General features: G+C 61.1%; 3 protein-coding genes across 5 annotated transcripts; all 3 read left to right on the top strand.

Annotated features, from left to right (window-relative positions):
- Positions 1-32712: 32712 nt before the first annotated feature.
- On the top strand, positions 32713-36424 carry LOC142064324 (uncharacterized). Its single transcript, XM_075109107.1, has 5 exons — positions 32713-33056; positions 33202-33342; positions 33996-34157; positions 34349-34438; positions 34801-36424. The coding sequence occupies exons 2-5, from the start codon at positions 33247-33249 to the stop codon at positions 36244-36246; spliced, it is 1794 nt and encodes a 597-aa protein (XP_074965208.1). The 5' UTR covers positions 32713-33056; positions 33202-33246; the 3' UTR covers positions 36247-36424.
- A 17250-nt stretch (positions 36425-53674) lies between these two features.
- LOC142064166 (uncharacterized) lies at positions 53675-58703 on the top strand. 2 transcript variants are annotated; one of them, XM_075108795.1, is made up of 7 exons: positions 53675-53878; positions 54447-54633; positions 54880-55335; positions 55481-55621; positions 56275-56436; positions 56628-56717; positions 57080-58702. In XM_075108795.1, exons 4-7 carry the CDS (start codon positions 55526-55528, stop codon positions 58523-58525), a joined length of 1794 nt encoding a protein of 597 aa, XP_074964896.1. In that variant the 5' UTR covers positions 53675-53878; positions 54447-54633; positions 54880-55335; positions 55481-55525; the 3' UTR covers positions 58526-58702. The 2 variants fall into 2 exon arrangements, with proteins under 2 accessions (XP_074964896.1, XP_074964897.1); XM_075108796.1 differs by lacking the exons at positions 53675-53878; positions 54447-54633 and having other exon boundaries at positions 57080-57430; positions 57593-58703.
- A 2398-nt stretch (positions 58704-61101) lies between these two features.
- LOC142064162 (uncharacterized) lies at positions 61102-66130 on the top strand. Of its 2 annotated transcripts, XM_075108786.1 has the most exons (7): positions 61102-61305; positions 61874-62060; positions 62307-62762; positions 62908-63048; positions 63702-63863; positions 64055-64144; positions 64507-66129. In XM_075108786.1, the coding sequence occupies exons 4-7, from the start codon at positions 62953-62955 to the stop codon at positions 65950-65952; spliced, it is 1794 nt and encodes a 597-aa protein (XP_074964887.1). In that variant the 5' UTR covers positions 61102-61305; positions 61874-62060; positions 62307-62762; positions 62908-62952; the 3' UTR covers positions 65953-66129. The 2 variants fall into 2 exon arrangements, with proteins under 2 accessions (XP_074964887.1, XP_074964888.1); XM_075108787.1 differs by lacking the exons at positions 61102-61305; positions 61874-62060 and having other exon boundaries at positions 64507-64857; positions 65020-66130.
- The last annotated feature ends 475 nt before the right edge of the window (positions 66131-66605 follow it).

The raw sequence follows: 66605 nt of genomic DNA on the forward strand, positions 1-66605 counted from the left end.
CGGCACGGAGGGCAAGGAGGCCCCACTGCGAGAAGGGGTTGACCTGGCTGGAAGCAGGGGTGCCAGAGACAGCAGGACTCCCTGCAAGGGAGCGCAGTTTCCCTGGGTGATTAGAAACAGCCTCGGCACTGCCTTGTAGCCATCCTGGAACGGAAGCTCTCAGGGGCCACCTCTGACTGGCCAGCAGAGCTGCTCTGGGAGATGGGCCCACGGCCCAGCTGAGGTGCCCCAGGCAAACCGCTCAAACTGCTCACGGGATGGGCGCTGGTGCAAGGGGAGGGAAGGAACCTGCTTGTGACGCATCATTGCCGACTCCAGGTAGAGCCGCTCTGCCCAATGCATTGTTCGGGTTTTTTGGTTTAGCTTGGTTGTTTTTCGTATTCAAGCACAAACGTGGGTTTAGTTTGCCTCGAGGGGTGCCGTAAAAATTCCCCAATAGCAGGAAACAGAGCCCGGCCTACCCAGAGAACCTCTCGAGTCTTTGGTTTACCACTCTGCCCATCTGCAGAGAGAAAGTAACCCCAGCTGCAGGGAGCCTACAGCGGGCACCTGGAGGGGCCCTCACAGCCCTGCGACACCGGCAACAAGGGACATGTTGTGCAGGCGTTCTTTAGCTCTAACTTCTGGAAGGCCTTCCCACAGGAACTGCTATGTATCGGAGGCTGTGAGCAGTGGCTCGAGGTAAGGCGTGAGCTCCCTCAGTCTCTCTCTCCACCCCAGCCTCTTTCCCGGGACAATGCCAGCCCTTCAGGATCACCAGCACTCGTCCCCACACCTCCACAGCCAGCCCCTCTCTCCCCCAGGCTAAAGGCGTCCTTCTCTCCTGGCTGGCCAAACCAGAGGTCCCTCGTGTTCCCTGGCAAGACGGTCAGCACGCAGACGCAGAGAGGGAAATGCTCGCTGCAGGCAGCTAGGTATGCTCCCGAGCACCTTGGCTGCCCCTGGAGCAGCCAGCCCCTCGGGCCCTCTTCTCACTCATGTCAGCACCAGAAAACACCAGCAGCCAAACCACCTTCCCTCTGCTACTCCAGCCCTGCCCGGTCACTCTGGATTCTGTTCTGAATTGCCTTCTTTCTGTTCGTGCCCTCTCCTCGACTGGAATGGCAAAACCCCGTGACACGGGGGTGAGAATATCTTTGTAAGCAAACTGGCTGGCAGGACGGAGACACGCAGCGCCGCGTGCCTCTGTCGCCTCTGCACCCCGGCCCCTGCCGAGGCTTTCGGCAGAGACCGCCTTCCTCCTGCCCTCGCTGAGCTCCTGGGCTCAGAAGTGCCGTGAACTTCAGTGGGTCTCTTTGCAGGGACGTCACCACGCTCGTAACATCGCAGGCTGTCCCAGCTGATGTGTGGCCATGGGATCCTCTCCGTGAGCTTTACCGATACCCCAACACACCGCAGTGTGCTGGTTTTGGCTGACAAGGCGTTAATTCTCCTCCCCGTGGGGCGCCGGCTACCTTTCCAGCTTCCCGCGCTCTGCCACGTCGGCGGGAGGCTGGCAGGGGCAGAGGGGCAGGGCCACGGCGGGGGCGGCTGCCCGCCGCTGCCCAATGGCATGTTCATTCCGTAGCATGTGACACCATGGCCAGTATATTAAGGGGGGGGCAGTTTTCGGCTCGGAAGAGGCGCGCCGTGGGGCGGGCGGGCGCCTGCGTTGCGTGGCGTATTTCCGCCCTTCATTCCCCTCCCCTGCCCCGCCCGGGTTTTGCGCCTCTCGTTGTTCTCATTTCCATTGCATTGTTGTTGTTTGGGTTTTTTTTCGAAATCTTAATCATCGAACTGTTCTTATCTGAACCCACGAGCGTTACCCTTCTGATTCTCTCCCCGATCTGCCCGTGGGGGAGTGAGCGAGCGGCTGTGCGGGGCTGAGCTGCCGGCTAAACCACGACACACAGGTAAGGAGCGGTCTCTGTTTTTAAAGTGATGGAACCCCAGAGGTCTGACACAACTTCCAAGGGGGTCTTAGTTTAGCTAGTTCCTGTCACTTTTGTGACTCCCTGACTTGCACTGCACAGGGCGTTCTGCTCTGCCTTGCCTGGCTTCTTACAGGCAGAGCCCGGCGGATGCACGGTCTGGCGTCTGCTGCGGCTCTCGGGCGTCCCTGTGCTTTCCAGCTGCAGAGGAACTGCACACAGGGCCTCGCACGTCCCCTACCGGGACCACATACAGCTCCGGCAGCGCTTCCTGAGGGTGCAAATGTCTGTGAACACGGCGCAAGGGGCGTCGCTGTTGTGGCTGAGGAGCCAACGCCGCAGGGAGAGGGGAGTCGGGGCACAGCCGATGCCGCTCCTGCGCTTGCAAAGCAGGAGAAGAGCGGCAGCTGGCGCATGTGCAAGAGGCTGCTTTGGAAGCAGAGGAGCATGGTTCCTGGGCCGTGCACTTTGCTGTTTCCCGCGAGACCCACGGTAATCATCGGCACGTACCATTTATTACTCTCCCTGTTTCTTGCCTTTGTTTAACAAGAGAGCCTGGCAGGACCTCTCCCGTTTCAAAGCTGCCACGACGACCTGAGGAGGACAGGCGACGCACCACCGATCCCAAACGCGGGCACGCAGTCGTTAGGCTCGATGGTCGGGCCGCCGTTCAGCAGGACCTAGACGGGCTGGAGGAAGGGGCCATCGGCGACCTCACCGCATCCAGCCCCAAAGCGGTAGGAAGTGAGAGCCGAAGCGAGCAGCAGAGACGAGGGCGGGGGAGGCTGACTGGGAAGGGGGCAGAGAGGTGCCTGGGCTGAAGGGGAGCCTGAGGAAAGGGCAGGGGAGGGGTTTCCCTCGGCCTCTGTTTGCCTTCTGCGTTGTTTCTCAAGACGCGAATCGGGAATTGGATGTTGACTGCTGTGGGCCAACAATCCAATTCAGTGCAGTCGCCTGACTCGAGGCTGCTTTGCCCGTGACAGGGAAGAGGTCTAAAAAGGAAAAGGGGGAAAGCTGAGCTAAGAAGGAGCCTCTCTGCTGTGGCCGTTCCTTGCATCTCTTCCCGCTTGTCGAGGATGCCTGCTTTGCTTCACAGAATCGCAGAGGAGTTGAGGTGGGAAGGGCCCTGTGGAGATGACCTCTCAAAGCGCGCTCAGCAAGAGCGGGTGGCCCACAGGCCTGTCCCATGGTCCGGTGGGCGGCAGCCGGGCGGCGGCACGGCAACGCAGCGATGTGACAACGCTGCAACGTGACAACACTGTGATGCGACAGTGCCCCGTGGCTCTATATAGCCGCTCGCTGGGAGCCTCTGGAGCGAGCGGAGTCAGCGCAGGGTCGCAGCTCCACGAGAGCTCTTGGAAGGAGCCGCGGAGCGCCGTCTCACTGCTGGCGTCCGAAAGGCAGACGCACTGCCGAGTGCACTGGGAGAGAGGAGAGAGGTGAGCAGCGGGGCCGACGGAGAGGGCTCAGCCGGGGAGCCCCGGGTGTGGCAGGGTTGCTCTGGGGCCTTGGCACGTGCCCTTTCTTGCAAGTGCCATGCAGGAGGCTTCTTGAGCTGGCACCTGAGTGTCTCTGTCTTCCTAGCTCGGGCACAGGAGACGGCACCTGGGAGAAGGAGCTACTGGGCTGATGGATCCGAGGCTGCTGGACCTCCCCCTCGGGGTCAAAATCCCTGTGTTGCCCGGCTCCAAGCCTGTCTTCTGCAGGGCAAAGCTGGGGGAAAAGGTAAACGAAGCAGAAAGGGGTAGAAAAGCTCTCTTCTTTTACGGGGTCCCCGTCATTCAGAGAAGGGGCGGCCTTGTGCCCACCTGCTCTACAGCGGGAGCTGCAGCCCTTCAGTCGCACAGGGCTGGGGAGGCGCGGGGAGCGCGTGGCTCCATGGTGCCAAGAGGAAGGAGGACTTGCCCCATAGCGGTGCTCCAGGCTGGCCAGAGCTGGATGGAGAGGAGTCTTCCAGCTACCTTTAGCTTTGCACAAGCACAGCTTGGCACCTCTGGGGAGCAGCGCAATCCTGTTTTGCAACAAGGGTGAATTGCCTGAGGAAAAGGCGTGGCTGTAGGCAACATTGCAGCTCAGCTCCTTACAGGTGCAGCACGGGGTGCACCCCTCTCACCCCCGCAGTAAACAGCTCCTTGTCTGCCTCCAGCACCGGTAGAGATAGCCACCGGACGGGGGGGTGTAGGCAGAGGCCGCCTTCTCCGCTGGAGAGTCTCTGATGTAGCGAGAGCTCTCCTCTGGGTGGGAAGCAAGCCAGGGACTAGCCTGTACCTCGGAGCTTTGGAAATGCCAGCCTGTGTGTGTGAGGAGCTCGGAAGCATGTTCGTCTCCGCTGCTCTCTCCTGACCTGGAGTTCATCCTCTGGAACATCTCCCTTACAGCTTCAGCGGCCCTCATGCTATTTTGACCTGGGAGATCCCTACGGTCGCCGACTGCCCACAGAGTACAACAGCCTGCACGACCCCCATCTCCGGGCCTACCACAAACGCCAAGACAACCTGCAGAGGCTGAAGAGAGGGGGTTTCGTCACCAGCGATGGCAAGGTGCGTTTGGCCGATAGTCGTCGGGCCGATAAAAACGGTTCCCTCCGAGCGGGGTTCCCTGAGCGCAGAGGGAGCACGTGCAGAGGAGCAGCCCCCCTCCCGCTGGGTTTGGGCTGTTTCGGGGAAGGCAGCCTGCTGCCAGTAGCTGGCTTGACAGCGTTCGGGCGATTTCTGCCCTCGTCTCTCCGTAGGTGGTTTGCACTCTGAAGGAGTTCAACGAGTACAGGCAGTATCTGACCGGACTCAAGCTGGAGGCAGAGTACGTGTTCAGGCGAGAGGAGGTAGGCAAAGCGCAGTGTTGGCGGACGCCTGTCAGCGGCACGGTGCCGAGGGCTGGGGCTTGGCTCGCGGCATCTCGGGGGGGGCGCTCAGTGCAGAAGAGACGAGGGCTGTGCTCGTGGGCCAGGCGTGGTCCCGGGGAAAGGACTAGCCGGCTCGGAGCTGAGCCAGCGCAGGGTGCTGGGGTGGGCACGGGCAGGAAGGTCATGTGCGAGCCCGCGTTGTCCTGAGGGAACCCTTCTCTTGTGCCCTCGCCGCGTGGCTGAAGCAGAGCGCTGGCCTGGGCCCGCGTGAAGCCTCAGCACGCAGGGGCGGGAGCGCTTGTCTGGGCAACGGCGAGCCACAACGCGGTGTCACCTTGCAGGAAAGGCTTCGGCAACGCCTGGCCACGTTAAGGGATGCCCACAAACCGCTGGGGACAATCGACGCTTCGTGCTTGCTGGAGCAGCTGCGGCAGCCTCAAAGACCATCTTGCCCACCTCCACCCGCGAGCAGAAAGATCTCCCTGAAATCGGGGCGCTGCAGGAGGCTGAAAGCAGCTTTGGACGAAGGCCAAACCTGCTCCCAACCTGAGCTGGGACAGGAAGGTGCTGAGCTGCCCAGGAGGGTCAGTAGCGGTGCTGACTCCGGCAAGCAGCCAGACTGCGCTGCAGACAGCGTGTCCAGAGCTGCGTCTCAACAACAAGCCGCAACAGAAGCCCAGAAGCTTGAAGAGGTGGCTGAGGCTGTGGTGTGGGAAGTGTTGCAGAGGGTGAAGGCTCCTCGGGCTCAGGCTGCCTGCGTTTTAAGGAGGGCTGCCCAGGGGATCAGGGGAAGCTTGTGTGGCAGCGCCGGAGGAGCAGAGCCTTTGGAGACTTCTCCTTCACTTTGCCAGCAGGAAATCGGACGGGTGGCCAAAGAGCTCGTAGCGACCGTGCTGGAGAGCTTGGCAAAGGCTTTGACATCCAGCATGGCCACAGCGTGTGAGCCAGGGCCGGCAGGCAGGCGGAAGGAGCGACCTGTTGCCGGAGGAGCCACCCGAGCCGAGGAAGAGAAATCGGGGCAAGCTGAAACAGCAGCTTCCGATGGAGCGTCTGCAGAGGCTTCCCTGGACAAACTCATCAGAGAAGTTGTTGACGGCGTTTGCTGCACCTTGGAATCCTTTGCAACTTCTCAGGTTGAACGAGACCCTAGCTGCAAATATTCCAACAGCCTGGAGCTTCCTGGGAGAAATCTCTCCAAGAGACAGGCGCAGCCATCCCAGGCGCCTTTCTCAAGGCAGGCTGTGGAACAAGCACAGGGACTCCCCAGAGCATCTCAACAGCAGAGCCTGGAAGCAAGCAAGGGACCAAAGTCGCTTGCCTTGCAGCCACTGCCAAACAGAGTCGCTGCTGATGCCTCGCAACTCAGTGGCACGACTGCCGGGGAGAGCATCCAAAATGCCTCCTCCGGAGTTCAGCAGCACCACGCCGAACGGGCTGGGTATGCCACAACTGTTGTCCCTGAGGTTCTTGCAACGGCGCCGAAGTTCGAGCGAGAACTGACGCCGAAGCCGACAGCCTTAGCCAACACTTTGGCTATAAGGACCATGGCAAGCCGCATCATCGACTCTGTTTTAGAGCGGAGCTGTCAACCCGGGCCTGCCCTGAGTCCCAGACTGAATTTTGGAAGGTGCGTCGCAAAGCTGCCTGCACCATCAGATGGAAAGGAGAGCTATCCCGCTGAGGATGTCCTCCCCTCCGTGTGCCCACACTTCTCCGGACAGCCCGTCGTCCGGCGGGTGCGAAGCCCCCTGCCCGGGCAGGAGCACAGCGCAGAGCAGTGCGCGTAAAGCTTGTGCAAGGCGAGCCCCAGCAGCCCGTGTCAGAAAGGAGGGTGTTAGCTGGCAGGCTTGTGGACACTGTCCTGAGGAGGTGTGTGGCAGGAGAGGTGCAGAGCCCCTGGGCAGCTCCACCAGGCAGCACACACAGACCTTACGCCCTTGTGCTCGCAATAAAGAGCTCACTCCCAAGTGCTTGCTTGTGCCTACCTACGTTCAAGCCAGCCCAGGCTGTGTCTGGGCATTTTCCCTGCGGCAATCTCCCTCGTCTTTTTCCCTCCTGCGGCCTCCGTCACGCTAAGACCCGATTTTAGAGGGAATCTTAACCACGGAGGCGAGAAGTAGCCAGCATTTTTGTCTTGTTTAGCAAGCTTTGCTGCCAGGCTAGCGGAGGGGACGGGTCCGGTTCTAGGAGGCCTGGCTTTCACCTTCTGTGAGGGACAATGTTGGCCTTCACCTTGAGATCCTTTTTGCAGGGCCCTTTCTCCTCAGGCCAAGCTCCCCCAGAAGCTCTGCACAGATAGGTGCTGTCACTGCGCCTGGGATGGGCGGTGGCCTCTCCACCCGGGGCCCGCTCTGCCACGTGTTGTTTGGGTCTGGTCTGTCCTGAGCGGGGAGGCAGGTATGTTGTGGAGGCCCAGAATGGTGCACGGGAGCAGGTTCGCATGAGCAGCCCGTGCCAGGGCTCAGCCAGAGGGGAGCGGCGGGAGCAACCCCCTCTTGAACGGGAGCTCACTACCCTGCTGTGCCGCACACGGGCTTGGCCTTGGACGGTCTCCCATGGAGCATCCCCTGGGGAAGGGAGGCCTTCGGTCCCACAAGGAGACAAGGCCGAGGGTTGACAGTTGACATTCAAACGCTAACTGCTCGGCGGTGGAAATTTGTGACCGAGGAACGATCCGGCACGGAGGGCAAGGAGGCCCCACTGCGAGAAGGGGTTGCCCTGGCTGGAAGCAGGGGTGCCAGAGACAGCAGGACTCCCTGCAAGGGAGCGCAGTTTCCCTGGGTGATTAGAAACAGCCTCGGCACTGCCTTGTAGCCATCCTGGAACGGAAGCTCTCAGGGGCCACCTCTGACTGGCCAGCAGAGCTGCTCTGGGAGATGGGCCCACGGCCCAGCTGAGGTGCCCCAGGCAAACCGCTCAAACTGCTCACGGGATGGGCGCTGGTGCAAGGGGAGGGAAGGAACCTGCTTGTGACGCATCATTGCCGACTCCAGGTAGAGCCGCTCTGCCCAATGCATTGTTCGGGTTTTTTGGTTTAGCTTGGTTGTTTTTCGTATTCAAGCACAAACGTGGGTTTAGTTTGCCTCGAGGGGTGCCGTAAAAATTCCCCAATAGCAGGAAACAGAGCCCGGCCTACCCAGAGAACCTCTCGAGTCTTTGGTTTACCACTCTGCCCATCTGCAGAGAGAAAGTAACCCCAGCTGCAGGGAGCCTACAGCGGGCACCTGGAGGGGCCCTCACAGCCCTGCGACACCGGCAACAAGGGACATGTTGTGCAGGCGTTCTTTAGCTCTAACTTCTGGAAGGCCTTCCCACAGGAACTGCTATGTATCGGAGGCTGTGAGCAGTGGCTCGAGGTAAGGCGTGAGCTCCCTCAGTCTCTCTCTCCACCCCAGCCTCTTTCCCGGGACAATGCCAGCCCTTCAGGATCACCAGCACTCGTCCCCACACCTCCACAGCCAGCCCCTCTCTCCCCCAGGCTAAAGGCGTCCTTCTCTCCTGGCTGGCCAAACCAGAGGTCCCTCCTGTTCCCTGGCAAGACGGTCAGCACGCAGACGCAGAGAGGGAAATGCTCGCTGCAGGCAGCTAGGTACGCTCCCGAGCACCTTGGCTGCCCCTGGAGCAGCCAGCCCCTCGGGCCCTCTTCTCACTCATGTCAGCACCAGAAAACACCAGCAGCCAAACCACCTTCCCTCTGCTACTCCAGCCCTGCCCGGTCACTCTGGATTCTGTTCTGAATTGCCTTCTTTCTGTTCGTGCCCTCTCCTCGACTGGAATGGCAAAACCCCGTGACACGGGGGTGAGAATATCTTTGTAAGCAAACTGGCTGGCAGGACGGAGACACGCAGCGCCGCGTGCCTCTGTCGCCTCTGCACCCCGGCCCCTGCCGAGGCTTTCGGCAGAGACCGCCTTCCTCCTGCCCTCGCTGAGCTCCTGGGCTCAGAAGTGCCGTGAACTTCAGTGGGTCTCTTTGCAGGGACGTCACCACGCTCGTAACATCGCAGGCTGTCCCAGCTGATGTGTGGCCATGGGATCCTCTCCGTGAGCTTTACCGATACCCCAACACACCGCAGTGTGCTGGTTTTGGCTGACAAGGCGTTAATTCTCCTCCCCGTGGGGCGCCGGCTACCTTTCCAGCTTCCCGCGCTCTGCCACGTCGGCGGGAGGCTGGCAGGGGCAGAGGGGCAGGGCCACGGCGGGGGCGGCTGCCCGCCGCTGCCCAATGGCATGTTCATTCCGTAGCATGTGACACCATGGCCAGTATATTAAGGGGGGGGCAGTTTTCGGCTCGGAAGAGGCGCGCCGTGGGGCGGGCGGGCGCCTGCGTTGCGTGGCATATTTCCGCCCTTCATTCCCCTCCCCCGCCCCGCCCGGGTTTTGCGCCTCTCGTTGTTCTCATTTCCATTGCATTGTTGTTGTTTGGGGTTTTTTTCGAAATCTTAATCATTGAACTGTTCTTATCTGAACCCACGAGCGTTACCCTTCTGATTCTCTCCCCGATCTGCCCGTGGGGGAGTGAGCGAGCGGCTGTGCGGGGCTGAGCTGCCGGCTAAACCACGACACACAGGTAAGGAGCGGTCTCTGTTTTTAAAGTGATGGAACCCCAGAGGTCTGACACAACTTCCAAGGGGGTCTTAGTTTAGCTAGTTCCTGTCACTTTTGTGACTCCCTGACTTGCACTGCACAGGGCGTTCTGCTCTGCCTTGCCTAGCTTCTTACAGGCAGAGCCCGGCGGATGCACGGTCTGGCGTCTGCTGCGGCTCTCGGGCGTCCCTGTGCTTTCCAGCTGCAGAGGAACTGCACACAGGGCCTCGCACGTCCCCTACCGGGACCACATACAGCTCCGGCAGCGCTTCCTGAGGGTGCAAATGTCTGTGAACACGGCGCAAGGGGCGTCGCTGTTGTGGCTGAGGAGCCAACGCCGCAGGGAGAGGGGAGTCGGGGCACAGCCGATGCCGCTCCTGCGCTTGCAAAGCAGGAGAAGAGCGGCAGCTGGCGCATGTGCAAGAGGCTGCTTTGGAAGCAGAGGAGCATGGTTCCTGGGCCGTGCACTTTGCTGTTTCCCGCGAGACCCACGGTAATCATCGGCACGTACCATTTATTACTCTCCCTGTTTCTTGCCTTTGTTTAACAAGAGAGCCTGGCAGGACCTCTCCCGTTTCAAAGCTGCCACGACGACCTGAGGAGGACAGGCGACGCACCACCGATCCCAAACGCGGGCACGCAGTCGTTAGGCTCGATGGTCGGGCCGCCGTTCAGCAGGACCTAGACGGGCTGGAGGAAGGGGCCATCGGCGACCTCACCGCATCCAGCCCCAAAGCGGTAGGAAGTGAGAGCCGAAGCGAGCAGCAGAGACGAGGGCGGGGGAGGCTGACTGGGAAGGGGGCAGAGAGGTGCCTGGGCTGAAGGGGAGCCTGAGGAAAGGGCAGGGGAGGGGTTTCCCTCGGCCTCTGTTTGCCTTCTGCGTTGTTTCTCAAGACGCGAATCGGGAATTGGATGTTGACTGCTGTGGGCCAACAATCCAATTCAGTGCAGTCGCCTGACTCGAGGCTGCTTTGCCCGTGACAGGGAAGAGGTCTAAAAAGGAAAAGGGGGAAAGCTGAGCTAAGAAGGAGCCTCTCTGCTGTGGCCGTTCCTTGCATCTCTTCCCGCTTGTCGAGGATGCCTGCTTTGCTTCACAGAATCGCAGAGGAGTTGAGGTGGGAAGGGCCCTGTGGAGATGACCTCTCAAAGCGCGCTCAGCAAGAGCGGGTGGCCCACAGGCCTGTCCCATGGTCCGGTGGGCGGCAGCCGGGCGGCGGCACGGCAACGCAGCGATGTGACAACGCTGCAACGTGACAACGGTGTGATGCGACAATGCCCCGTGGCTCTATATAGCCGCTCGCTGGGAGCCTCTGGAGCGAGCGGAGTCAGCGCAGGGTCGCAGCTCCACGAGAGCTCTTGGAAGGAGCCGCGGAGCGCCGTCTCACTGCTGGCGTCCGAAAGGCAGACGCACTGCCGAGTGCACTGGGAGAGAGGAGAGAGGTGAGCAGCGGGGCCGACGGAGAGGGCTCAGCCGGGGAGCCCCGGGTGTGGCAGGGTTGCTCTGGGGCCTTGGCACATGCCCTTTCTTGCAAGTGCCATGCAGGAGGCTTCTTGAGCTGGCACCTGAGTGTCTCTGTCTTCCTAGCTCGGGCACAGGAGACGGCACCTGGGAGAAGGAGCTACTGGGCTGATGGATCCGAGGCTGCTGGACCTCCCCCTCGGGGTCAAAATCCCTGTGTTGCCCGGCTCCAAGCCTGTCTTCTGCAGGGCAAAGCTGGGGGAAAAGGTAAACGAAGCAGAAAGGGGTAGAAAAGCTCTCTTCTTTTACGGGGTCCCCGTCATTCAGAGAAGGGGCGGCCTTGTGCCCACCTGCTCTACAGCGGGAGCTGCAGCCCTTCAGTCGCACAGGGCTGGGGAGGCGCGGGGAGCGCGTGGCTCCATGGTGCCAAGAGGAAGGAGGACTTGCCCCATAGCGGTGCTCCAGGCTGGCCAGAGCTGGATGGAGAGGAGTCTTCCAGCTACCTTTAGCTTTGCACAAGCACAGCTTGGCACCTCTGGGGAGCAGCGCAATCCTGTTTTGCAACAAGGGTGAATTGCCTGAGGAAAAGGCATGGCTGTAGGCAACATTGCAGCTCAGCTCCTTACAGGTGCAGCACGGGGTGCACCCCTCTCACCCCCGCAGTAAACAGCTCCTTGTCTGCCTCCAGCACCGGTAGAGATAGCCACCGGACGGGGGGGTGTAGGCAGAGGCCGCCTTCTCCGCTGGAGAGTCTCTGATGTAGCGAGAGCTCTCCTCTGGGTGGGAAGCAAGCCAGGGACTAGCCTGTACCTCGGAGCTTTGGAAATGCCAGCCTGTGTGTGTGAGGAGCTCGGAAGCATGTTCGTCTCCGCTGCTCTCTCCTGACCTGGAGTTCATCCTCTGGAACATCTCCCTTACAGCTTCAGCGGCCCTCATGCTATTTTGACCTGGGAGATCCCTACGGTCGCCGACTGCCCACAGAGTACAACAGCCTGCACGACCCCCATCTCCGGGCCTACCACAAACGCCAAGACAACCTGCAGAGGCTGAAGAGAGGGGGTTTCGTCACCAGCGATGGCAAGGTAGGTTTGGCCGATAGTCGTCGGGCCGATAAAAACGGTTCCCTCCGAGCGGGGTTCCCTGAGCGCAGAGGGAGCACGTACAGAGGAGCAGCCCCCCTCCCGCTGGGTTTGGGCTGTTTCGGGGAAGGCAGCCTGCTGCCAGTAGCTGGCTTGACAGCGTTCGGGTGATTTCTGCCCTCGTCTCTCCGTAGGTGGTTTGCACTCTGAAGGAGTTCAACGAGTACAGGCAGTATCTGACCGGACTCAAGCTGGAGGCAGAGTACGTGTTCAGGCGAGAGGAGGTAGGCAAAGCGCAGTGTTGGCGGACGCCTGTCAGCGGCACGGTGCCGAGGGCTGGGGCTTGGCTCGCGGCATCTCGGGGGGGGCGCTCAGTGCAGAAGAGACGAGGGCTGTGCTCGTGGGCCAGGCGTGGTGCCGGGGAAAGGACTAGCCGGCTCGGAGCTGAGCCAGCGCAGGGTGCTGGGGTGGGCACGGGCAGGAAGGTCATGTGCGAGCCCGCGTTGTCCTGAGGGAACCCTTCTCTTGTGCCCTCGCCGCGTGGCTGAAGCAGAGCGCTGGCCTGGGCCCGCGTGAAGCCTCAGCACGCAGGGGCGGGAGCGCTTGTCTGGGCAACGGCGAGCCACAACGCGGTGTCACCTTGCAGGAAAGGCTTCGGCAACGCCTGGCCACGTTAAGGGATGCCCACAAACCGCTGGGGACAATGGACGCTTCGTGCCTACTGGAGCAGCTGCGGCAGCCTCAAAGACCATCTTGCCCACCTCCACCCGCGAGCAGAAAGATCTCCCTGAAATCGGGGCGCTGCAGGAGGCTGAAAGCAGCTTTGGACGAAGGCCAAACCTGCTCCCAACCTGAGCTGGGACAGGAAGGTGCTGAGCTGCCCAGGAGGGTCAGTAGCGGTGCTGACTCCGGCAAGCAGCCAGACCGCGCTGCAGACAGCGTGTCCAGAGCTGCGTCTCAACAACAAGCCGCAACAGAAGCCCAGAAGCTTGAAGAGGTGGCTGAGGCTGTGGTGTGGGAAGTGTTGCAGAGGGTGAAGGCTCCTCGGGCTCAGGCTGCCTGCGTTTTAAGGAGGGCTGCCCAGGGGATCAGGGGAAGCTTGTGTGGCAGCGCCGGAGGAGCAGAGCCTTTGGAGACTTCTCCTTCACTTTGCCAGCAGGAAATCGGACGGGTGGCCAAAGAGCTCGTAGCGACCGTGCTGGAGAGCTTGGCAAAGGCTTTGACATCCAGCATGGCCACAGCGTGTGAGCCAGGGCCGGCAGGCAGGCGGAAGGAGCGACCTGTTGCCGGAGGAGCCACCCGAGCCGAGGAAGAGAAATCGGGGCAAGCTGAAACAGCAGCTTCCGATGGAGCGTCTGCAGAGGCTTCCCTGGACAAACTCATCAGAGAAGTTGTTGACGGCGTTTGCTGCACCTTGGAATCCTTTGCAACTTCTCAGGTTGAACGAGACCCTAGCTGCAAATATTCCAACAGCCTGGAGCTTCCTGGGAGAAATCTCTCCAAGAGACAGGCGCAGCCATCCCAGGCGCCTTTCTCAAGGCAGGCTGTGGAACAAGCACAGGGACTCCCCAGAGCATCTCAACAGCAGAGCCTGGAAGCAAGCAAGGGACCAAAGTCGCTTGCCTTGCAGCCACTGCCAAACAGAGTCGCTGCTGATGCCTCGCAACTCAGTGGCACGACTGCCGGGGAGAGCATCCAAAATGCCTCCTCCGGAGTTCAGCAGCACCACGCCGAACGGGCTGGGTATGCCACAACTGTTGTCCCTGAGGTTCTTGCAACGGCGCCGAAGTTCGAGCGAGAACTGACGCCGAAGCCGACAGCCTTAGCCAACACTTTGGCTATAAGGACCATGGCAAGCGCATCATCGACTCTGTTTTAGAGCGGAGCTGTCAACCCGGGCCTGCCCTGAGTCCCAGACTGAATTTTGGAAGGTGCGTCGCAAAGCTGCCTGCACCATCAGATGGAAAGGAGAGCTATCCCGCTGAGGACGTCCTCCCCTCCGTGTGCCCACACTTCTCCGGACAGCCCGTCGTCCGGCGGGTGCGAAGCCCCCTGCCCGGGCAGGAGCACAGCGCAGAGCAGTGCGCGTAAAGCTTGTGCAAGGCGAGCCCCAGCAGCCCGTGTCAGAAAGGAGGGTGTTAGCTGGCAGGCTTGTGGACACTGTCCTGAGTAGGTGTGTGGCAGGAGAGGTGCAGAGCCCCTGGGCAGCTCCACCAGGCAGCACACACAGACCTTACGCCCTTGTGCTCGCAATAAAGAGCTCACTCCCAAGTGCTTGCTTGTGCCTACCTACGTTCAAGCCAGCCCAGGCTGTGTCTGGGCATTTTCCCTGCGGCAATCTCCCTCGTCTTTTTCCCTCCTGCGGCCTCCGTCACGCTAAGACCCGATTTTAGAGGGAATCTTAACCACGGAGGCGAGAAGTAGCCAGCATTTTTGTCTTGTTTAGCAAGCTTTGCTGCCAGGCTAGCGGAGGGGACGGGTCCGGTTCTAGGAGGCCTGGCTTTCACCTTCTGTGAGGGACAATGTTGGCCTTCGCCTTGAGATCCTTTTTGCAGGGCCCTTTCTCCTCAGGCCAAGCTCCCCCAGAAGCTCTGCACAGATAGGTGCTGTCACTGCGCCTGGGATGGGCGGTGGCCTCTCCACCCGGGGCCCGCTCTGCCACGTGTTGTTTGGGTCTGGTCTGTCCTGAGCGGGGAGGCAGGTATGTTGTGGAGGCCCAGAATGGTGCACGGGAGCAGGTTCGCATGAGCAGCCCGTGCCAGGGCTCAGCCAGAGGGGAGCGGCGGGAGCAACCCCCTCTTGAACGGGAGCTCACTACCCTGCTGTGCCGCACACGGGCTTGGCCTTGGACGGTCTCCCATGGAGCATCCCCTGGGGAAGGGAGGCCTTCGGTCCCACAAGGAGACAAGGCCGAGGGTTGACAGTTGACATTCAAACGCTAACTGCTCGGCGGTGGAAATTTGTGACCGAGGAACGATCCGGCACGGAGGGCAAGGAGGCCCCACTGCGAGAAGGGGTTGACCTGGCTGGAAGCAGGGGTGCCAGAGACAGCAGGACTCCCTGCAAGGGAGCGCAGTTTCCCTGGGTGATTAGAAACAGCCTCGGCACTGCCTTGTAGCCATCCTGGAACGGAAGCTCTCAGGGGCCACCTCTGACTGGCCAGCAGAGCTGCTCTGGGAGATGGGCCCACGGCCCAGCTGAGGTGCCCCAGGCAAACCGCTCAAACTGCTCACGGGATGGGCGCTGGTGCAAGGGGAGGGAAGGAACCTGCTTGTGACGCATCATTGCCGACTCCAGGTAGAGCCGCTCTGCCCAATGCATTGTTCGGGTTTTTTGGTTTAGCTTGGTTGTTTTTCGTATTCAAGCACAAACGTGGGTTTAGTTTGCCTCGAGGGGTGCCGTAAAAATTCCCCAATAGCAGGAAACAGAGCCCGGCCTACCCAGAGAACCTCTCGAGTCTTTGGTTTACCACTCTGCCCATCTGCAGAGAGAAAGTAACCCCAGCTGCAGGGAGCCTACAGCGGGCACCTGGAGGGGCCCTCACAGCCCTGCGACACCGGCAACAAGGGACATGTTGTGCAGGCGTTCTTTAGCTCTAACTTCTGGAAGGCCTTCCCACAGGAACTGCTATGTATCGGAGGCTGTGAGCAGTGGCTCGAGGTAAGGCGTGAGCTCCCTCAGTCTCTCTCTCCACCCCAGCCTCTTTCCCGGGACAATGCCAGCCCTTCAGGATCACCAGCACTCGTCCCCACACCTCCACAGCCAGCCCCTCTCTCCCCCAGGCTAAAGGCGTCCTTCTCTCCTGGCTGGCCAAACCAGAGGTCCCTCCTGTTCCCTGGCAAGACGGTCAGCACGCAGACGCAGAGAGGGAAATGCTCGCTGCAGGCAGCTAGGTATGCTCCCGAGCACCTTGGCTGCCCCTGGAGCAGCCAGCCCCTCGGGCCCTCTTCTCACTCATGTCAGCACCAGAAAACACCAGCAGCCAAACCACCTTCCCTCTGCTACTCCAGCCCTGCCCGGTCACTCTGGATTCTGTTCTGAATTGCCTTCTTTCTGTTCGTGCCCTCTCCTCGACTGGAATGGCAAAACCCCGTGACACGGGGGTGAGAATATCTTTGTAAGCAAACTGGCTGGCAGGACGGAGACACGCAGCGCCGCGTGCCTCTGTCGCCTCTGCACCCCGGCCCCTGCCGAGGCTTTCGGCAGAGACCGCCTTCCTCCTGCCCTCGCTGAGCTCCTGGGCTCAGAAGTGCCGTGAACTTCAGTGGGTCTCTTTGCAGGGACGTCACCACGCTCGTAACATCGCAGGCTGTCCCAGCTGATGTGTGGCCATGGGATCCTCTCCGTGAGCTTTACCGATACCCCAACACACCGCAGTGTGCTGGTTTTGGCTGACAAGGCGTTAATTCTCCTCCCCGTGGGGCGCCGGCTACCTTTCCAGCTTCCCGCGCTCTGCCACGTCGGCGGGAGGCTGGCAGGGGCAGAGGGGCAGGGCCATGGCGGGGGCGGCTGCCCGCCGCTGCCCAATGGCATGTTCATTCCGTAGCATGTGACACCATGGCCAGTATATTAAGGGGGGGGCAGTTTTCGGCTCGGAAGAGGCGCGCCGTGGGGCGGGCGGGCGCCTGCGTCGCGTGGCGTATTTCCGCCCTTCATTTCCCTCCCCCGCCCCGCCCGGGTTTTGCGCCTCTCGTTGTTCTCATTTCCATTGCATTGTTGTTGTTTGGGTTTTTTTTCGAAATCTTAATCATCGAACTGTTCTTATCTGAACCCACGAGCGTTACCCTTCTGATTCTCTCCCCGATCTGCCCGTGGGGGAGTGAGCGAGCGGCTGTGCGGGGCTGAGCTGCCGGCTAAACCACGACACACAGGTAAGGAGCGGTCTCTGTTTTTAAAGTGATGGAACCCCAGAGGTGTGACACAACTTCCAAGGGGGTCTTAGTTTAGCTAGTTCCTGTCACTTTTGTGACTCCCTGACTTGCACTGCACAGGGCGTTCTGCTCTGCCTTGCCTAGCTTCTTACAGGCAGAGCCCGGCGGATGCACGGTCTGGCGTCTGCTGCGGCTCTCGGGCGTCCCTGTGCTTTCCAGCTGCAGAGGAACTGCACACAGGGCCTCGCACGTCCCCTACCGGGACCACATACAGCTCCGGCAGCGCTTCCTGAGGGTGCAAATGTCTGTGAACACGGCGCAAGGGGCGTCGCTGTTGTGGCTGAGGAGCCAACGCCGCAGGGAGAGGGGAGTCGGGGCACAGCCGATGCCGCTCCTGCGCTTGCAAAGCAGGAGAAGAGCGGCAGCTGGCGCATGTGCAAGAGGCTGCTTTGGAAGCAGAGGAGCATGGTTCCTGGGCCGTGCACTTTGCTGTTTCCCGCGAGACCCACGGTAATCATCGGCACGTACCATTTATTACTCTCCCTGTTTCTTGCCTTTGTTTAACAAGAGAGCCTGGCAGGACCTCTCCCGTTTCAAAGCTGCCACGACGACCTGAGGAGGACAGGCGACGCACCACCGATCCCAAACGCGGGCACGCAGTCGTTAGGCTCGATGGTCGGGCCGCCGTTCAGCAGGACCTAGACGGGCTGGAGGAAGGGGCCATCGGCGACCTCACCGCATCCAGCCCCAAAGCGGTAGGAAGTGAGAGCCGAAGCGAGCAGCAGAGACGAGGGCGGGGGAGGCTCACTGGGAAGGGGGCAGAGAGGTGCCTGGGCTGAAGGGGAGCCTGAGGAAAGGGCAGGTGAGGGGTTTCCCTCGGCCTCTGTTTGCCTTCTGCGTTGTTTCTCAAGACGCGAATCGGGAATTGGATGTTGACTGCTGTGGGCCAACAATCCAATTCAGTGCAGTCGCCTGACTCGAGGCTGCTTTGCCCGTGACAGGGAAGAGGTCTAAAAAGGAAAAGGGGGAAAGCTGAGCTAAGAAGGAGCCTCTCTGCTGTGGCCGTTCCTTGCATCTCTTCCCGCTTGTCGAGGATGCCTGCTTTGCTTCACAGAATCGCAGAGGAGTTGAGGTGGGAAGGGCCCTGTGGAGATGACCTCTCAAAGCGCGCTCAGCAAGAGCGGGTGGCCCACAGGCCTGTCCCATGGTCCGGTGGGCGGCAGCCGGGCGGCGGCACGGCAACGCAGCGATGTGACAACGCTGCAACGTGACAACGGTGTGATGCGACAATGCCCCGTGGCTCTATATAGCCGCTCGCTGGGAGCCTCTGGAGCGAGCGGAGTCAGCGCAGGGTCGCAGCTCCACGAGAGCTCTTGGAAGGAGCCGCGGAGCGCCGTCTCACTGCTGGCGTCCGAAAGGCAGACGCACTGCCGAGTGCACTGGGAGAGAGGAGAGAGGTGAGCAGCGGGGCCGACGGAGAGGGCTCAGCCGGGGAGCCCCGGGTGTGGCAGGGTTGCTCTGGGGCCTTGGCACATGCCCTTTCTTGCAAGTGCCATGCAGGAGGCTTCTTGAGCTGGCACCTGAGTGTCTCTGTCTTCCTAGCTCGGGCACAGGAGACGGCACCTGGGAGAAGGAGCTACTGGGCTGATGGATCCGAGGCTGCTGGACCTCCCCCTCGGGGTCAAAATCCCTGTGTTGCCCGGCTCCAAGCCTGTCTTCTGCAGGGCAAAGCTGGGGGAAAAGGTAAACGAAGCAGAAAGGGGTAGAAAAGCTCTCTTCTTTTACGGGGTCCCCGTCATTCAGAGAAGGGGCGGCCTTGTGCCCACCTGCTCTACAGCGGGAGCTGCAGCCCTTCAGTCGCACAGGGCTGGGGAGGCGCGGGGAGCGCGTGGCTCCATGGTGCCAAGAGGAAGGAGGACTTGCCCCATAGCGGTGCTCCAGGCTGGCCAGAGCTGGATGGAGAGGAGTCTTCCAGCTACCTTTAGCTTTGCACAAGCACAGCTTGGCACCTCTGGGGAGCAGCGCAATCCTGTTTTGCAACAAGGGTGAATTGCCTGAGGAAAAGGCATGGCTGTAGGCAACATTGCAGCTCAGCTCCTTACAGGTGCAGCACGGGGTGCACCCCTCTCACCCCCGCAGTAAACAGCTCCTTGTCTGCCTCCAGCACCGGTAGAGATAGCCACCGGACGGGGGGGTGTAGGCAGAGGCCGCCTTCTCCGCTGGAGAGTCTCTGATGTAGCGAGAGCTCTCCTCTGGGTGGGAAGCAAGCCAGGGACTAGCCTGTACCTCGGAGCTTTGGAAATGCCAGCCTGTGTGTGTGAGGAGCTCGGAAGCATGTTCGTCTCCGCTGCTCTCTCCTGACCTGGAGTTCATCCTCTGGAACATCTCCCTTACAGCTTCAGCGGCCCTCATGCTATTTTGACCTGGGAGATCCCTACGGTCGCCGACTGCCCACAGAGTACAACAGCCTGCACGACCCCCATCTCCGGGCCTACCACAAACGCCAAGACAACCTGCAGAGGCTGAAGAGAGGGGGTTTCGTCACCAGCGATGGCAAGGTGCGTTTGGCCGATAGTCGTCGGGCCGATAAAAACGGTTCCCTCCGAGCGGGGTTCCCTGAGCGCAGAGGGAGCACGTGCAGAGGAGCAGCCCCCCTCCCGCTGGGTTTGGGCTGTTTCGGGGAAGGCAGCCTGCTGCCAGTAGCTGGCTTGACAGCGTTCGGGCGATTTCTGCCCTCGTCTCTCCGTAGGTGGTTTGCACTCTGAAGGAGTTCAACGAGTACAGGCAGTATCTGACCGGACTCAAGCTGGAGGCAGAGTACGTGTTCAGGCGAGAGGAGGTAGGCAAAGCGCAGTGTTGGCGGACGCCTGTCAGCGGCACGGTGCCGAGGGCTGGGGCTTGGCTCGCGGCATCTCGGGGGGGGCGCTCAGTGCAGAAGAGACGAGGGCTGTGCTCGTGGGCCAGGCGTGGTGCCGGGGAAAGGACTAGCCGGCTCAGAGCTGAGCCAGCGCAGGGTGCTGGGGTGGGCACGGGCAGGAAGGTCATGTGCGAGCCCGCGTTGTCCTGAGGGAACCCTTCTCTTGTGCCCTCGCCGCGTGGCTGAAGCAGAGCGCTGGCCTGGGCCCGCGTGAAGCCTCAGCACGCAGGGGCGGGAGCGCTTGTCTGGGCAACGGCGAGCCACAACGCGGTGTCACCTTGCAGGAAAGGCTTCGGCAACGCCTGGCCACGTTAAGGGATGCCCACAAACCGCTGGGGACAATCGACGCTTCGTGCCTGCTGGAGCAGCTGCGGCAGCCTCAAAGACCATCTTGCCCACCTCCACCCGCGAGCAGAAAGATCTCCCTGAAATCGGGGCGCTGCAGGAGGCTGAAAGCAGCTTTGGATGAAGGCCAAACCTGCTCCCAACCTGAGCTGGGACAGGAAGGTGCTGAGCTGCCCAGGAGGGTCAGTAGCGGTGCTGACTCCGGCAAGCAGCCAGACCGCGCTGCAGACAGCGTGTCCAGAGCTGCGTCTCAACAACAAGCCGCAACAGAAGCCCAGAAGCTTGAAGAGGTGGCTGAGGCTGTGGTGTGGGAAGTGTTGCAGAGGGTGAAGGCTCCTCGGGCTCAGGCTGCCTGCGTTTTAAGGAGGGCTGCCCAGGGGATCAGGGGAAGCTTGTGTGGCAGCGCCGGAGGAGCAGAGCCTTTGGAGACTTCTCCTTCACTTTGCCAGCAGGAAATCGGACGGGTGGCCAAAGAGCTCGTAGCGACCGTGCTGGAGAGCTTAGCAAAGGCTTTGACATCCAGCATGGCCACAGCGTGTGAGCCAGGGCCGGCAGGCAGGCGGAAGGAGCGACCTGTTGCCGGAGGAGCCACCCGAGCCGAGGAAGAGAAATCGGGGCAAGCTGAAACAGCAGCTTCCGATGGAGCGTCTGCAGAGGCTTCCCTGGACAAACTCATCAGAGAAGTTGTTGACGGCGTTTGCTGCACCTTGGAATCCTTTGCAACTTCTCAGGTTGAACGAGACCCTAGCTGCAAATATTCCAACAGCCTGGAGCTTCCTGGGAGAAATCTCTCCAAGAGACAGGCGCAGCCATCCCAGGCGCCTTTCTCAAGGCAGGCTGTGGAACAAGCACAGGGACTCCCCAGAGCATCTCAACAGCAGAGCCTGGAAGCAAGCAAGGGACCAAAGTCGCTTGCCTTGCAGCCACTGCCAAACAGAGCCGCTGCTGATGCCTCGCAACTCAGTGGCACGACTGCCGGGGAGAGCATCCAAAATGCCTCCTCCGGAGTTCAGCAGCACCACGCCGAACGGGCTGGGTATGCCACAACTGTTGTCCCTGAGGTTCTTGCAACGGCGCCGAAGTTCGAGCGAGAACTGACGCCGAAGCCGACAGCCTTAGCCAACACTTTGGCTATAAGGACCATGGCAAGCCGCATCATCGACTCTGTTTTAGAGCGGAGCTGTCAACCCGAGCCTGCCCTGAGTCCCAGACTGAATTTTGGAAGGTGCGTCGCAAAGCTGCCTGCACCATCAGATGGAAAGGAGAGCTATCCCGCTGAGGACGTCCTCCCCTCCGTGTGCCCACACTTCTCCGGACAGCCCGTCGTCCGGCGGGTGCGAAGCCCCCTGCCCGGGCAGGAGCACAGCGCAGAGCAGTGCGCGTAAAGCTTGTGCAAGGTGAGCCCCAGCAGCCCGTGTCAGAAAGGAGGGTGTTAGCTGGCAGGCTTGTGGACACTGTCCTGAGGAGGTGTGTGGCAGGAGAGGTGCAGAGCCCCTGGGCAGCTCCACCAGGCAGCACACACAGACCTTATGCCCTTGTGCTCGCAATAAAGAGCTCACTCCCAAGTGCTTGCTTGTGCCTACCTACGTTCAAGCCAGCCCAGGCTGTGTCTGGGCATTTTCCCTGCGGCAATCTCCCTCGTCTTTTTCCCTCCTGCGGCCTCCGTCACGCTAAGACCCGATTTTAGAGGGAATCTTAACCACGGAGGCGAGAAGTAGCCAGCATTTTTGTCTTGTTTAGCAAGCTTTGCTGCCAGGCTAGCGGAGGGGACGGGTCCGGTTCTAGGAGGCCTGGCTTTCACCTTCTGTGAGGGACAATGTTGGCCTTCGCCTTGAGATCCTTTTTGCAGGGCCCTTTCTCCTCAGGCCAAGCTCCCCCAGAAGCTCTGCACAGTTAGGTGCTGTCACTGCGCCTGGGATGGGCGGTGGCCTCTCCACCCGGGGCCCGCTCTGCCACGTGTTGTTTGGGTCTGGTCTGTCCTGAGCGGGGAGGCAGGTATGTTGTGGAGGCCCAGAATGGTGCACGGGAGCAGGTTCGCATGAGCAGCCCGTGCCAGGGCTCAGCCAGAGGGGAGCGGCGGGAGCAACCCCCTCTTGAACGGGAGCTCACTACCCTGCTGTGCCGCACACGGGCTTGGCCTTGGACGGTCTCCCATGGAGCATCCCCTGGGGAAGGGAGGCCTTCGGTCCCACAAGGAGACAAGGCCGAGGGTTGACAGTTGACATTCAAACGCTAACTGCTCGGCGGTGGAAATTTGTGACCGAGGAACGATCCGGCACGGAGGGCAAGGAGGCCCCACTGCGAGAAGGGGTTGACCTGGCTGGAAGCAGGGGTGCCAGAGACAGCAGGACTCCCTGCAAGGGAGCGCAGTTTCCCTGGGTGATTAGAAACAGCCTCGGCACTGCCTTGTAGCCATCCTGGAACGGAAGCTCTCAGGGGCCACCTCTGACTGGCCAGCAGAGCTGCTCTGGGAGATGGGCCCACGGCCCAGCTGAGGTGCCCCAGGCAAACCGCTCAAACTGCTCACGGGATGGGCGCTGGTGCAAGGGGAGGGAAGGAACCTGCTTGTGACGCATCATTGCCGACTCCAGGTAGAGCCGCTCTGCCCAATGCATTGTTCGGGTTTTTTGGTTTAGCTTGGTTGTTTTTCGTATTCAAGCACAAACGTGGGTTTAGTTTGCCTCGAGGGGTGCCGTAAAAATTCCCCAATAGCAGGAAACAGAGCCCGGCCTACCCAGAGAACCTCTCGAGTCTTTGGTTTACCACTCTGCCCATCTGCAGAGAGAAAGTAACCCCAGCTGCAGGGAGCCTACAGCGGGCACCTGGAGGGGCCCTCACAGCCCTGCGACACCGGCAACAAGGGACATGTTGTGCAGGCGTTCTTTAGCTCTAACTTCTGGAAGGCCTTCCCACAGGAACTGCTATGTATCGGAGGCTGTGAGCAGTGGCTCGAGGTAAGGCGTGAGCTCCCTCAGTCTCTCTCTCCACCCCAGCCTCTTTCCCGGGACAATGCCAGCCCTTCAGGATCACCAGCACTCGTCCCCACACCTCCACAGCCAGCCCCTCTCTCCCCCAGGCTAAAGGCGTCCTTCTCTCCTGGCTGGCCAAACCAGAGGTCCCTCCTGTTCCCTGGCAAGACGGTCAGCACGCAGACGCAGAGAGGGAAATGCTCGCTGCAGGCAGCTAGGTATGCTCCCGAGCACCTTGGCTGCCCCTGGAGCAGCCAGCCCCTCGGGCCCTCTTCTCACTCATGTCAGCACCAGAAAACACCAGCAGCCAAACCACCTTCCCTCTGCTACTCCAGCCCTGCCCGGTCACTCTGGATTCTGTTCTGAATTGCCTTCTTTCTGTTCGTGCCCTCTCCTCGACTGGAATGGCAAAACCCCGTGACACGGGGGTGAGAATATCTTTGTAAGCAAACTGGCTGGCAGGACGGAGACACGCAGCGCCGCGTGCCTCTGTTGCCTCTGCACCCCGGCCCCTGCCGAGGCTTTCGGCAGAGACCGCCTTCCTCCTGCCCTCGCTGAGCTCCTGGGCTCAGAAGTGCCGTGAACTTCAGTGGGTCTCTTTGCAGGGACGTCACCACGCTCGTAACATCGCAGGCTGTCCCAGCTGATGTGTGGCCATGGGATCCTCTCCGTGAGCTTTACCGATACCCCAACACACCGCAGTGTGCTGGTTTTGGCTGACAAGGCGTTAATTCTCCTCCCCGTGGGGCGCCGGCTACCTTTCCAGCTTCCCGCGCTCTGCCACGTCGGCGGGAGGCTGGCAGGGGCAGAGGGGCAGGGCCACGGCGGGGGCGGCTGCCCGCCGCTGCCCAATGGCATGTTCATTCCGTAGCATGTGACACCATGGCCAGTATATTAAGGGGGGGGCAGTTTTCGGCTCGGAAGAGGCGCGCCGTGGGGCGGGCGGGCGCCTGCGTCGCGTGGCGTATTTCCGCCCTTCATTCCCCTCCCCCGCCCCGCCCGGGTTTTGCGCCTCTCGTTGTTCTCATTTCCATTGCATTGTTGTTGTTTGGGTTTTTTTTCGAAATCTTAATCATCGAACTGTTCTTATCTGAACCCACGAGCGTTACCCTTCTGATTCTCTCCCCGATCTGCCCGTGGGGGAGTGAGCGAGCGGCTGTGCGGGGCTGAGCTGCCGGCTAAACCACGACACACAGGTAAGGAGCGGTCTCTGTTTTTAAAGTGATGGAACCCCAGAGGTGTGACACAACTTCCAAGGGGGTCTTAGTTTAGCTAGTTCCTGTCACTTTTGTGACTCCCTGACTTGCACTGCACAGGGCGTTCTGCTCTGCCTTGCCTGGCTTCTTACAGGCAGAGCCCGGCGGATGCACGGTCTGGCGTCTGCTGCGGCTCTCGGGCGTCCCTGTGCTTTCCAGCTGCAGAGGAACTGCACACAGGGCCTCGCACGTCCCCTACCGGGACCACATACAGCTCCGGCAGCGCTTCCTGAGGGTGCAAATGTCTGTGAACACGGCGCAAGGGGCGTCGCTGTTGTGGCTGAGGAGCCAACGCCGCAGGGAGAGGGGAGTCGGGGCACAGCCGATGCCGCTCCTGCGCTTGCAAAGCAGGAGAAGAGCGGCAGCTGGCGCATGTGCAAGAGGCTGCTTTGGAAGCAGAGGAGCATGGTTCCTGGGCCGTGCACTTTGCTGTTTCCCGCGAGACCCACGGTAATCATCGGCACGTACCATTTATTACTCTCCCTGTTTCTTGCCTTTGTTTAACAAGAGAGCCTGGCAGGACCTCTCCCGTTTCAAAGCTGCCACGACGACCTGAGGAGGACAGGCGACGCACCACCGATCCCAAACGCGGGCACGCAGTCGTTAGGCTCGATGGTCGGGCCGCCGTTCAGCAGGACCTAGACGGGCTGGAGGAAGGGGCCATCGGCGACCTCACCGCATCCAGCCCCAAAGCGGTAGGAAGTGAGAGCCGAAGCGAGCAGCAGAGACGAGGGCGGGGGAGGCTGACTGGGAAGGGGGCAGAGAGGTGCCTGGGCTGAAGGGGAGCCTGAGGAAAGGGCAGGGGAGGGGTTTCCCTCGGCCTCTGTTTGCCTTCTGCGTTGTTTCTCAAGACGCGAATCGGGAATTGGATGTTGACTGCTGTGGGCCAACAATCCAATTCAGTGCAGTCGCCTGACTCGAGGCTGCTTTGCCCGTGACAGGGAAGAGGTCTAAAAAGGAAAAGGGGGAAAGCTGAGCTAAGAAGGAGCCTCTCTGCTGTGGCCGTTCCTTGCATCTCTTCCCGCTTGTCGAGGATGCCTGCTTTGCTTCACAGAATCGCAGAGGAGTTGAGGTGGGAAGGGCCCTGTGGAGATGACCTCTCAAAGCGCGCTCAGCAAGAGCGGGTGGCCCACAGGCCTGTCCCATGGTCCGGTGGGCGGCAGCCGGGCGGCGGCACGGCAACGCAGCGATGTGACAACGCTGCAACGTGACAACGGTGTGATGCGACAATGCCCCGTGGCTCTATATAGCCGCTCGCTGGGAGCCTCTGGAGCGAGCGGAGTCAGCGCAGGGTCGCAGCTCCACGAGAGCTCTTGGAAGGAGCCGCGGAGCGCCGTCTCACTGCTGGCGTCCGAAAGGCAGACGCACTGCCGAGTGCACTGGGAGAGAGGAGAGAGGTGAGCAGCGGGGCCGACGGAGAGGGCTCAGCCGGGGAGCCCCGGGTGTGGCAGGGTTGCTCTGGGGCCTTGGCACATGCCCTTTCTTGCAAGTGCCATGCAGGAGGCTTCTTGAGCTGGCACCTGAGTGTCTCTGTCTTCCTAGCTCGGGCACAGGAGACGGCACCTGGGAGAAGGAGCTACTGGGCTGATGGATCCGAGGCTGCTGGACCTCCCCCTCGGGGTCAAAATCCCTGTGTTGCCCGGCTCCAAGCCTGTCTTCTGCAGGGCAAAGCTGGGGGAAAAGGTAAACGAAGCAGAAAGGGGTAGAAAAGCTCTCTTCTTTTACGGGGTCCCCGTCATTCAGAGAAGGGGCGGCCTTGTGCCCACCTGCTCTACAGCGGGAGCTGCAGCCCTTCAGTCGCACAGGGCTGGGGAGGCGCGGGGAGCGCGTGGCTCCATGGTGCCAAGAGGAAGGAGGACTTGCCCCATAGCGGTGCTCCAGGCTGGCCAGAGCTGGATGGAGAGGAGTCTTCCAGCTACCTTTAGCTTTGCACAAGCACAGCTTGGCACCTCTGGGGAGCAGCGCAATCCTGTTTTGCAACAAGGGTGAATTGCCTGAGGAAAAGGCATGGCTGTAGGCAACATTGCAGCTCAGCTCCTTACAGGTGCAGCACGGGGTGCACCCCTCTCACCCCCGCAGTAAACAGCTCCTTGTCTGCCTCCAGCACCGGTAGAGATAGCCACCGGACGGGGGGGTGTAGGCAGAGGCCGCCTTCTCCGCTGGAGAGTCTCTGATGTAGCGAGAGCTCTCCTCTGGGTGGGAAGCAAGCCAGGGACTAGCCTGTACCTCGGAGCTTTGGAAATGCCAGCCTGTGTGTGTGAGGAGCTCGGAAGCATGTTCGTCTCCGCTGCTCTCTCCTGACCTGGAGTTCATCCTCTGGAACATCTCCCTTACAGCTTCAGCGGCCCTCATGCTATTTTGACCTGGGAGATCCCTACGGTCGCCGACTGCCCACAGAGTACAACAGCCTGCACGACCCCCATCTCCGGGCCTACCACAAACGCCAAGACAACCTGCAGAGGCTGAAGAGAGGGGGTTTCGTCACCAGCGATGGCAAGGTGCGTTTGGCCGATAGTCGTCGGGCCGATAAAAACGGTTCCCTCCGAGCGGGGTTCCCTGAGCGCAGAGGGAGCACGTGCAGAGGAGCAGCCCCCCTCCCGCTGGGTTTGGGCTGTTTCGGGGAAGGCAGCCTGCTGCCAGTAGCTGGCTTGACAGCGTTCGGGCGATTTCTGCCCTCGTCTCTCCGTAGGTGGTTTGCACTCTGAAGGAGTTCAACGAGTACAGGCAGTATCTGACCGGACTCAAGCTGGAGGCAGAGTACGTGTTCAGGCGAGAGGAGGTAGGCAAAGCGCAGTGTTGGCGGACGCCTGTCAGCGGCACGGTGCCGAGGGCTGGGGCTTGGCTCGCGGCATCTCGGGGGGGGCGCTCAGTGCAGAAGAGACGAGGGCTGTGCTCGTGGGCCAGGCGTGGTGCCGGGGAAAGGACTAGCCGGCTCGGAGCTGAGCCAGCGCAGGGTGCTGGGGTGGGCACGGGCAGGAAGGTCATGTGCGAGCCCGCGTTGTCCTGAGGGAACCCTTCTCTTGTGCCCTCGCCGCGTGGCTGAAGCAGAGCGCTGGCCTGGGCCCGCGTGAAGCCTCAGCACGCAGGGGCGGGAGCGCTTGTCTGGGCAACGGCGAGCCACAACACGGTGTCACCTTGCAGGAAAGGCTTCGGCAACGCCTGGCCACGTTAAGGGATGCCCACAAACCGCTGGGGACAATCGACGCTTCGTGCCTGCTGGAGCAGCTGCGGCAGCCTCAAAGACCATCTTGCCCACCTCCACCCGCGAGCAGAAAGATCTCCCTGAAATCGGGGCGCTGCAGGAGGCTGAAAGCAGCTTTGGATGAAGGCCAAACCTGCTCCCAACCTGAGCTGGGACAGGAAGGTGCTGAGCTGCCCAGGAGGGTCAGTAGCGGTGCTGACTCCGGCAAGCAGCCAGACCACGCTGCAGACAGCGTGTCCAGAGCTGCGTCTCAACAACAAGCCGCAACAGAAGCCCAGAAGCTTGAAGAGGTGGCTGAGGCTGTGGTGTGGGAAGTGTTGCAGAGGGTGAAGGCTCCTCGGGCTCAGGCTGCCTGCGTTTTAAGGAGGGCTGCCCAGGGGATCAGGGGAAGCTTGTGTGGCAGCGCCGGAGGAGCAGAGCCTTTGGAGACTTCTCCTTCACTTTGCCAGCAGGAAATCGGACGGGTGGCCAAAGAGCTCGTAGCGACCGTGCTGGAGAGCTTGGCAAAGGCTTTGACATCCAGCATGGCCACAGCGTGTGAGCCAGGGCCGGCAGGCAGGCGGAAGGAGCGACCTGTTGCCGGAGGAGCCACCCGAGCCGAGGAAGAGAAATCGGGGCAAGCTGAAACAGCAGCTTCCGATGGAGCGTCTGCAGAGGCTTCCCTGGACAAACTCATCAGAGAAGTTGTTGACGGCGTTTGCTGCACCTTGGAATCCTTTGCAACTTCTCAGGTTGAACGAGACCCTAGCTGCAAATATTCCAACAGCCTGGAGCTTCCTGGGAGAAATCTCTCCAAGAGACAGGCGCAGCCATCCCAGGCGCCTTTCTCAAGGCAGGCTGTGGAACAAGCACAGGGACTCCCCAGAGCATCTCAACAGCAGAGCCTGGAAGCAAGCAAGGGACCAAAGTCGCTTGCCTTGCAGCCACTGCCAAACAGAGTCGCTGCTGATGCCTCGCAACTCAGTGGCACGACTGCCGGGGAGAGCATCCAAAATGCCTCCTCCGGAGTTCAGCAGCACCACGCCGAACGGGCTGGGTATGCCACAACTGTTGTCCCTGAGGTTCTTGCAACGGCGCCGAAGTTCGAGCGAGAACTGACGCCGAAGCCGACAGCCTTAGCCAACACTTTGGCTATAAGGACCATGGCAAGCCGCATCATCGACTCTGTTTTAGAGCGGAGCTGTCAACCCGGGCCTGCCCTGAGTCCCAGACTGAATTTTGGAAGGTGCGTCGCAAAGCTGCCTGCACCATCAGATGGAAAGGAGAGCTATCCCGCTGAGGACGTCCTCCCCTCCGTGTGCCCACACTTCTCCGGACAGCCCGTCGTCCGGTGGGTGCGAAGCCCCCTGCCCGGGCAGGAGCACAGCGCAGAGCAGTGCGCGTAAAGCTTGTGCAAGGCGAGCCCCAGCAGCCCGTGTCAGAAAGGAGGGTGTTAGCTGGCAGGCTTGTGGACACTGTCCTGAGGAGGTGTGTGGCAGGAGAGGTGCAGAGCCCCTGGGCAGCTCCACCAGGCAGCACACACAGACTTTACGCCCTTGTGCTCGCAATAAAGAGCTCACTCCCAAGTGCTTGCTTGTGCCTACCTACGTTCAAGCCAGCCCAGGCTGTGTCTGGGCATTTTCCCTGCGGCAATCTCCCTCGTCTTTTTCCCTCCTGCGGCCTCCGTCACGCTAAGACCCGATTTTAGAGGGAATCTTAACCACGGAGGCGAGAAGTAGCCAGCATTTTTGTCTTGTTTAGCAAGCTTTGCTGCCAGGCTAGCGGAGGGGACGGGTCCGGTTCTAGGAGGCCTGGCTTTCACCTTCTGTGAGGGACAATGTTGGCCTTCGCCTTGAGATCCTTTTTGCAGGGCCCTTTCTCCTCAGGCCGAGCTCCCCCAGAAGCTCTGCACAGATAGGTGCTGTCACTGCGCCTGGGATGGGCGGTGGCCTCTCCACCCGGGGCCCGCTCTGCCACGTGTTGTTTGGGTCTGGTCTGTCCTGAGCGGGGAGGCAGGTATGTTGTGGAGGCCCAGAATGGTGCAAGGGAGCAGGTTCGCATGAGCAGCCCGTGCCAGGGCTCAGCCAGAGGGGAGCGGCGGGAGCAACCCCCTCTTGAACGGGAGCTCACTACCCTGCTGTGCCGCACACGGGCTTGGCCTTGGACGGTCTCCCATGGAGCATCCCCTGGGGAAGGGAGGCCTTCGGTCCCACAAGGAGACAAGGCCGAGGGTTGACAGTTGACATTCAAACGCTAACTGCTCGGCGGTGGAAATTTGTGACCGAGGAACGATCCGGCACGGAGGGCAAGGAGGCCCCACTGCGAGAAGGGGTTGACCTGGCTGGAAGCAGGGGTGCCAGAGACAGCAGGACTCCCTGCAAGGGAGCGCAGTTTCCCTGGGTGATTAGAAACAGCCTCGGCACTGCCTTGTAGCCATCCTGGAACGGAAGCTCTCAGGGGCCACCTCTGACTGGCCAGCAGAGCTGCTCTGGGAGATGGGCCCACGGCCCAGCTGAGGTGCCCCAGGCAAACCGCTCAAACTGCTCACGGGATGGGCGCTGGTGCAAGGGGAGGGAAGGAACCTGCTTGTGACGCATCATTGCCGACTCCAGGTAGAGCCGCTCTGCCCAATGCATTGTTCGGGTTTTTTGGTTTAGCTTGGTTGTTTTTCGTATTCAAGCACAAACGTGGGTTTAGTTTGCCTCGAGGGGTGCTGTAAAAATTCCCCAATAGCAGGAAACAGAGCCCGGCCTACCCAGAGAACCTCTCGAGTCTTTGGTTTACCACTCTGCCCATCTGCAGAGAGAAAGTAACCCCAGCTGCAGGGAGCCTACAGCGGGCACCTGGAGGGGCCCTCACAGCCCTGCGACACCGGCAACAAGGGACATGTTGTGCAGGCGTTCTTTAGCTCTAACTTCTGGAAGGCCTTCCCACAGGAACTGCTATGTATCGGAGGCTGTGAGCAGTGGCTCGAGGTAAGGCGTGAGCTCCCTCAGTCTCTCTCTCCACCCCAGCCTCTTTCCCGGGACAATGCCAGCCCTTCAGGATCACCAGCACTCGTCCCCACACCTCCACAGCCAGCCCCTCTCTCCCCCAGGCTAAAGGCGTCCTTCTCTCCTGGCTGGCCAAACCAGAGGTCCCTCCTGTTCCCTGGCAAGACGGTCAGCACGCAGACGCAGAGAGGGAAATGCTCGCTGCAGGCAGCTAGGTACGCTCCCGAGCACCTTGGCTGCCCCTGGAGCAGCCAGCCCCTCGGGCCCTCTTCTCACTCATGTCAGCACCAGAAAACACCAGCAGCCAAACCACCTTCCCTCTGCTACTCCAGCCCTGCCCGGTCACTCTGGATTCTGTTCTGAATTGCCTTCTTTCTGTTCGTGCCCTCTCCTCGACTGGAATGGCAAAACCCCGTGACACGGGGGTGAGAATATCTTTGTAAGCAAACTGGCTGGCAGGACGGAGACACGCAGCGCCGCGTGCCTCTGTCGCCTCTGCACCCCGGCCCCTGCCGAGGCTTTCGGCAGAGACCGCCTTCCTCCTGCCCTCGCTGAGCTCCTGGGCTCAGAAGTGCCGTGAACTTCAGTGGGTCTCTTTGCAGGGACGTCACCACGCTCGTAACATCGCAGGCTGTCCCAGCTGATGTGTGGCCATGGGATCCTCTCCGTGAGCTTTACCGATACCCCAACACACCGCAGTGTGCTGGTTTTGGCTGACAAGGCGTTAATTCTCCTCCCCGTGGGGCGCCGGCTACCTTTCCAGCTTCCCGCGCTCTGCCACGTCGGCGGGAGGCTGGCAGGGGCAGAGGGGCAGGGCCACGGCGGGGGCGGCTGCCCGCCGCTGCCCAATGGCATGTTCATTCCGTAGCATGTGACACCATGGCCAGTATATTAAGGGGGGGGCAGTTTTCGGCTCGGAAGAGGCGCGCCGTGGGGCGGGCGGGCGCCTGCGTCGCGTGGCGTATTTCCGCCCTTCATTCCCCTCCCCCGCCCCGCCCGGGTTTTGCGCCTCTCGTTGTTCTCATTTCCATTGCATTGTTGTTGTTTGGGTTTTTTTTCGAAATCTTAATCATCGAACTGTTCTTATCTGAACCCACGAGCGTTACCCTTCTGATTCTCTCCCCGATCTGCCCGTGGGGGAGTGAGCGAGCGGCTGTGCGGGGCTGAGCTGCCGGCTAAACCACGACACACAGGTAAGGAGCGGTCTCTGTTTTTAAAGTGATGGAACCCCAGAGGTGTGACACAACTTCCAAGGGGGTCTTAGTTTAGCTAGTTCCTGTCACTTTTGTGACTCCCTGACTTGCACTGCACAGGGCGTTCTGCTCTGCCTTGCCTAGCTTCTTACAGGCAGAGCCCGGCGGATGCACGGTCTGGCGTCTGCTGCGGCTCTCGGGCGTCCCTGTGCTTTCCAGCTGCAGAGGAACTGCACACAGGGCCTCGCACGTCCCCTACCGGGACCACATACAGCTCCGGCAGCGCTTCCTGAGGGTGCAAATGTCTGTGAACACGGCGCAAGGGGCGTCGCTGTTGTGGCTGAGGAGCCAACGCCGCAGGGAGAGGGGAGTCGGGGCACAGCCGATGCCGCTCCTGCGCTTGCAAAGCAGGAGAAGAGCGGCAGCTGGCGCATGTGCAAGAGGCTGCTTTGGAAGCAGAGGAGCATGGTTCCTGGGCCGTGCACTTTGCTGTTTCCCGCGAGACCCACGGTAATCATCGGCACGTACCATTTATTACTCTCCCTGTTTCTTGCCTTTGTTTAACAAGAGAGCCTGGCAGGACCTCTCCCGTTTCAAAGCTGCCACGACGACCTGAGGAGGACAGGCGACGCACCACCGATCCCAAACGCGGGCACGCAGTCGTTAGGCTCGATGGTCGGGCCGCCGTTCAGCAGGACCTAGACGGGCTGGAGGAAGGGGCCATCGGCGACCTCACCGCATCCAGCCCCAAAGCGGTAGGAAGTGAGAGCCGAAGCGAGCAGCAGAGACGAGGGCGGGGGAGGCTGACTGGGAAGGGGGCAGAGAGGTGCCTGGGCTGAAGGGGAGCCTGAGGAAAGGGCAGGGGAGGGGTTTCCCTCGGCCTCTGTTTGCCTTCTGCGTTGTTTCTCAAGACGCGAATCGGGAATTGGATGTTGACTGCTGTGGGCCAACAATCCAATTCAGTGCAGTCGCCTGACTCGAGGCTGCTTTGCCCGTGACAGGGAAGAGGTCTAAAAAGGAAAAGGGGGAAAGCTGAGCTAAGAAGGAGCCTCTCTGCTGTGGCCGTTCCTTGCATCTCTTCCCGCTTGTCGAGGATGCCTGCTTTGCTTCACAGAATCGCAGAGGAGTTGAGGTGGGAAGGGCCCTGTGGAGATGACCTCTCAAAGCGCGCTCAGCAAGAGCGGGTGGCCCACAGGCCTGTCCCATGGTCCGGTGGGCGGCAGCCGGGCGGCGGCACGGCAACGCAGCGATGTGACAACGCTGCAACGTGACAACGGTGTGATGCGACAATGCCCCGTGGCTCTATATAGCCGCTCGCTGGGAGCCTCTGGAGCGAGCGGAGTCAGCGCAGGGTCGCAGCTCCACGAGAGCTCTTGGAAGGAGCCGCGGAGCGCCGTCTCACTGCTGGCGTCCGAAAGGCAGACGCACTGCCGAGTGCACTGGGAGAGAGGAGAGAGGTGAGCAGCGGGGCCGACGGAGAGGGCTCAGCCGGGGAGCCCCGGGTGTGGCAGGGTTGCTCTGGGGCCTTGGCACATGCCCTTTCTTGCAAGTGCCATGCAGGAGGCTTCTTGAGCTGGCACCTGAGTGTCTCTGTCTTCCTAGCTCGGGCACAGGAGACGGCACCTGGGAGAAGGAGCTACTGGGCTGATGGATCCGAGGCTGCTGGACCTCCCCCTCGGGGTCAAAATCCCTGTGTTGCCCGGCTCCAAGCCTGTCTTCTGCAGGGCAAAGCTGGGGGAAAAGGTAAACGAAGCAGAAAGGGGTAGAAAAGCTCTCTTCTTTTACGGGGTCCCCGTCATTCAGAGAAGGGGCGGCCTTGTGCCCACCTGCTCTACAGCGGGAGCTGCAGCCCTTCAGTCGCACAGGGCTGGGGAGGCGCGGGGAGCGCGTGGCTCCATGGTGCCAAGAGGAAGGAGGACTTGCCCCATAGCGGTGCTCCAGGCTGGCCAGAGCTGGATGGAGAGGAGTCTTCCAGCTACCTTTAGCTTTGCACAAGCACAGCTTGGCACCTCTGGGGAGCAGCGCAATCCTGTTTTGCAACAAGGGTGAATTGCCTGAGGAAAAGGCATGGCTGTAGGCAACATTGCAGCTCAGCTCCTTACAGGTGCAGCACGGGGTGCACCCCTCTCACCCCCGCAGTAAACAGCTCCTTGTCTGCCTCCAGCACCGGTAGAGATAGCCACCGGACGGGGGGGTGTAGGCAGAGGCCGCCTTCTCCGCTGGAGAGTCTCTGATGTAGCGAGAGCTCTCCTCTGGGTGGGAAGCAAGCCAGGGACTAGCCTGTACCTCGGAGCTTTGGAAATGCCAGCCTGTGTGTGTGAGGAGCTCGGAAGCATGTTCGTCTCCGCTGCTCTCTCCTGACCTGGAGTTCATCCTCTGGAACATCTCCCTTACAGCTTCAGCGGCCCTCATGCTATTTTGACCTGGGAGATCCCTACGGTCGCCGACTGCCCACAGAGTACAACAGCCTGCACGACCCCCATCTCCGGGCCTACCACAAACGCCAAGACAACCTGCAGAGGCTGAAGAGAGGGGGTTTCGTCACCAGCGATGGCAAGGTGCGTTTGGCCGATAGTCGTCGGGCCGATAAAAACGGTTCCCTCCGAGCGGGGTTCCCTGAGCGCAGAGGGAGCACGTGCAGAGGAGCAGCCCCCCTCCCGCTGGGTTTGGGCTGTTTCGGGGAAGGCAGCCTGCTGCCAGTAGCTGGCTTGACAGCGTTCGGGCGATTTCTGCCCTCGTCTCTCCGTAGGTGGTTTGCACTCTGAAGGAGTTCAACGAGTACAGGCAGTATCTGACCGGACTCAAGCTGGAGGCAGAGTACGTGTTCAGGCGAGAGGAGGTAGGCAAAGCGCAGTGTTGGCGGACGCCTGTCAGCGGCACGGTGCCGAGGGCTGGGGCTTGGCTCGCGGCATCTCGGGGGGGGCGCTCAGTGCAGAAGAGATGAGGGCTGTGCTCGTGGGCCAGGCGTGGTGCCGGGGAAAGGACTAGCCGGCTCGGAGCTGAGCCAGCGCAGGGTGCTGGGGTGGGCATGGGCAGGAAGGTCATGTGCGAGCCCGCGTTGTCCTGAGGGAACCCTTCTCTTGTGCCCTCGCCGCGTGGCTGAAGCAGAGCGCTGGCCTGGGCCCGCGTGAAGCCTCAGCACGCAGGGGCGGGAGCGCTTGTCTGGGCAACGGCGAGCCACAACGCGGTGTCACCTTGCAGGAAAGGCTTCGGCAACGCCTGGCCACGTTAAGGGATGCCCACAAACCGCTGGGGACAATCGACGCTTCGTGCCTGCTGGAGCAGCTGCGGCAGCCTCAGAGACCACCTTGCCCACCTCCACCCGCGAGCAGAAAGATCTCCCTGAAATCGGGGCGCTGCAGGAGGCTGAAAGCAGCTTTGGATGAAGGCCAAACCTGCTCCCAACCTGAGCTGGGACAGGAAGGTGCTGAGCTGCCCAGGAGGGTCAGTAGCGGTGCTGACTCCGGCAAGCAGCCAGACCACGCTGCAGACAGCGTGTCCAGAGCTGCGTCTCAACAACAAGCCGCAACAGAAGCCCAGAAGCTTGAAGAGGTGGCTGAGGCTGTGGTGTGGGAAGTGTTGCAGAGGGTGAAGGCTCCTCGGGCTCAGGCTGCCTGCGTTTTAAGGAGGGCTGCCCAGGGGATCAGGGGAAGCTTGTGTGGCAGCGCCGGAGGAGCAGAGCCTTTGGAGACTTCTCCTTCACTTTGCCAGCAGGAAATCGGACGGGTGGCCAAAGAGCTCGTAGCGACCGTTCTGGAGAGCTTGGCAAAGGCTTTGACATCCAGCATGGCCACAGCGTGTGAGCCAGGGCCGGCAGGCAGGCGGAAGGAGCGACCTGTTGCCGGAGGAGCCACCCGAGCCGAGGAAGAGAAATCGGGGCAAGCTGAAACAGCAGCTTCCGATGGAGCGTCTGCAGAGGCTTCCCTGGACAAACTCATCAGAGAAGTTGTTGACGGCGTTTGCTGCACCTTGGAATCCTTTGCAACTTCTCAGGTTGAACGAGACCCTAGCTGCAAATATTCCAACAGCCTGGAGCTTCCTGGGAGAAATCTCTCCAAGAGACAGGCGCAGCCATCCCAGGCGCCTTTCTCAAGGCAGGCTGTGGAACAAGCACAGGGACTCCCCAGAGCATCTCAACAGCAGAGCCTGGAAGCAAGCAAGGGACCAAAGTCGCTTGCCTTGCAGCCACTGCCAAACAGAGTCGCTGCTGATGCCTCGCAACTCAGTGGCACGACTGCCGGGGAGAGCATCCAAAATGCCTCCTCCGGAGTTCAGCAGCACCACGCCGAACGGGCTGGGTATGCCACAACTGTTGTCCCTGAGGTTCTTGCAACGGCGCCGAAGTTCGAGCGAGAACTGACGCCGAAGCCGACAGCCTTAGCCAACACTTTGGCTATAAGGGCCATGGCAAGCCGCATCATCGACTCTGTTTTAGAGCGGAGCTGTCAACCCGGGCCTGCCCTGAGTCCCAGACTGAATTTTGGAAGGTGCGTCGCAAAGCTGCCTGCACCATCAGATGGAAAGGAGAGCTATCCCGCTGAGGACGTCCTCCCCTCCGTGTGCCCACACTTCTCCGGACAGCCCGTCGTCCGGCGGGTGCGAAGCCCCCTGCCCGGGCAGGAGCACAGCGCAGAGCAGTGCGCGTAAAGCTTGTGCAAGGCGAGCCGCAGCAGCCCGTGTCAGAAAGGAGGGTGTTAGCTGGCAGGCTTGTGGACACTGTCCTGAGGAGGTGTGTGGCAGGAGAGGTGCAGAGCCCCTGGGCAGCTCCACCAGGCAGCACACACAGACCTTACGCCCTTGTGCTCGCAATAAAGAGCTCACTCCCAAGTGCTTGCTTGTGCCTACCTACGTTCAAGCCAGCCCAGGCTGTGTCTGGGCATTTTCCCTGCGGCAATCTCCCTCGTCTTTTTCCCTCCTGCGGCCTCCGTCACGCTAAGACCCGATTTTAGAGGGAATCTTAACCACGGAGGCGAGAAGTAGCCAGCATTTTTGTCTTGTTTAGCAAGCTTTGCTGCCAGGCTAGCGGAGGGGACGGGTCCGGTTCTAGGAGGCCTGGCTTTCACCTTCTGTGAGGGACAATGTTGGCCTTCGCCTTGAGATCCTTTTTGCAGGGCCCTTTCTCCTCAGGCCAAGCTCCCCCAGAAGCTCTGCACAGTTAGGTGCTGTCACTGCGCCTGGGATGGGCGGTGGCCTCTCCACCCGGGGCCCGCTCTGCCACGTGTTGTTTGGGTCTGGTCTGTCCTGAGCGGGGAGGCAGGTATGTTGTGGAGGCCCAGAATGGTGCACGGGAGCAGGTTCGCACGAGCAACCCGTGCCAGGGCTCAGCCAGAGGGGAGCGGCGGGAGCAACCCCCTCTTGAACGGGAGCTCACTACCCTGCTGTGCCGCACACGGGCTTGGCCTTGGACGGTCTCCCATGGAGCATCCCCTGGGGAAGGGAGGCCTTCGGTCCCACAAGGAGACAAGGCCGAGGGTTGACAGTTGACATTCAAACGCTAACTGCTCGGCGGTGGAAATTTGTGACCGAGGAACGATCCGGCACGGAGGGCAAGGAGGCCCCACTGCGAGAAGGGGTTGACCTGGCTGGAAGCAGGGGTGCCAGAGACAGCAGGACACCCTGCAAGGGAGCGCAGTTTCCCTGGGTGATTAGAAACAGCCTCGGCACTGCCTTGTAGCCATCCTGGAACGGAAGCTCTCAGGGGCCACCTCTGACTGGCCAGCAGAGCTGCTCTGGGAGATGGGCCCACGGCCCAGCTGAGGTGCCCCAGGCAAACCGCTCAAACTGCTCACGGGATGGGCGCTGGTGCAAGGGGAGGGAAGGAACCTGCTTGTGACGCATCATTGCCGACTCCAGGTAGAGCCGCTCTGCCCAATGCATTGTTCGGGTTTTTTGGTTTAGCTTGGTTGTTTTTCGTATTCAAGCACAAACGTGGGTTTAGTTTGCCTCGAGGGGTGCCGTAAAAATTCCCCAATAGCAGGAAACAGAGCCCGGCCTACCCAGAGAACCTCTCGAGTCTTTGGTTTACCACTCTGCCCATCTGCAGAGAGAAAGTAACCCCAGCTGCAGGGAGCCTACAGCGGGCACCTGGAGGGGCCCTCACAGCCCTGCGACACCGGCAACAAGGGACATGTTGTGCAGGCGTTCTTTAGCTCTAACTTCTGGAAGGCCTTCCCACAGGAACTGCTATGTATCGGAGGCTGTGAGCAGTGGCTCGAGGTAAGGCGTGAGCTCCCTCAGTCTCTCTCTCCACCCCAGCCTCTTTCCCGGGACAATGCCAGCCCTTCAGGATCACCAGCACTCGTCCCCACACCTCCACAGCCAGCCCCTCTCTCCCCCAGGCTAAAGGCGTCCTTCTCTCCTGGCTGGCCAAACCAGAGGTCCCTCGTGTTCCCTGGCAAGACGGTCAGCACGCAGACGCAGAGAGGGAAATGCTCGCTGCAGGCAGCTAGGTATGCTCCCGAGCACCTTGGCTGCCCCTGGAGCAGCCAGCCCCTCGGGCCCTCTTCTCACTCATGTCAGCACCAGAAAACACCAGCAGCCAAACCACCTTCCCTCTGCTACTCCAGCCCTGCCCGGTCACTCTGGATTCTGTTCTGAATTGCCTTCTTTCTGTTCGTGCCCTCTCCTCGACTGGAATGGCAAAACCCCGTGACACGGGGGTGAGAATATCTTTGTAAGCAAACTGGCTGGCAGGACGGAGACACGCAGCGCCGCGTGCCTCTGTCGCCTCTGCACCCCGGCCCCTGCCGAGGCTTTCGGCAGAGACCGCCTTCCTCCTGCCCTCGCTGAGCTCCTGGGCTCAGAAGTGCCGTGAACTTCAGTGGGTCTCTTTGCAGGGACGTCACCACGCTCGTAACATCGCAGGCTGTCCCAGCTGATGTGTGGCCATGGGATCCTCTCCGTGAGCTTTACCGATACCCCAACACACCGCAGTGTGCTGGTTTTGGCTGACAAGGCGTTAATTCTCCTCCCCGTGGGGCGCCGGCTACCTTTCCAGCTTCCCGCGCTCTGCCACGTCGGCGGGAGGCTGGCAGGGGCAGAGGGGCAGGGCCACGGCGGGGGCGGCTGCCCGCCGCTGCCCAATGGCATGTTCATTCCGTAGCATGTGACACCATGGCCAGTATATTAAGGGGGGGGCAGTTTTCGGCTCGGAAGAGGCGCGCCGTGGGGCGGGCGGGCACCTGCGTCGCGTGGCGTATTTCCGCCCTTCATTCCCCTCCCCCGCCCCGCCCGGGTTTTGCGCCTCTCGTTGTTCTCATTTCCATTGCATTGTTGTTGTTTGGGTTTTTTTTCGAAATCTTAATCATCGAACTGTTCTTATCTGAACCCACGAGCGTTACCCTTCTGATTCTCTCCCCGATCTGCCCGTGGGGGAGTGAGCGAGCGGCTGTGCGGGGCTGAGCTGCCGGCTAAACCACGACACACAGGTAAGGAGCGGTCTCTGTTTTTAAAGTGATGGAACCCCAGAGGTGTGACACAACTTCCAAGGGGGTCTTAGTTTAGCTAGTTCCTGTCACTTTTGTGACTCCCTGACTTGCACTGCACAGGGCGTTCTGCTCTGCCTTGCCTGGCTTCTTACAGGCAGAGCCCGGCGGATGCACGGTCTGGCGTCTGCTGCGGCTCTCGGGCGTCCCTGTGCTTTCCAGCTGCAGAGGAACTGCACACAGGGCCTCGCACGTCCCCTACCGGGACCACATACAGCTCCGGCAGCCCTTCCTGAGGGTGCAAATGTCTGTGAACACGGCGCAAGGGGCGTCGCTGTTGTGGCTGAGGAGCCAACGCCGCAGGGAGAGGGGAGTCGGGGCACAGCCGATGCCGCTCCTGCGCTTGCAAAGCAGGAGAAGAGCGGCAGCTGGCGCATGTGCAAGAGGCTGCTTTGGAAGCAGAGGAGCATGGTTCCTGGGCCGTGCACTTTGCTGTTTCCCGCGAGACCCACGGTAATCATCGGCACGTACCATTTATTACTCTCCCTGTTTCTTGCCTTTGTTTAACGAGAGCCTGGCAGGACCTCTCCCGTTTCAAAGCTGCCACGACGACCTGAGGAGGACAGGCGACGCACCACCGATCCCAAACGCGGGCACGCAGTCGTTAGGCTCGATGGTCGGGCCGCCGTTCAGCAGGACCTAGACGGGCTGGAGGAAGGGGCCATCGGCGACCTCACCGCATCCAGCCCCAAAGCGGTAGGAAGTGAGAGCCGAAGCGAGCAGCAGAGACGAGGGCGGGGGAGGCTGACTGGGAAGGGGGCAGAGAGGTGCCTGGGCTGAAGGGGAGCCTGAGGAAAGGGCAGGGGAGGGGTTTCCCTCGGCCTCTGTTTGCCTTCTGCGTTGTTTCTCAAGACGCGAATCGGGAATTGGATGTTGACTGCTGTGGGCCAACAATCCAATTCAGTGCAGTCGCCTGACTCGAGGCTGCTTTGCCCGTGACAGGGAAGAGGTCTAAAAAGGAAAAGGGGGAAAGCTGAGCTAAGAAGGAGCCTCTCTGCTGTGGCCGTTCCTTGCATCTCTTCCCGCTTGTCGAGGATGCCTGCTTTGCTTCACAGAATCGCAGAGGAGTTGAGGTGGGAAGGGCCCTGTGGAGATGACCTCTCAAAGCGCGCTCAGCAAGAGCGGGTGGCCCACAGGCCTGTCCCATGGTCCGGTGGGCGGCAGCCGGGCGGCGGCACGGCAACGCAGCGATGTGACAACGCTGCAACGTGACAACGGTGTGATGCAACAATGCCCCGTGGCTCTATATAGCCGCTCGCTGGGAGCCTCTGGAGCGAGCGGAGTCAGCGCAGGGTCGCAGCTCCACGAGAGCTCTTGGAAGGAGCCGCGGAGCGCCGTCTCACTGCTGGCGTCCGAAAGGCAGACGCACTGCCGAGTGCACTGGGAGAGAGGAGAGAGGTGAGCAGCGGGGCCGACGGAGAGGGCTCAGCCGGGGAGCCCCGGGTGTGGCAGGGTTGCTCTGGGGCCTTGGCACATGCCCTTTCTTGCAAGTGCCATGCAGGAGGCTTCTTGAGCTGGCACCTGAGTGTCTCTGTCTTCCTAGCTCGGGCACAGGAGACGGCACCTGGGAGAAGGAGCTACTGGGCTGATGGATCCGAGGCTGCTGGACCTCCCCCTCGGGGTCAAAATCCCTGTGTTGCCCGGCTCCAAGCCTGTCTTCTGCAGGGCAAAGCTGGGGGAAAAGGTAAACGAAGCAGAAAGGGGTAGAAAAGCTCTCTTCTTTTACGGGGTCCCCGTCATTCAGAGAAGGGGCGGCCTTGTGCCCACCTGCTCTACAGCGGGAGCTGCAGCCCTTCAGTCGCACAGGGCTGGGGAGGCGCGGGGAGCGCGTGGCTCCGTGGTGCCAAGAGGAAGGAGGACTTGCCCCATAGCGGTGCTCCAGGCTGGCCAGAGCTGGATGGAGAGGAGTCTTCCAGCTACCTTTAGCTTTGCACAAGCACAGCTTGGCACCTCTGGGGAGCAGCGCAATCCTGTTTTGCAACAAGGGTGAATTGCCTGAGGAAAAGGCATGGCTGTAGGCAACGTTGCAGCTCAGCTCCTTACAGGTGCAGCACGGGGTGCACCCCTCTCACCCCCGCAGTAAACAGCTCCTTGTCTGCCTCCAGCACCGGTAGAGATAGCCACCGGACGGGGGGGTGTAGGCAGAGGCCGCCTTCTCCGCTGGAGAGTCTCTGATGTAGCGAGAGCTCTCCTCTGGGTGGGAAGCAAGCCAGGGACTAGCCTGTACCTCGGAGCTTTGGAAATGCCAGCCTGTGTGTGTGAGGAGCTCGGAAGCATGTTCGTCTCCGCTGCTCTCTCCTGACCTGGAGTTCATCCTCTGGAACATCTCCCTTACAGCTTCAGCGGCCCTCATGCTATTTTGACCTGGGAGATCCCTGCGGTCGCCGACTGCCCACAGAGTACAACAGCCTGCACGACCCCCATCTCCGGGCCTACCACAAACGCCAAGACAACCTGCAGAGGCTGAAGAGAGGGGGTTTCGTCACCAGCGATGGCAAGGTAGGTTTGGCCGATAGTCGTCGGGCCGATAAAAACGGTTCCCTCCGAGCGGGGTTCCCCGAGCGCAGAGGGAGCACGTGCAGAGGAGCAGCCCCCCTCCCGCTGGGTTTGGGCTGTTTCGGGGAAGGCAGCCTGCTGCCAGTAGCTGGCTTGACAGCGTTCGGGCGATTTCTGCCCTCGTCTCTCCGTAGGTGGTTTGCACTCTGAAGAAGTTCAACGAGTACAGGCAGTATCTGACCGGACTCAAGCTGGAGGCAGAGTACGTGTTCAGGCGAGAGGAGGTAGGCAAAGCGCAGTGTTGGCGGACGCCTGTCAGCGGCACGGTGCCGAGGGCTGGGGCTTGGCTCGCGGCATCTCGGGGGGGGCGCTCAGTGCAGAAGAGACGAGGGCTGTGCTCGTGGGCCAGGCGTGGTGCCGGGGAAAGGACTAGCTGGCTCGGAGCTGAGCCAGCGCAGGGTGCTGGGGTGGGCACGGGCAGGAAGGTCATGTGCGAGCCCGCGTTGTCCTGAGGGAACCCTTCTCTTGTGCCCTCGCCGCGTGGCTGAAGCAGAGCGCTGGCCTGGGCCCGCGTGAAGCCTCAGCACGCAGGGGCGGGAGCGCTTGTCTGGGCAACGGCGAGCCACAACGCGGTGTCACCTTGCAGGAAAGGCTTCGGCAACGCCTGGCCACGTTAAGGGATGCCCACAAACCGCTGGGGACAATCGACGCTTCGTGCCTGCTGGAGCAGCTGCGGCAGCCTCAAAGACCCTCTTGCCCACCTCCACCCGCGAGCAGAAAGATCTCCCTGAAATCGGGGCGCTGCAGGAGGCTGAAAGCAGCTTTGGATGAAGGCCAAACCTGCTCCCAACCTGAGCTGGGACAGGAAGGTGCTGAGCTGCCCAGGAGGGTCAGTAGCGGTGCTGACTCCGGCAAGCAGCCAGACTGCGCTGCAGACAGCGTGTCCAGAGCTGCGTCTCAACAACAAGCCGCAACAGAAGCCCAGAAGCTTGAAGAGGTGGCTGAGGCTGTGGTGTGGGAAGTGTTGCAGAGGGTGAAGGCTCCTCGGGCTCAGGCTGCCTGCGTTTTAAGGAGGGCTGCCCAGGGGATCAGGGGAAGCTTGTGTGGCAGCGCCGGAGGAGCAGAGCCTTTGGAGACTTCTCCTTCACTTTGCCAGCAGGAAATCGGACGGGTGGCCAAAGAGCTCGTAGCGACCGTGCTGGAGAGCTTGGCAAAGGCTTTGACATCCAGCATGGCCACAGCGTGTGAGCCAGGGCCGGCAGGCAGGCGGAAGGAGCGACCTGTTGCCGGAGGAGCCACCCGAGCCGAGGAAGAGAAATCGGGGCAAGCTGAAACAGCAGCTTCCGATGGAGCGTCTGCAGAGGCTTCCCTGGACAAACTCATCAGAGAAGTTGTTGACGGCGTTTGCTGCACCTTGGAATCCTTTGCAACTTCTCAGGTTGAACGAGACCCTAGCTGCAAATATTCCAACAGCCTGGAGCTTCCTGGGAGAAATCTCTCCAAGAGACAGGCGCAGCCATCCCAGGCGCCTTTCTCAAGGCAGGCTGTGGAACAAGCACAGGGACTCCCCAGAGCATCTCAACAGCAGAGCCTGGAAGCAAGCAAGGGACCAAAGTCGCTTGCCTTGCAGCCACTGCCAAACAGAGTCGCTGCTGATGCCTTGCAACTCAGTGGCACGACTGCCGGGGAGAGCATCCAAAATGCCTCCTCCGGAGTTCAGCAGCACCACGCCGAACGGGCTGGGTATGCCACAACTGTTGTCCCTGAGGTTCTTGCAACGGCGCCGAAGTTCGAGCGAGAACTGACGCCGAAGCCGACAGCCTTAGCCAACACTTTGGCTATAAGGGCCATGGCAAGCCGCATCATCGACTCTGTTTTAGAGCGGAGCTGTCAACCCGGGCCTGCCCTGAGTCCCAGACTGAATTTTGGAAGGTGCGTCGCAAAGCTGCCTGCACCATCAGATGGAAAGGAGAGCTATCCCGCTGAGGACGTCCTCCCCTCCGTGTGCCCACACTTCTCCGGACAGCCCGTCGTCCGGCGGGTGCGAAGCCCCCTGCCCGGGCAGGAGCACAGCGCAGAGCAGTGCGCGTAAAGCTTGTGCAAGGCGAGCCCCAGCAGCCCGTGTCAGAAAGGAGGGTGTTAGCTGGCAGGCTTGTGGACACTGTCCTGAGGAGGTGTGTGGCAGGAGAGGTGCAGAGCCCCTGGGCAGCTCCACCAGGCAGCACACGCAGACTTTACGCCCTTGTGCTCGCAATAAAGAGCTCACTCCCAAGTGCTTGCTTGTGCCTACCTACGTTCAAGCCAGCCCAGGCTGTGTCTGGGCATTTTCCCTGCGGCAATCTCCCTCGTCTTTTTCCCTCCTGCGGCCTCCGTCACGCTAAGACCCGATTTTAGAGGGAATCTTAACCACGGAGGCGAGAAGTAGCCAGCATTTTTGTCTTGTTTAGCAAGCTTTGCTGCCAGGCTAGCGGAGGGGACGGGTCCGGTTCTAGGAGGCCTGGCTTTCACCTTCTGTGAGGGACAATGTTGGCCTTCGCCTTGAGATCCTTTTTGCAGGGCCCTTTCTCCTCAGGCCAAGCTCCCCCAGAAGCTCTGCACAGATAGGTGCTGTCACTGCGCCTGGGATGGGCGGTGGCCTCTCCACCCGGGGCCCGCTCTGCCACGTGTTGTTTGGGTCTGGTCTGTCCTGAGCGGGGAGGCAGGTATGTTGTGGAGGCCCAGAATGGTGCACGGGAGCAGGTTCGCATGAGCAGCCCGTGCCAGGGCTCAGCCAGAGGGGAGCGGCGGGAGCAACCCCCTCTCGAACGGGAGCTCACTACCCTGCTGTGCCGCACACGGGCTTGGCCTTGGACGGTCTCCCATGGAGCATCCCCTGGGGAAGGGAGGCCTTCGGTCCCACAAGGAGACAAGGCCGAGGGTTGACAGTTGACATTCAAACGCTAACTGCTCGGCGGTGGAAATTTGTGACCGAGGAACGATCCGGCACGGAGGGCAAGGAGGCCCCACTGCGAGAAGGGGTTGACCTGGCTGGAAGCAGGGGTGCCAGAGACAGCAGGACTCCCTGCAAGGGAGCGCAGTTTCCCTGGGTGATTAGAAACAGCCTCGGCACTGCCTTGTAGCCATCCTGGAACGGAAGCTCTCAGGGGCCACCTCTGACTGGCCAGCAGAGCTGCTCTGGGAGATGGGCCCACGGCCCAGCTGAGGTGCCCCAGGCAAACCGCTCAAACTGCTCACGGGATGGGCGCTGGTGCAAGGGGAGGGAAGGAACCTGCTTGTGACGCATCATTGCCGACTCCAGGTAGAGCCGCTCTGCCCAATGCATTGTTCGGGTTTTTTGGTTTAGCTTGGTTGTTTTTCGTATTCAAGCACAAACGTGGGTTTAGTTTGCCTCGAGGGGTGCCGTAAAAATTCCCCAATAGCAGGAAACAGAGCCCGGCCTACCCAGAGAACCTCTCGAGTCTTTGGTTTACCACTCTGCCCATCTGCAGAGAGAAAGTAACCCCAGCTGCAGGGAGCCTACAGCGGGCACCTGGAGGGGCCCTCACAGCCCTGCGACACCGGCAACAAGGGACATGTTGTGCAGGCGTTCTTTAGCTCTAACTTCTGGAAGGCCTTCCCACAGGAACTGCTATGTATCGGAGGCTGTGAGCAGTGGCTCGAGGTAAGGCGTGAGCTCCCTCAGTCTCTCTCTCCACCCCAGCCTCTTTCCCGGGACAATGCCAGCCCTTCAGGATCACCAGCACTCGTCCCCACACCTCCACAGCCAGCCCCTCTCTCCCCCAGGCTAAAGGCGTCCTTCTCTCCTGGCTGGCCAAACCAGAGGTCCCTCCTGTTCCCTGGCAAGACGGTCAGCACGCAGACGCAGAGAGGGAAATGCTCGCTGCAGGCAGCTAGGTATGCTCCCGAGCACCTTGGCTGCCCCTGGAGCAGCCAGCCCCTCGGGCCCTCTTCTCACTCATGTCAGCACCAGAAAACACCAGCAGCCAAACCACCTTCCCTCTGCTACTCCAGCCCTGCCCGGTCACTCTGGATTCTGTTCTGAATTGCCTTCTTTCTGTTCGTGCCCTCTCCTCGACTGGAATGGCAAAACCCCGTGACACGGGGGTGAGAATATCTTTGTAAGCAAACTGGCTGGCAGGACGGAGACACGCAGCGCCGCGTGCCTCTGTCGCCTCTGCACCCCGGCCCCTGCCGAGGCTTTCGGCAGAGACCGCCTTCCTCCTGCCCTCGCTGAGCTCCTGGGCTCAGAAGTGCCGTGAACTTCAGTGGGTCTCTTTGCAGGGACGTCACCACGCTCGTAACATCGCAGGCTGTCCCAGCTGATGTGTGGCCATGGGATCCTCTCCGTGAGCTTTACCGATACCCCAACACACCGCAGTGTGCTGGTTTTGGCTGACAAGGCGTTAATTCTCCTCCCCGTGGGGCGCCGGCTACCTTTCCAGCTTCCCGCGCTCTGCCACGTCGGCGGGAGGCTGGCAGGGGCAGAGGGGCAGGGCCACGGCGGGGGCGGCTGCCCGCCGCTGCCCAACGGCATGTTCATTCCGTAGCATGTGACACCATGGCCAGTATATTAAGGGGGGGGCAGTTTTCGGCTCGGAAGAGGCGCGCCGTGGGGCGGGCGGGCGCCTGCGTCGCGTGGCGTATTTCCGCCCTTCATTCCCCTCCCCCGCCCCGCCCGGGTTTTGCGCCTCTCGTTGTTCTCATTTCCATTGCATTGTTGTTGTTTGGGTTTTTTTTCGAAATCTTAATCATCGAACTGTTCTTATCTGAACCCACGAGCGTTACCCTTCTGATTCTCTCCCCGATCTGCCCGTGGGGGAGTGAGCGAGCGGCTGTGCGGGGCTGAGCTGCCGGCTAAACCACGACACACAGGTAAGGAGCGGTCTCTGTTTTTAAAGTGATGGAACCCCAGAGGTGTGACACAACTTCCAAGGGGGTCTTAGTTTAGCTAGTTCCTGTCACTTTTGTGACTCCCTGACTTGCACTGCACAGGGCGTTCTGCTCTGCCTTGCCTAGCTTCTTACAGGCAGAGCCCGGCGGATGCACGGTCTGGCGTCTGCTGCGGCTCTCGGGCGTCCCTGTGCTTTCCAGCTGCAGAGGAACTGCACACAGGGCCTCGCACGTCCCCTACCGGGACCACATACAGCTCCGGCAGCGCTTCCTGAGGGTGCAAATGTCTGTGAACACGGCGCAAGGGGCGTCGCTGTTGTGGCTGAGGAGCCAACGCCGCAGGGAGAGGGGAGTCGGGGCACAGCCGATGCCGCTCCTGCGCTTGCAAAGCAGGAGAAGAGCGGCAGCTGGCGCATGTGCAAGAGGCTGCTTTGGAAGCAGAGGAGCATGGTTCCTGGGCCGTGCACTTTGCTGTTTCCCGCGAGACCCACGGTAATCATCGGCACGTACCATTTATTACTCTCCCTGTTTCTTGCCTTTGTTTAACAAGAGAGCCTGGCAGGACCTCTCCCGTTTCAAAGCTGCCACGACGACCTGAGGAGGACAGGCGACGCACCACCGATCCCAAACGCGGGCACGCAGTCGTTAGGCTCGATGGTCGGGCCGCCGTTCAGCAGGACCTAGACGGGCTGGAGGAAGGGGCCATCGGCGACCTCACCGCATCCAGCCCCAAAGCGGTAGGAAGTGAGAGCCGAAGCGAGCAGCAGAGACGAGGGCGGGGGAGGCTGACTGGGAAGGGGGCAGAGAGGTGCCTGGGCTGAAGGGGAGCCTGAGGAAAGGGCAGGGGAGGGGTTTCCCTCGGCCTCTGTTTGCCTTCTGCGTTGTTTCTCAAGACGCGAATCGGGAATTGGATGTTGACTGCTGTGGGCCAACAATCCAATTCAGTGCAGTCGCCTGACTCGAGGCTGCTTTGCCCGTGACAGGGAAGAGGTCTAGAAAGGAAAAGGGGGAAAGCTGAGCTAAGAAGGAGCCTCTCTGCTGTGGCCGTTCCTTGCATCTCTTCCCGCTTGTCGAGGATGCCTGCTTTGCTTCACAGAATCGCAGAGGAGTTGAGGTGGGAAGGGCCCTGTGGAGATGACCTCTCAAAGCGCGCTCAGCAAGAGCGGGTGGCCCACAGGCCTGTCCCATGGTCCGGTGGGCGGCAGCCGGGCGGCGGCACGGCAACGCAGCGATGTGACAACGCTGCAACGTGACAACGGTGTGATGCGACAATGCCCCGTGGCTCTATATAGCCGCTCGCTGGGAGCCTCTGGAGCGAGCGGAGTCAGCGCAGGGTCGCAGCTCCACGAGAGCTCTTGGAAGGAGCCGCGGAGCGCCGTCTCACTGCTGGCGTCCGAAAGGCAGACGCGCTGCCGAGTGCACTGGGAGAGAGGAGAGAGGTGAGCAGCGGGGCCGACGGAGAGGGCTCAGCCGGGGAGCCCCGGGTGTGGCAGGGTTGCTCTGGGGCCTTGGCACATGCCCTTTCTTGCAAGTGCCATGCAGGAGGCTTCTTGAGCTGGCACCTGAGTGTCTCTGTCTTCCTAGCTCGGGCACAGGAGACGGCACCTGGGAGAAGGAGCTACTGGGCTGATGGATCCGAGGCTGCTGGACCTCCCCCTCGGGGTCAAAATCCCTGTGTTGCCCGGCTCCAAGCCTGTCTTCTGCAGGGCAAAGCTGGGGGAAAAGGTAAATGAAGCAGAAAGGGGTAGAAAAGCTCTCTTCTTTTACGGGGTCCCCGTCATTCAGAGAAGGGGCGGCCTTGTGCCCACCTGCTCTACAGCGGGAGCTGCAGCCCTTCAGTCGCACAGGGCTGGGGAGGCGCGGGGAGCGCGTGGCTCCGTGGTGCCAAGAGGAAGGAGGACTTGCCCCATAGCGGTGCTCCAGGCTGGCCAGAGCTGGATGGAGAGGAGTCTTCCAGCTACCTTTAGCTTTGCACAAGCACAGCTTGGCACCTCTGGGGAGCAGCGCAATCCTGTTTTGCAACAAGGGTGAATTGCCTGAGGAAAAGGCATGGCTGTAGGCAACGTTGCAGCTCAGCTCCTTACAGGTGCAGCACGGGGTGCACCCCTCTCACCCCCGCAGTAAACAGCTCCTTGTCTGCCTCCAGCACCGGTAGAGATAGCCACCGGACGGGGGGGTGTAGGCAGAGGCCGCCTTCTCCGCTGGAGAGTCTCTGATGTAGCGAGAGCTCTCCTCTGGGTGGGAAGCAAGCCAGGGACTAGCCTGTACCTCGGAGCTTTGGAAATGCCAGCCTGTGTGTGTGAGGAGCTCGGAAGCATGTTCGTCTCCGCTGCTCTCTCCTGACCTGGAGTTCATCCTCTGGAACATCTCCCTTACAGCTTCAGCGGCCCTCATGCTATTTTGACCTGGGAGATCCCTACGGTCGCCGACTGCCCACAGAGTACAACAGCCTGCACGACCCCCATCTCCGGGCCTACCACAAACGCCAAGACAACCTGCAGAGGCTGAAGAGAGGGGGTTTCGTCACCAGCGATGGCAAGGTGCGTTTGGCCGATAGTCGTCGGGCCGATAAAAACGGTTCCCTCCGAGCGGGGTTCCCCGAGCGCAGAGGGAGCACGTGCAGAGGAGCAGCCCCCCTCCCGCTGGGTTTGGGCTGTTTCGGGGAAGGCAGCCTGCTGCCAGTAGCTGGCTTGACAGCGTTCGGGCAATTTCTGCCCTCGTCTCTCCGTAGGTGGTTTGCACTCTGAAGAAGTTCAACGAGTACAGGCAGTATCTGACCGGACTCAAGCTGGAGGCAGAGTACGTGTTCAGGCGAGAGGAGGTAGGCAAAGCGCAGTGTTGGCGGACGCCTGTCAGCGGCACGGTGCCGAGGGCTGGGGCTTGGCTCGCGGCATCTCGGGGGGGGCGCTCAGTGCAGAAGAGACGAGGGCTGTGCTCGTGGGCCAGGCGTGGTGCCGGGGAAAGGACTAGCCGGCTCAGAGCTGAGCCAGCGCAGGGTGCTGGGGTGGGCACGGGCAGGAAGGTCATGTGCGAGCCCGCGTTGTCCTGAGGGAACCCTTCTCTTGTGCCCTCGCTGCGTGGCTGAAGCAGAGCGCTGGCCTGGGCCCGCGTGAAGCCTCAGCACGCAGGGGCGGGAGCGCTTGTCTGGGCAACGGCGAGCCACAACGCGGTGTCACCTTGCAGGAAAGGCTTCAGCAACGCCTGGCCACGTTAAGGGATGCCCACAAACCGCTGGGGACAATCGACGCTTCGTGCCTGCTGGAGCAGCTGCGGCAGCCTCAAAGACCACCTTGCCCACCTCCACCCGCGAGCAGAAAGATCTCCCTGAAATCGGGGCGCTGCAGGAGGCTGAAAGCAGCTTTGGATGAAGGCCAAACCTGCTCCCAACCTGAGCTGGGACAGGAAGGTGCTGAGCTGCCCAGGAGGGTCAGTAGCGGTGCTGACTCCGGCAAGCAGCCAGACCGCGCTGCAGACAGCGTGTCCAGAGCTGCGTCTCAACAACAAGCCGCAACAGAAGCCCAGAAGCTTGAAGAGGTGGCTGAGGCTGTGGTGTGGGAAGTGTTGCAGAGGGTGAAGGCTCCTCGGGCTCAGGCTGCCTGCGTTTTAAGGAGGGCTGCCCAGGGGATCAGGGGAAGCTTGTGTGGCAGCGCCGGAGGAGCAGAGCCTTTGGAGACTTCTCCTTCACTTTGCCAGCAGGAAATCGGACGGGTGGCCAAAGAGCTCGTAGCGACCGTGCTGGAGAGCTTGGCAAAGGCTTTGACATCCAGCATGGCCACAGCGTGTGAGCCAGGGCCGGCAGGCAGGCGGAAGGAGCGACCTGTTGCCGGAGGAGCCACCCGAGCCGAGGAAGAGAAATCGGGGCAAGCTGAAACAGCAGCTTCCGATGGAGCGTCTGCAGAGGCTTCCCTGGACAAACTCATCAGAGAAGTTGTTGACGGCGTTTGCTGCACCTTGGAATCCTTTGCAACTTCTCAGGTTGAACGAGACCCTAGCTGCAAATATTCCAACAGCCTGGAGCTTCCTGGGAGAAATCTCTCCAAGAGACAGGCGCAGCCATCCCAGGCGCCTTTCTCAAGGCAGGCTGTGGAACAAGCACAGGGACTCCCCAGAGCATCTCAACAGCAGAGCCTGGAAGCAAGCAAGGGACCAAAGTCGCTTGCCTTGCAGCCACTGCCAAACAGAGTCGCTGCTGATGCCTCGCAACTCAGTGGCACGACTGCCGGGGAGAGCCTCCAAAATGCCTCCTCCGGAGTTCAGCAGCACCACGCCGAACGGGCTGGGTATGCCACAACTGTTGTCCCTGAGGTTCTTGCAACGGCGCCGAAGTTCGAGCGAGAACTGACGCCGAAGCCGACAGCCTTAGCCAACACTTTGGCTATAAGGACCATGGCAAGCCGCATCATCGACTCTGTTTTAGAGCGGAGCTGTCAACCCGGGCCTGCCCTGAGTCCCAGACTGAATTTTGGAAGGTGCGTCGCAAAGCTGCCTGCACCATCAGATGGAAAGGAGAGCTATCCCGCTGAGGACGTCCTCCCCTCCGTGTGCCCACACTTCTCTGGACAGCCCGTCGTCCGGCGGGTGCGAAGCCCCCTGCCCGGGCAGGAGCACAGCGCAGAGCAGTGCGCGTAAAGCTTGTGCAAGGCGAGCCCCAGCAGCCCGTGTCAGAAAGGAGGGTGTTAGCTGGCAGGCTTGTGGACGCTGTCCTGAGGAGGTGTGTGGCAGGAGAGGTGCAGAGCCCCTGGGCAGCTCCACCAGGCAGCACACACAGACCTTACGCCCTTGTGCTCGCAATAAAGAGCTCACTCCCAAGTGCTTGCTTGTGCCTACCTACGTTCAAGCCAGCCCAGGCTGTGTCTGGGCATTTTCCCTGCGGCAATCTCCCTCGTCTTTTTCCCTCCTGCGGCCTCCGTCACGCTAAGACCCGATTTTAGAGGGAATCTTAACCACGGAGGCGAGAAGTAGCCAGCATTTTTGTCTTGTTTAGCAAGCTTTGCTACCAGGCTAGCGGAGGGGACGGGTCCGGTTCTAGGAGGCCTGGCTTTCACCTTCTGTGAGGGACAATGTTGGCCTTCGCCTTGAGATCCTTTTTGCAGGGCCCTTTCTCCTCAGGCCAAGCTCCCCCAGAAGCTCTGCACAGATAGGTGCTGTCACTGCGCCTGGGATGGGCGGTGGCCTCTCCACCCGGGGCCCGCTCTGCCACGTGTTGTTTGGGTCTGGTCTGTCCTGAGCGGGGAGGCAGGTATGTTGTGGAGGCCCAGAATGGTGCACGGGAGCAGGTTCGCATGAGCAGCCCGTGCCAGGGCTCAGCCAGAGGGGAGCGGCGGGAGCAACCCCCTCTTGAACGGGAGCTCACTACCCTGCTGTGCCGCACACGGGCTTGGCCTTGGACGGTCTCCCATGGAGCATCCCCTGGGGAAGGGAGGCCTTCGGTCCCACAAGGAGACAAGGCCGAGGGTTGACAGTTGACATTCAAACGCTAACTGCTCGGCGGTGGAAATTTGTGACCGAGGAACGATCCGGCACGGAGGGCAAGGAGGCCCCACTGCGAGAAGGGGTTGACCTGGCTGGAAGCAGGGGTGCCAGAGACAGCAGGACTCCCTGCAAGGGAGCGCAGTTTCCCTGGGTGATTAGAAACAGCCTCGGCACTGCCTTGTAGCCATCCTGGAACGGAAGCTCTCAGGGGCCACCTCTGACTGGCCAGCAGAGCTGCTCTGGGAGATGGGCCCACGGCCCAGCTGAGGTGCCCCAGGCAAACCGCTCAAACTGCTCACGGGATGGGCGCTGGTGCAAGGGGAGGGAAGGAACCTGCTTGTGACGCATCATTGCCGACTCCAGGTAGAGCCGCTCTGCCCAATGCATTGTTCGGGTTTTTTGGTTTAGCTTGGTTGTTTTTCGTATTCAAGCACAAACGTGGGTTTAGTTTGCCTCGAGGGGTGCCGTAAAAATTCCCCAATAGCAGGAAACAGAGCCCGGCCTACCCAGAGAACCTCTCGAGTCTTTGGTTTACCACTCTGCCCATCTGCAGAGAGAAAGTAACCCCAGCTGCAGGGAGCCTACAGCGGGCACCTGGAGGGGCCCTCACAGCCCTGCGACACCGGCAACAAGGGACATGTTGTGCAGGCGTTCTTTAGCTCTAACTTCTGGAAGGCCTTCCCACAGGAACTGCTATGTATCGGAGGCTGTGAGCAGTGGCTCGAGGTAAGGCGTGAGCTCCCTCAGTCTCTCTCTCCACCCCAGCCTCTTTCCCGGGACAATGCCAGCCCTTCAGGATCACCAGCACTCGTCCCCACACCTCCACAGCCAGCCCCTCTCTCCCCCAGGCTAAAGGCGTCCTTCTCTCCTGGCTGGCCAAACCAGAGGTCCCTCCTGTTCCCTGGCAAGACGGTCAGCACGCAGACGCAGAGAGGGAAATGCTCGCTGCAGGCAGCTAGGTATGCTCCCGAGCACCTTGGCTGCCCCTGGAGCAGCCAGCCCCTCGGGCCCTCTTCTCACTCATGTCAGCACCAGAAAACACCAGCAGCCAAACCACCTTCCCTCTGCTACTCCAGCCCTGCCCGGTCACTCTGGATTCTGTTCTGAATTGCCTTCTTTCTGTTCGTGCCCTCTCCTCGACTGGAATGGCAAAACCCCGTGACACGGGGGTGAGAATATCTTTGTAAGCAAACTGGCTGGCAGGACGGAGACACGCAGCGCCGCGTGCCTCTGTCGCCTCTGCACCCCGGCCCCTGCCGAGGCTTTCGGCAGAGACCGCCTTCCTCCTGCCCTCGCTGAGCTCCTGGGCTCAGAAGTGCCGTGAACTTCAGTGGGTCTCTTTGCAGGGACGTCACCACGCTCGTAACATCGCAGGCTGTCCCAGCTGATGTGTGGCCATGGGATCCTCTCCGTGAGCTTTACCGATACCCCAACACACCGCAGTGTGCTGGTTTTGGCTGACAAGGCGTTAATTCTCCTCCCCGTGGGGCGCCGGCTACCTTTCCAGCTTCCCGCGCTCTGCCACGTCGGCGGGAGGCTGGCAGGGGCAGAGGGGCAGGGCCACGGCGGGGGCGGCTGCCCGCCGCTGCCCAATGGCATGTTCATTCCGTAGCATGTGACACCATGGCCAGTATATTAAGGGGGGGGCAGTTTTCGGCTCGGAAGAGGCGCGCCGTGGGGCGGGCGGGCGCCTGCGTCGCGTGGCGTATTTCCGCCCTTCATTCCCCTCCCCCGCCCCGCCCGGGTTTTGCGCCTCTCGTTGTTCTCATTTCCATTGCATTGTTGTTGTTTGGGTTTTTTTTCGAAATCTTAATCATCGAACTGTTCTTATCTGAACCCACGAGCGTTACCCTTCTGATTCTCTCCCCGATCTGCCCGTGGGGGAGTGAGCGAGCGGCTGTGCGGGGCTGAGCTGCCGGCTAAACCACGACACACAGGTAAGGAGCGGTCTCTGTTTTTAAAGTGATGGAACCCCAGAGGTGTGACACAACTTCCAAGGGGGTCTTAGTTTAGCTAGTTCCTGTCACTTTTGTGACTCCCTGACTTGCACTGCACAGGGCGTTCTGCTCTGCCTTGCCTAGCTTCTTACAGGCAGAGCCCGGCGGATGCACGGTCTGGCGTCTGCTGCGGCTCTCGGGCGTCCCTGTGCTTTCCAGCTGCAGAGGAACTGCACACAGGGCCTCGCACGTCCCCTACCGGGACCACATACAGCTCCGGCAGCGCTTCCTGAGGGTGCAAATGTCTGTGAACACGGCGCAAGGGGCGTCGCTGTTGTGGCTGAGGAGCCAACGCCGCAGGGAGAGGGGAGTCGGGGCACAGCCGATGCCGCTCCTGCGCTTGCAAAGCAGGAGAAGAGCGGCAGCTGGCGCATGTGCAAGAGGCTGCTTTGGAAGCAGAGGAGCATGGTTCCTGGGCCGTGCACTTTGCTGTTTCCCGCGAGACCCACGGTAATCATCGGCACGTACCATTTATTACTCTCCCTGTTTCTTGCCTTTGTTTAACAAGAGAGCCTGGCAGGACCTCTCCCGTTTCAAAGCTGCCACGACGACCTGAGGAGGACAGGCGACGCACCACCGATCCCAAACGCGGGCACGCAGTCGTTAGGCTCGATGGTCGGGCCGCCGTTCAGCAGGACCTAGACGGGCTGGAGGAAGGGGCCATCGGCGACCTCACCGCATCCAGCCCCAAAGCGGTAGGAAGTGAGAGCCGAAGCGAGCAGCAGAGACGAGGGCGGGGGAGGCTGACTGGGAAGGGGGCAGAGAGGTGCCTGGGCTGAAGGGGAGCCTGAGGAAAGGGCAGGGGAGGGGTTTCCCTCGGCCTCTGTTTGCCTTCTGCGTTGTTTCTCAAGACGCGAATCGGGAATTGGATGTTGACTGCTGTGGGCCAACAATCCAATTCAGTGCAGTCGCCTGACTCGAGGCTGCTTTGCCCGTGACAGGGAAGAGGTCTAAAAAGGAAAAGGGGGAAAGCTGAGCTAAGAAGGAGCCTCTCTGCTGTGGCCGTTCCTTGCATCTCTTCCCGCTTGTCGAGGATGCCTGCTTTGCTTCACAGAATCGCAGAGGAGTTGAGGTGGGAAGGGCCCTGTGGAGATGACCTCTCAAAGCGCGCTCAGCAAGAGCGGGTGGCCCACAGGCCTGTCCCATGGTCCGGTGGGCGGCAGCCGGGCGGCGGCACGGCAACGCAGCGATGTGACAACGCTGCAACGTGACAACGGTGTGATGCGACAATGCCCCGTGGCTCTATATAGCCGCTCGCTGGGAGCCTCTGGAGCGAGCGGAGTCAGCGCAGGGTCGCAGCTCCACGAGAGCTCTTGGAAGGAGCCGCGGAGCGCCGTCTCACTGCTGGCGTCCGAAAGGCAGACGCACTGCCGAGTGCACTGGGAGAGAGGAGAGAGGTGAGCAGCGGGGCCGACGGAGAGGGCTCAGCCGGGGAGCCCCGGGTGTGGCAGGGTTGCTCTGGGGCCTTGGCACATGCCCTTTCTTGCAAGTGCCATGCAGGAGGCTTCTTGAGCTGGCACCTGAGTGTCTCTGTCTTCCTAGCTCGGGCACAGGAGACGGCACCTGGGAGAAGGAGCTACTGGGCTGATGGATCCGAGGCTGCTGGACCTCCCCCTCGGGGTCAAAATCCCTGTGTTGCCCGGCTCCAAGCCTGTCTTCTGCAGGGCAAAGCTGGGGGAAAAGGTAAACGAAGCAGAAAGGGGTAGAAAAGCTCTCTTCTTTTACGGGGTCCCCGTCATTCAGAGAAGGGGCGGCCTTGTGCCCACCTGCTCTACAGCGGGAGCTGCAGCCCTTCAGTCGCACAGGGCTGGGGAGGCGCGGGGAGCGCGTGGCTCCATGGTGCCAAGAGGAAGGAGGACTTGCCCCATAGCGGTGCTCCAGGCTGGCCAGAGCTGGATGGAGAGGAGTCTTCCAGCTACCTTTAGCTTTGCACAAGCACAGCTTGGCACCTCTGGGGAGCAGCGCAATCCTGTTTTGCAACAAGGGTGAATTGCCTGAGGAAAAGGCATGGCTGTAGGCAACATTGCAGCTCAGCTCCTTACAGGTGCAGCACGGGGTGCACCCCTCTCACCCCCGCAGTAAACAGCTCCTTGTCTGCCTCCAGCACCGGTAGAGATAGCCACCGGACGGGGGGGTGTAGGCAGAGGCCGCCTTCTCCGCTGGAGAGTCTCTGATGTAGCGAGAGCTCTCCTCTGGGTGGGAAGCAAGCCAGGGACTAGCCTGTACCTCGGAGCTTTGGAAATGCCAGCCTGTGTGTGTGAGGAGCTCGGAAGCATGTTCGTCTCCGCTGCTCTCTCCTGACCTGGAGTTCATCCTCTGGAACATCTCCCTTACAGCTTCAGCGGCCCTCATGCTATTTTGACCTGGGAGATCCCTACGGTCGCCGACTGCCCACAGAGTACAACAGCCTGCACGACCCCCATCTCCGGGCCTACCACAAACGCCAAGACAACCTGCAGAGGCTGAAGAGAGGGGGTTTCGTCACCAGCGATGGCAAGGTGCGTTTGGCCGATAGTCGTCGGGCCGATAAAAACGGTTCCCTCCGAGCGGGGTTCCCCGAGCGCAGAGGGAGCACGTGCAGAGGAGCAGCCCCCCTCCCGCTGGGTTTGGGCTGTTTCGGGGAAGGCAGCCTGCTGCCAGTAGCTGGCTTGACAGCGTTCGGGCGATTTCTGCCCTCGTCTCTCCGTAGGTGGTTTGCACTCTGAAGGAGTTCAACGAGTACAGGCAGTATCTGACCGGACTCAAGCTGGAGGCAGAGTACGTGTTCAGGCGAGAGGAGGTAGGCAAAGCGCAGTGTTGGCGGACGCCTGTCAGCGGCACGGTGCCGAGGGCTGGGGCTTGGCTCGCGGCATCTCGGGGGGGGCGCTCAGTGCAGAAGAGACGAGGGCTGTGCTCGTGGGCCAGGCGTGGTGCCGGGGAAAGGACTAGCCGGCTCGGAGCTGAGCCAGCGCAGGGTGCTGGGGTGGGCATGGGCAGGAAGGTCATGTGCGAGCCCGCGTTGTCCTGAGGGAACCCTTCTCTTGTGCCCTCGCCGCGTGGCTGAAGCAGAGCGCTGGCCTGGGCCCGCGTGAAGCCTCAGCACGCAGGGGCGGGAGCGCTTGTCTGGGCAACGGCGAGCCACAACGCGGTGTCACCTTGCAGGAAAGGCTTCGGCAACGCCTGGCCACGTTAAGGGATGCCCACAAACCGCTGGGGACAATCGACGCTTCGTGCCTGCTGGAGCAGCTGCGGCAGCCTCAAAGACCACCTTGCCCACCTCCACCCGCGAGCAGAAAGATCTCCCTGAAATCGGGGCGCTGCAGGAGGCTGAAAGCAGCTTTGGATGAAGGCCAAACCTGCTCCCAACCTGAGCTGGGACAGGAAGGTGCTGAGCTGCCCAGGAGGGTCAGTAGCGGTGCTGACTCCGGCAAGCAGCCAGACCGCGCTGCAGACAGCGTGTCCAGAGCTGCGTCTCAACAACAAGCCGCAACAGAAGCCCAGAAGCTTGAAGAGGTGGCTGAGGCTGTGGTGTGGGAAGTGTTGCAGAGGGTGAAGGCTCCTCGGGCTCAGGCTGCCTGCGTTTTAAGGAGGGCTGCCCAGGGGATCAGGGGAAGCTTGTGTGGCAGCGCCGGAGGAGCAGAGCCTTTGGAGACTTCTCCTTCACTTTGCCAGCAGGAAATCGGACGGGTGGCCAAAGAGCTCGTAGCGACCGTGCTGGAGAGCTTGGCAAAGGCTTTGACATCCAGCATGGCCACAGCGTGTGAGCCAGGGCCGGCAGGCAGGCGGAAGGAGCGACCTGTTGCCGGAGGAGCCACCCGAGCCGAGGAAGAGAAATCGGGGCAAGCTGAAACAGCAGCTTCCGATGGAGCGTCTGCAGAGGCTTCCCTGGACAAACTCATCAGAGAAGTTGTTGACGGCGTTTGCTGCACCTTGGAATCCTTTGCAACTTCTCAGGTTGAACGAGACCCTAGCTGCAAATATTCCAACAGCCTGGAGCTTCCTGGGAGAAATCTCTCCAAGAGACAGGCGCAGCCATCCCAGGCGCCTTTCTCAAGGCAGGCTGTGGAACAAGCACAGGGACTCCCCAGAGCATCTCAACAGCAGAGCCTGGAAGCAAGCAAGGGACCAAAGTCGCTTGCCTTGCAGCCACTGCCAAACAGAGTCGCTGCTGATGCCTCGCAACTCAGTGGCACGACTGCCGGGGAGAGCATCCAAAATGCCTCCTCCGGAGTTCAGCAGCACCACGCCGAACGGGCTGGGTATGCCACAACTGTTGTCCCTGAGGTTCTTGCAACGGCGCCGAAGTTCGAGCGAGAACTGACGCCGAAGCCGACAGCCTTAGCCAACACTTTGGCTATAAGGACCATGGCAAGCCGCATCATCGACTCTGTTTTAGAGCGGAGCTGTCAACCCGGGCCTGCCCTGAGTCCCAGACTGAATTTTGGAAGGTGCGTCGCAAAGCTGCCTGCACCATCAGATGGAAAGGAGAGCTATCCCGCTGAGGACGTCCTCCCCTCCGTGTGCCCACACTTCTCCGGACAGCCCGTCGTCCGGCGGGTGCGAAGCCCCCTGCCCGGGCAGGAGCACAGCGCAGAGCAGTGCGCGTAAAGCTTGTGCAAGGCGAGCCCCAGCAGCCCGTGTCAGAAAGGAGGGTGTTAGCTGGCAGGCTTGTGGACACTGTCCTGAGGAGGTGTGTGGCAGGAGAGGTGCAGAGCCCCTGGGCAGCTCCACCAGGCAGCACACACAGACCTTACGCCCTTGTGCTCGCAATAAAGAGCTCACTCCCAAGTGCTTGCTTGTGCCTACCTACGTTCAAGCCAGCCCAGGCTGTGTCTGGGCATTTTCCCTGCGGCAATCTCCCTCGTCTTTTTCCCTCCTGCGGCCTCCGTCACGCTAAGACCCGATTTTAGAGGGAATCTTAACCACGGAGGCGAGAAGTAGCCAGCATTTTTGTCTTGTTTAGCAAGCTTTGCTGCCAGGCTAGCGGAGGGGACGGGTCCGGTTCTAGGAGGCCTGGCTTTCACCTTCTGTGAGGGACAATGTTGGCCTTCGCCTTGAGATCCTTTTTGCAGGGCCCTTTCTCCTCAGGCCAAGCTCCCCCATAAGCTCTGCACAGATAGGTGCTGTCACTGCGCCTGGGATGGGCGGTGGCCTCTCCACCCGGGGCCCGCTCTGCCACGTGTTGTTTGGGTCTGGTCTGTCCTGAGCGGGGAGGCAGGTATGTTGTGGAGGCCCAGAATGGTGCACGGGAGCAGGTTCGCATGAGCAGCCCGTGCCAGGGCTCAGCCAGAGGGGAGCGGCGGGAGCAACCCCCTCTTGAACGGGAGCTCACTACTCTGCTGTGCCGCACACGGGCTTGGCCTTGGACGGTCTCCCATGGAGCATCCCCTGGGGAAGGGAGGCCTTCGGTCCCACAAGGAGACAAGGCCGAGGGTTGACAGTTGACATTCAAACGCTAACTGCTCGGCGGTGGAAATTTGTGACCGAGGAACGATCCGGCACGGAGGGCAAGGAGGCCCCACTGCGAGAAGGGGTTGACCTGGCTGGAAGCAGGGGTGCCAGAGACAGCAGGACTCCCTGCAAGGGAGCGCAGTTTCCCTGGGTGATTAGAAACAGCCTCGGCACTGCCTTGTAGCCATCCTGGAACGGAAGCTCTCAGGGGCCACCTCTGACTGGCCAGCAGAGCTGCTCTGGGAGATGGGCCCACGGCCCAGCTGAGGTGCCCCAGGCAAACCGCTCAAACTGCTCACGGGATGGGCGCTGGTGCAAGGGGAGGGAAGGAACCTGCTTGTGACGCATCATTGCCGACTCCAGGTAGAGCCGCTCTGCCCAATGCATTGTTCGGGTTTTTTGGTTTAGCTTGGTTGTTTTTCGTATTCAAGCACAAACGTGGGTTTAGTTTGCCTCGAGGGGTGCCGTAAAAATTCCCCAATAGCAGGAAACAGAGCCCGGCCTACCCAGAGAACCTCTCGAGTCTTTGGTTTACCACTCTGCCCATCTGCAGAGAGAAAGTAACCCCAGCTGCAGGGAGCCTACAGCGGGCACCTGGAGGGGCCCTCACAGCCCTGCGACACCGGCAACAAGGGACATGTTGTGCAGGCGTTCTTTAGCTCTAACTTCTGGAAGGCCTTCCCACAGGAACTGCTATGTATCGGAGGCTGTGAGCAGTGGCTCGAGGTAAGGCGTGAGCTCCCTCAGTCTCTCTCTCCACCCCAGCCTCTTTCCCGGGACAATGCCAGCCCTTCAGGATCACCAGCACTCGTCCCCACACCTCCACAGCCAGCCCCTCTCTCCCCCAGGCTAAAGGCGTCCTTCTCTCCTGGCTGGCCAAACCAGAGGTCCCTCGTGTTCCCTGGCAAGACGGTCAGCACGCAGACGCAGAGAGGGAAATGCTCGCTGCAGGCAGCTAGGTATGCTCCCGAGCACCTTGGCTGCCCCTGGAGCAGCCAGCCCCTCGGGCCCTCTTCTCACTCATGTCAGCACCAGAAAACACCAGCAGCCAAACCACCTTCCCTCTGCTACTCCAGCCCTGCCCGGTCACTCTGGATTCTGTTCTGAATTGCCTTCTTTCTGTTCGTGCCCTCTCCTCGACTGGAATGGCAAAACCCCGTGACACGGGGGTGAGAATATCTTTGTAAGCAAACTGGCTGGCAGGACGGAGACACGCAGCGCCGCGTGCCTCTGTCGCCTCTGCACCCCGGCCCCTGCCGAGGCTTTCGGCAGAGACCGCCTTCCTCCTGCCCTCGCTGAGCTCCTGGGCTCAGAAGTGCCGTGAACTTCAGTGGGTCTCTTTGCAGGGACGTCACCACGCTCGTAACATCGCAGGCTGTCCCAGCTGATGTGTGGCCATGGGATCCTCTCCGTGAGCTTTACCGATACCCCAACACACCGCAGTGTGCTGGTTTTGGCTGACAAGGCGTTAATTCTCCTCCCCGTGGGGCGTCGGCTACCTTTCCAGCTTCCCGCGCTCTGCCACGTCGGCGGGAGGCTGGCAGGGGCAGAGGGGCAGGGCCACGGCGGGGGCGGCTGCCCGCCGCTGCCCAATGGCATGTTCATTCCGTAGCATGTGACACCATGGCCAGTATATTAAGGGGGGGGCAGTTTTCGGCTCGGAAGAGGCGCGCCGTGGGGCGGGCGGGCGCCTGCGTCGCGTGGCGTATTTCCGCCCTTCATTCCCCTCCCCCGCCCCGCCCGGGTTTTGCGCCTCTCGTTGTTCTCATTTCCATTGCATTGTTGTTGTTTGGGTTTTTTTTCGAAATCTTAATCATCGAACTGTTCTTATCTGAACCCACGAGCGTTACCCTTCTGATTCTCTCCCCGATCTGCCCGTGGGGGAGTGAGCGAGCGGCTGTGCGGGGCTGAGCTGCCGGCTAAACCACGACACACAGGTAAGGAGCGGTCTCTGTTTTTAAAGTGATGGAACCCCAGAGGTCTGACACAACTTCCAAGGGGGTCTTAGTTTAGCTAGTTCCTGTCACTTTTGTGACTCCCTGACTTGCACTGCACAGGGCGTTCTGCTCTGCCTTGCCTAGCTTCTTACAGGCAGAGCCCGGCGGATGCACGGTCTGGCGTCTGCTGCGGCTCTCGGGCGTCCCTGTGCTTTCCAGCTGCAGAGGAACTGCACACAGGGCCTCGCACGTCCCCTACCGGGACCACATACAGCTCCGGCAGCGCTTCCTGAGGGTGCAAATGTCTGTGAACACGGCGCAAGGGGCGTCGCTGTTGTGGCTGAGGAGCCAACGCCGCAGGGAGAGGGGAGTCGGGGCACAGCCGATGCCGCTCCTGCGCTTGCAAAGCAGGAGAAGAGCGGCAGCTGGCGCATGTGCAAGAGGCTGCTTTGGAAGCAGAGGAGCATGGTTCCTGGGCCGTGCACTTTGCTGTTTCCCGCGAGACCCACGGTAATCATCGGCACGTACCATTTATTACTCTCCCTGTTTCTTGCCTTTGTTTAACAAGAGAGCCTGGCAGGACCTCTCCCGTTTCAAAGCTGCCACGACGACCTGAGGAGGACAGGCGACGCACCACCGATCCCAAACGCGGGCACGCAGTCGTTAGGCTCGATGGTCGGGCCGCCGTTCAGCAGGACCTAGACGGGCTGGAGGAAGGGGCCATCGGCGACCTCACCGCATCCAGCCCCAAAGCGGTAGGAAGTGAGAGCCGAAGCGAGCAGCAGAGACGAGGGCGGGGGAGGCTGACTGGGAAGGGGGCAGAGAGGTGCCTGGGCTGAAGGGGAGCCTGAGGAAAGGGCAGGGGAGGGGTTTCCCTCGGCCTCTGTTTGCCTTCTGCGTTGTTTCTCAAGACGTGAATCGGGAATTGGATGTTGACTGCTGTGGGCCAACAATCCAATTCAGTGCAGTCGCCTGACTCGAGGCTGCTTTGCCCGTGACAGGGAAGAGGTCTAAAAAGGAAAAGGGGGAAAGCTGAGCTAAGAAGGAGCCTCTCTGCTGTGGCCGTTCCTTGCATCTCTTCCCGCTTGTCGAGGATGCCTGCTTTGCTTCACAGAATCGCAGAGGAGTTGAGGTGGGAAGGGCCCTGTGGAGATGACCTCTCAAAGCGCGCTCAGCAAGAGCGGGTGGCCCACAGGCCTGTCCCATGGTCCGGTGGGCGGCAGCCGGGCGGCGGCACGGCAACGCAGCGATGTGACAACGCTGCAACGTGACAACGGTGTGATGCGACAATGCCCCGTGGCTCTATATAGCCGCTCGCTGGGAGCCTCTGGAGCGAGCGGAGTCAGCGCAGGGTCGCAGCTCCACGAGAGCTCTTGGAAGGAGCCGCGGAGCGCCGTCTCACTGCTGGCGTCCGAAAGGCAGACGCACTGCCGAGTGCACTGGGAGAGAGGAGAGAGGTGAGCAGCGGGGCCGACGGAGAGGGCTCAGCCGGGGAGCCCCGGGTGTGGCAGGGTTGCTCTGGGGCCTTGGCACATGCCCTTTCTTGCAAGTGCCATGCAGGAGGCTTCTTGAGCTGGCACCTGAGTGTCTCTGTCTTCCTAGCTCGGGCACAGGAGACGGCACCTGGGAGAAGGAGCTACTGGGCTGATGGATCCGAGGCTGCTGGACCTCCCCCTCGGGGTCAAAATCCCTGTGTTGCCCGGCTCCAAGCCTGTCTTCTGCAGGGCAAAGCTGGGGGAAAAGGTAAACGAAGCAGAAAGGGGTAGAAAAGCTCTCTTCTTTTACGGGGTCCCCGTCATTCAGAGAAGGGGCGGCCTTGTGCCCACCTGCTCTACAGCGGGAGCTGCAGCCCTTCAGTCGCACAGGGCTGGGGAGGCGCGGGGAGCGCGTGGCTCCATGGTGCCAAGAGGAAGGAGGACTTGCCCCATAGCGGTGCTCCAGGCTGGCCAGAGCTGGATGGAGAGGAGTCTTCCAGCTACCTTTAGCTTTGCACAAGCACAGCTTGGCACCTCTGGGGAGCAGCGCAATCCTGTTTTGCAACAAGGGTGAATTGCCTGAGGAAAAGGCATGGCTGTAGGCAACATTGCAGCTCAGCTCCTTACAGGTGCAGCACGGGGTGCACCCCTCTCACCCCCGCAGTAAACAGCTCCTTGTCTGCCTCCAGCACCGGTAGAGATAGCCACCGGACGGGGGGGTGTAGGCAGAGGCCGCCTTCTCCGCTGGAGAGTCTCTGATGTAGCGAGAGCTCTCCTCTGGGTGGGAAGCAAGCCAGGGACTAGCCTGTACCTCGGAGCTTTGGAAATGCCAGCCTGTGTGTGTGAGGAGCTCGGAAGCATGTTCGTCTCCGCTGCTCTCTCCTGACCTGGAGTTCATCCTCTGGAACATCTCCCTTACAGCTTCAGCGGCCCTCATGCTATTTTGACCTGGGAGATCCCTACGGTCGCCGACTGCCCACAGAGTACAACAGCCTGCACGACCCCCATCTCCGGGCCTACCACAAACGCCAAGACAACCTGCAGAGGCTGAAGAGAGGGGGTTTCGTCACCAGCGATGGCAAGGTGCGTTTGGCCGATAGTCGTCGGGCCGATAAAAACGGTTCCCTCCGAGCGGGGTTCCCCGAGCGCAGAGGGAGCACGTGCAGAGGAGCAGCCCCCCTCCCGCTGGGTTTGGGCTGTTTCGGGGAAGGCAGCCTGCTGCCAGTAGCTGGCTTGACAGCGTTCGGGCGATTTCTGCCCTCGTCTCTCCGTAGGTGGTTTGCACTCTGAAGGAGTTCAACGAGTACAGGCAGTATCTGACCGGACTCAAGCTGGAGGCAGAGTACGTGTTCAGGCGAGAGGAGGTAGGCAAAGCGCAGTGTTGGCGGACGCCTGTCAGCGGCACGGTGCCGAGGGCTGGGGCTTGGCTCGCGGCATCTCGGGGGGGGCGCTCAGTGCAGAAGAGACGAGGGCTGTGCTCGTGGGCCAGGCGTGGTGCCGGGGAAAGGACTAGCCGGCTCGGAGCTGAGCCAGCGCAGGGTGCTGGGGTGGGCATGGGCAGGAAGGTCATGTGCGAGCCCGCGTTGTCCTGAGGGAACCCTTCTCTTGTGCCCTCGCCGCGTGGCTGAAGCAGAGCGCTGGCCTGGGCCCGCGTGAAGCCTCAGCACGCAGGGGCGGGAGCGCTTGTCTGGGCAACGGCGAGCCACAACGCGGTGTCACCTTGCAGGAAAGGCTTCGGCAACGCCTGGCCACGTTAAGGGATGCCCACAAACCGCTGGGGACAATCGACGCTTCGTGCCTGCTGGAGCAGCTGCGGCAGCCTCAAAGACCACCTTGCCCACCTCCACCCGCGAGCAGAAAGATCTCCCTGAAATCGGGGCGCTGCAGGAGGCTGAAAGCAGCTTTGGATGAAGGCCAAACCTGCTCCCAACCTGAGCTGGGACAGGAAGGTGCTGAGCTGCCCAGGAGGGTCAGTAGCGGTGCTGACTCCGGCAAGCAGCCAGACCGCGCTGCAGACAGCGTGTCCAGAGCTGCGTCTCAACAACAAGCCGCAACAGAAGCCCAGAAGCTTGAAGAGGTGGCTGAGGCTGTGGTGTGGGAAGTGTTGCAGAGGGTGAAGGCTCCTCGGGCTCAGGCTGCCTGCGTTTTAAGGAGGGCTGCCCAGGGGATCAGGGGAAGCTTGTGTGGCAGCGCCGGAGGAGCAGAGCCTTTGGAGACTTCTCCTTCACTTTGCCAGCAGGAAATCGGACGGGTGGCCAAAGAGCTCGTAGCGACCGTGCTGGAGAGCTTGGCAAAGGCTTTGACATCCAGCATGGCCACAGCGTGTGAGCCAGGGCCGGCAGGCAGGCGGAAGGAGCGACCTGTTGCCGGAGGAGCCACCCGAGCCGAGGAAGAGAAATCGGGGCAAGCTGAAACAGCAGCTTCCGATGGAGCGTCTGCAGAGGCTTCCCTGGACAAACTCATCAGAGAAGTTGTTGACGGCGTTTGCTGCACCTTGGAATCCTTTGCAACTTCTCAGGTTGAACGAGACCCTAGCTGCAAATATTCCAACAGCCTGGAGCTTCCTGGGAGAAATCTCTCCAAGAGACAGGCGCAGCCATCCCAGGCGCCTTTCTCAAGGCAGGCTGTGGAACAAGCACAGGGACTCCCCAGAGCATCTCAACAGCAGAGCCTGGAAGCAAGCAAGGGACCAAAGTCGCTTGCCTTGCAGCCACTGCCAAACAGAGTCGCTGCTGATGCCTCGCAACTCAGTGGCACGACTGCCGGGGAGAGCATCCAAAATGCCTCCTCCGGAGTTCAGCAGCACCACGCCGAACGGGCTGGGTATGCCACAACTGTTGTCCCTGAGGTTCTTGCAACGGCGCCGAAGTTCGAGCGAGAACTGACGCCGAAGCCGACAGCCTTAGCCAACACTTTGGCTATAAGGACCATGGCAAGCCGCATCATCGACTCTGTTTTAGAGCGGAGCTGTCAACCCGGGCCTGCCCTGAGTCCCAGACTGAATTTTGGAAGGTGCGTCGCAAAGCTGCCTGCACCATCAGATGGAAAGGAGAGCTATCCCGCTGAGGACGTCCTCCCCTCCGTGTGCCCACACTTCTCCGGACAGCCCGTCGTCCGGCGGGTGCGAAGCCCCCTGCCCGGGCAGGAGCACAGCGCAGAGCAGTGCGCGTAAAGCTTGTGCAAGGCGAGCCCCAGCAGCCCGTGTCAGAAAGGAGGGTGTTAGCTGGCAGGCTTGTGGACACTGTCCTGAGGAGGTGTGTGGCAGGAGAGGTGCAGAGCCCCTGGGCAGCTCCACCAGGCAGCACACACAGACCTTACGCCCTTGTGCTCGCAATAAAGAGCTCACTCCCAAGTGCTTGCTTGTGCCTACCTACGTTCAAGCCAGCCCAGGCTGTGTCTGGGCATTTTCCCTGCGGCAATCTCCCTCGTCTTTTTCCCTCCTGCGGCCTCCGTCACGCTAAGACCCGATTTTAGAGGGAATCTTAACCACGGAGGCGAGAAGTAGCCAGCATTTTTGTCTTGTTTAGCAAGCTTTGCTGCCAGGCTAGCGGAGGGGACGGGTCCGGTTCTAGGAGGCCTGGCTTTCACCTTCTGTGAGGGACAATGTTGGCCTTCGCCTTGAGATCCTTTTTGCAGGGCCCTTTCTCCTCAGGCCAAGCTCCCCCATAAGCTCTGCACAGATAGGTGCTGTCACTGCGCCTGGGATGGGCGGTGGCCTCTCCACCCGGGGCCCGCTCTGCCACGTGTTGTTTGGGTCTGGTCTGTCCTGAGCGGGGAGGCAGGTATGTTGTGGAGGCCCAGAATGGTGCACGGGAGCAGGTTCGC

Source organism: Phalacrocorax aristotelis, chromosome 13 (genome assembly GCF_949628215.1).
Source record: "Phalacrocorax aristotelis chromosome 13, bGulAri2.1, whole genome shotgun sequence".
Classification (NCBI taxonomy): domain Eukaryota; kingdom Metazoa; phylum Chordata; class Aves; order Suliformes; family Phalacrocoracidae; genus Phalacrocorax; species Phalacrocorax aristotelis.

Excerpts from the sequence above, each read along its gene's own strand:
- LOC142064162 (XM_075108786.1), top strand. The coding sequence starts at position 62,953 with ATGGATCCGAGGCTGCTGGACCTCCCCCTCGGGGTCAAAATCCCTGTG. Across the intron at positions 63,049-63,701 it reads GGGCAAAGCTGGGGGAAAAG|CTTCAGCGGCCCTCATGCTA; the intron begins GTAAACGAAGCA and ends TCTCCCTTACAG. Across the intron at positions 64,145-64,506 it reads ACGTGTTCAGGCGAGAGGAG|GAAAGGCTTCGGCAACGCCT; the intron begins GTAGGCAAAGCG and ends GTCACCTTGCAG.
- LOC142064166 (XM_075108795.1), top strand. The coding sequence starts at position 55,526 with ATGGATCCGAGGCTGCTGGACCTCCCCCTCGGGGTCAAAATCCCTGTG. Across the intron at positions 56,437-56,627 it reads TCGTCACCAGCGATGGCAAG|GTGGTTTGCACTCTGAAGGA; the intron begins GTGCGTTTGGCC and ends GTCTCTCCGTAG. Across the intron at positions 56,718-57,079 it reads ACGTGTTCAGGCGAGAGGAG|GAAAGGCTTCGGCAACGCCT; the intron begins GTAGGCAAAGCG and ends GTCACCTTGCAG.
- LOC142064324 (XM_075109107.1), top strand. The coding sequence starts at position 33,247 with ATGGATCCGAGGCTGCTGGACCTCCCCCTCGGGGTCAAAATCCCTGTG. Across the intron at positions 33,343-33,995 it reads GGGCAAAGCTGGGGGAAAAG|CTTCAGCGGCCCTCATGCTA; the intron begins GTAAACGAAGCA and ends TCTCCCTTACAG. Across the intron at positions 34,158-34,348 it reads TCGTCACCAGCGATGGCAAG|GTGGTTTGCACTCTGAAGGA; the intron begins GTGCGTTTGGCC and ends GTCTCTCCGTAG.